The 72,089-nt window shown below is 40.4% G+C and overlaps 1 pseudogene; it reads right to left on the reverse strand.

Annotated features, from left to right (window-relative positions):
• Positions 1-19,615: 19,615 nt before the first annotated feature.
• On the reverse strand, positions 19,616-22,713 carry LOC128151253 (kinesin-like protein KIF2A; annotated as a pseudogene).
• Positions 22,714-72,089: the final 49,376 nt, after the last annotated feature.

Genomic DNA, 72,089 nt, shown 5'->3' on the forward strand with positions numbered 1-72,089 from the left:
GTGAGCCAGCTCTCCCTGTCCTTCTCTCGACCCACGAGCCCTCTGTTGTATTTTCTCTCCCCAGCCCAGCTGGGGGGGGGGAGGGACAGAGCGGCTTTGGGGGGCACCTGGCGTCCAGCCAGGGTCAACCCCCCCAGGGGGAGGGAAGAGAAAGCGGGCCAAAGCACTGGGGAGAAGGCCACCTGAAGGAGGAGCGCTGCAGCACGAAAAAGCAAGCTGCGCGGGTGGGGTCCCCCGCCGGAGGGCCAAAATGGCTCTAACCCTTGGTCATAGGTATCGAACCTGCGGCCCCCCGGACCGGCGGCACTCGACCGCTCCCCTCTTCATGAGGAAGACGACGGGACGTGTAAAAGTCCCTTTAGTATCCCACTGGACTTGTGTGTTTCCATAGTGTTTTTCATAGGGTGCTCTAAATATCAGGAGCCCAATCTTAGTACACTGCAAGTTTGTGTTTAGGTTAGCCTGAAGACCGTGAGGCCAGGAGTCAGAACCTGGGGCTATAGGAGGCTCTTTCATAGTGTGGCTTTCCTTCTGCATCATTTCCCGTTGAGACCAAAATTCTGAAAGGACAATTTATGCCGACTTTAGCAAAGGAAAACATAGATAAATATTTAGAGTAGCCTAATTGCCTGTATACCAATATCTATGGTAAATCTGTTCTGTCTGGTTTGGTAACCACTGTGTAACAGCTAGTTGAGGAAGAGATATAATTAAGTTTAAATATGTGCAGGGTTAAGGACAGCAGTAAGGAATAGACAACAGGGTTTTTTTGGTGAAATTATAAAAGTTGAAGTGGAACTATTTTTTCTGAGCTGAAATGAAGATAGGGAGTTTGATTAAGCTTGAGACATCCTACCTAGAGTTAGAATATTAGCAACAGATATGCAACAATAAATGCAAGACTAGTATGAGATTCACCAATCTGTAAAGGCAATCATAAAATTCATACTGCATATAGCATGCATCCCATCTCAAATACAGCCAGGGTCTCTTGACTTGTTGGAAAAGCAATTCACATAAAAAATTTAAGGGATAACCAATATTCCTCCTCCACTTTCACCTATATGCAACCTAAGCACATACTCAGGAATATTCACTTACTTCTTGTCTTTCTGTTGACACTCTCCAGAGAAGGACTCTGGCAGGGAATTAGCCTGTAGGACTTGCTTCTTGCTCTATGGTCGGAAACAATCATAGTCTGTTTATGTGCATTAATTGGAAGAAAGGGTGCAGCAGGTTTCATACATGTATTGTATACACATCTAATGTGTAACAGCTTACTCATAGTTCTATGAGGCCGCACAGAAGAGGAGGATGGGTATAGATCAGCCACTCGGGCTTCTACTGCTTCAAACCACCTTTTAAAACTCTGCTCAGAATTGATTAATTAGCAACAAATACGCATCACATGGCCCACACATCTTACATTTCCAAGATGCTACTAGTATCTTCTCCAAGTGGGACATTGCTTATTGTGGTTTCCAATATAGTTCCACTGATTCTACCTCCTTTAAAAAACAAAACAAAGAAAACAAAACCAACCCTACCCAGACCCAAAACTCAGCTCTTTCTCCCATTCCAGGCACTTGTGTTACTGCTTACAAAGATCAGTTCTTGCAGTCATGACTTCCACAGTGCTTAAATTTGACTCATGTGAGCTGGGGTTGTACCAGTGGGACAGGTGTTCTCTTATTTCTTCCTAACAAAATGTGTTTGATGTCAACTCATCCCAATTAAGGTAAAATCTTGTGCCTGGAGGGTGCTGTTGGATCAGTCATTACTGAAGCACATCTAGAAATCACAATACGTCATGTCAGAGGAAATGCCCCTTCCTAAATGTGTGGAAAAGCTTGTGTTCAAAAATACTGTTTGCTCTTTAAACTCACATTTCAGAATTTGCCAGAATTCAGGAATATTTTCTCTTAGAGAAGGTATTGCGTATCTTTTCTTCCTTGTTTTTAAGATTTTGCTTCAGCAGGCTTCATGGCAAAAGAAAAAAAGCCAAAAAAGAAAAAAAAAAGCAGTGGAAACACTACTGCAAGAAAACAACAAACATGAATAAAACGCTACCCCTTCAAAGAAGAACATGTGAGGTTTATCTAACCCGAATACTGAGTCAATCTGGACCCTAGCAGCTGAAAGAAAATATAGGAAGAAAAAGGGAAAATCCAGCAGGAGAAAATAAGAAATATAGTTTGGGCACTTAGTCCCTGATGTCAGATGTGTAACATGGTTGTGTTTTATTCCAAGCAAAATTTCCTATCTGTGAGGTTATTAGAGTGACAAAAAGTGCTGTGAAGAGCAGAGCAAACTCAATTCCTTCCCGCCATCATATCCTCGCTGCTATGCAGCTGGGTGAGCTCAATGCTTTGCTCTCTGCTGAGGCAGAAAACAAAGGGAAGTTTCCTGGATCCCCAGCAAAGCCCGGGGCCCCCGGCCAGCAAAGCCGCATGAATCAGTCAAGTTCGGACCTGCCTACGCAACTTCTTTATCCTGCCACGTAGCAGTGGTACCTTCTGTCTTCCTAACAGAAACACACGAAATCAGGAACCAGTCCTGGGATCTGTGAACGTAAGTCACTGCAGGTATCTTCCATGATAATATCTGTGGAAGCGAAGGCACGCAGGTCTTTATCTGCTTTCCTAAATGAAGCTCCCGAACTACAAAACAGGGTCTGGGTCAGTTGTCTTGGGTGTTGTGATCCGAGAGATGACTGCTATCACACAAACCGTGGGGCCACCTTCCTGCTTTGGTGGCCTGATCTGGAGGGACCCAGTCCTTGAAAAAGTGCCAGGCTGTGGCAGGTCTCACATATTCTTCTTGACTCGAACAGGCCGCTCTTTTTATATAGCATACATAATGCCACAGTTGTGCTGTATTTTGCTATTTTTGTTCATTTTGAGTTCTTTTTTAACTTTTAACTTAAAAAAAATTACATAGGCGCAGTGTGTGTCTGCATGGTGACATCCTACTCTGTCCATATAGCACTGTGAGAGATAAAAGGATTTTTTGTTTGTTTGTTTCTAGTTTGCCTTAATCCTATTTGTGGGCAATCATCAGCAGATAAATGGCCTGTTAAATACATCTTTGTCTAGGCAAAAGTTGAACTTATGAACATGATAAAATGAAAGCAATTTCTAAATATTCTATGCTGGGGATTTATGTTAATTCAGTCTAAATCATATCAATTATAAGTGACAGTTTACCCAGGACATTATTTTGTGTTTCTAATTTTACCCTAATTATTTTGGTTCAGTAGATTTATACCAATTGCTGTTACAGATCTTCATGCCTTTGTCTACCCTCTTTGTTGTGATCCCAGCCTTCTAGAAAACAGATATGCACTATAAGTAATCTCTTCTTCTGCCATACTGCATAAAAGCATATTGTGCATTCATACATCGTGGTATTTTTTTGCTTAAGCAAATTAGTAGAATCTTCACAGCATTTGATACATGTCTACAGCTTGTAGGAATTTTCTTTAATTTTTAACATTGGAGGAAGTTCATGTTTATGTTCCGGAATGGCTTGAATGTCCCAATGTTTTCAGAATCTCTGCTGGCCAGAAATACTCTGCATCCCCAAGGCACCACAGGTAGATCAAAGGATCACAGCCTACTCTGCCCTTCACAGGAACGCGCGTGGGCCAGACGCTGCTCCAGTCACACACAAGACCCCTTCTACATCAGCCTGGGTTTGTATAATGGGTTTACAGTTTGCCCTTTGGCTCTGGTCGCAGGGTCAATATAGGCATGTTTGCATGTGCAGTGTCTGTGGTAGGAATGCCAAGTTTCAGATGACAATCTTTTTGTTGTTGTTGTTTAACTATTTTAGGAAAAAAACAGTTTTCAAGCATTTTGTGCTATTTCCTTGTGATACTGCATTAACACTGGGCACCCTTTTTGCAGAAAGACAGGGTGTGTACCAGCATTCAATTAACTCAGTGCATGATTGAGGGAGGAGTACAAACCTTGACAACAGTGACCAAAGAAAATAAATTAAGTAGCAACAACGTACATAGCAAATGATTAGAGAGACAGAAAACCTTTCCTTCCTCCCTGAGACAAACGTAACTTAAGACTGTGTGGAAAACATGGCAACTAGACAAATTGCCCATTTTCAAGGCACCTACCAGGCTTGGCCCATGGTCCAGTATAACAAACCCCGAAGGCAGCAGACACAAATAGTTTTCCCAGCAATCCTGACACACAGTCTATCCATCATCCATAATGCCTTGTTTCCCAGAGAAGACTCCCGATGAGGAAACCCACCTTTAAGTAAAGAGAAAGGGCAGAATTAATTGCTGCTGCTGTAAAACATACCGTAGAGATTACAGTGGCATGTTGCTGCAACTGTGGGGCTTGCATCACAGGATAATACCTTATCTACGTGAATTAGAACTACGGGGTCAGGTTCTGCATCAATGTACAATTTCTATACCACTCTCACCAGTCAAGTACTACTCTACATGGGATTTTGGTTGTGGTTTCACTGGAGACAACAGCAAGACTCTCACTGGTATCAGAAAAGCTGGGATTTTTACAAAAATCGGTCAGGAATGCTGTTTGCAGCCTGTCAGAAAATATTTATTTCAGTAAACAGAATATTTGCTGTATGGAAATGGATCAAAGTTTTTTTCTTTGAATCTATAATGAGGGGGTTTTGAGGTGGTGGTTGTTTTGGTTTGTTTGTTTGTTTTTACTTCTTCCCTCCCCTCCCTCCTGATCAACTGTCCTCTGAACTTAGTGGGTATCTTTCAAGAGAGAATGGTTTTTAGATGTGGTACTTCGTGGCAGATAGTATAAAGGACTACCAGAAAGGAGCACTCCTTACTTAGGGGTCAGAGGATATCTTCCCATCCCTTTAGATAGCTTAACAGCTCTGTAAGAATAACAAATCTGTCTAAAATAGGAAATCAGAAGAAATAGAGCTGTGTCAGGCAACAATAACACTGCCATGTGCAATTTGACCTTGGACAGCTCGTCAGATCTCTTGTTCAGCTCATTCATCATTATTCTAAGCTGTCAACATGAACGCCCTTACTCATTAATTATACATTAACCTCATTCATGACTTTTAATCTATAATGGGTCAGGATGTTTAAAAATAATTAAATAAGAATGTGCAATGGTAATAAGGATAATACATGTACCAGAGTTTAGGGCATCTGACTGCAAATCAAAAATAGGTGATGCTGAACAATTAAATGGGAAATAAAACAAAAACAAGAAAGGAGAGGTCTCCAACTCTCCAACCCTGCATTTAGAACAGTATTATCTTTAAAAGATTCCCAAAATATGCAGCTTGTAGGCTTCTGACTTTTTTTTTTTTTAAGTTACAAAATGAGCATCAGTTTTCAAAGCAAGGAAATATGATCTCCTGTAAGCAGATTAGTGGATCAAACTGTTAGGCACTAGCTCAGATAAAATAGGGATGGGTTCTTGACGATGTTCAGACTCTCTTCTGCTGGTCAAACTGCCAATGCTCCCATTTGGTGGGTGCGTTTGCTGGGTGGAGTGCGCTGACTGCAGGAGATGACATTGTTTTCAGAGCACGCTGTGTTCCCACAGGTTGGTGTATCCATTGCCTGGAAGCTGAACCGCTTTCTCAGTGGGTCTTCTAACCTATGCAGTGGCTCGATTTCCAAGCAACCTGGGGTGACAGCAATCTTCTGAATCTGTCAGTCAGTTCTCTGTGCTGAATATTGGATTCAACAGAGGATTTACCTCCATGTTTCCAGCACTGATAATGTTTTAATTCTGAAATTATCATACATTGTTTCTTCCTATAGTTAAAGGAGTTTTCACATCACACAGCACTAGGGCACCTTGCTTTCCGATATCACAAAGGACTTTTCATATTGTGGCAGTTGTCTGCAGGAAGCTGAAAGTGCCAAGGTTTCCAAAACAGGCTTGAAGCAGAAATAAAATTTTATACCCAAGGAAGAATTACTACATGCCACATAACATTTCAAGCTAAAATAATGTTTCATCAAAGATTTAGGGAACAAGGATTAGTTTTTTAAACCTAGCTAAGTCAATGAATCTTATATCCCATATACTGCTATACATTATGTTCTGAGATACATTTCACTATGCTAACTCAAGGCTGTTCTAGTGAGGTTGCTTCAAAGAAAAAACCCTCAACTGAGATGACAGACATTTCACTGACCTAGTTTAAAAGAACTTGTGAAACCCACCAGCACGAGGATGCCCAGGCAGGTGGTCAAAGAATATTACACTGCCTGTGAAGTACTTGATGAATTTTAGAATGGTAAATTATGGAGTTCAATAATGGTCAATTATGGAGCCTTGTATATATATATATATAGAAGGATTTACCTTGAAGAGAAAAACCAGAATAATTTGTCCCAGCTGCAAATGGGTGCCATTTGAAGTATCCAGACTATGCTTTATTATTCCCAGAGAAGCTAAAAGCCTTCATAAATAATTTTTGACCACATCCAGGATTTTCAATGGACTCCAAGAAGGTTAGGGCTAGTACCTGGTAAACTTCAGTAGAGGCTGGGTACTACCTGGAGCACTTGGAAAATCCCTGTCTCTTTGAACAGCTGGATTCTGCTCAGCTCTAGCAAAATACATGTATTTCATAGCTCTGAAATACTCTGTACAATTTTAACCTTAAAAATGTCCAAATGCGATGGTAGGCGCTTAATCTGATTGCCTACTGAGTTTAGTAGGACTCTGCCTGTGGCATTAAATAACAGTACCTTTGTGTAACCCACTGGTTACAGGTCCCTGTTGTGTGGCATCCACAGAGGTGCGGGATGTTAAAACCCACCTACACAGCCCTGCTCTTCTCCCTCCACTGCAGCAGCTCATGCTTTTAACTCCAGACATCTCCGGGGCAGGTTAGCCAAGGTAGTCAGCATCACATATGTACACTTATAAACTACCTTTTATCTGATGATCTCAAAGCACTTCACATCCATTAATTAAACTCTAAGGGCTTGGTAATAGGTTGAGATGAGTATTTTCTGCTGTCCCTCAGGTAAAACAGCAGTTTCACTTAAATATGAGCAGCAATTGGCTTTAAACCTAGAGAATCTGTTTTTATGAGCAATCCCAGATCTGTATGTAGTAAAAAGTACAATTACGTGGGATGGACTCGGTTTGTGCTAAAATGGGAATTCAATTTTAATTCAAAATACCTTTAATGTATTTCTTTCTTACACTGAAGTGAGCATATTGGGCTATTTATTCCCAAATGGAATTCCAGCAGTGGGGGTTACTGTGGATTTAGTCCCTGAAATGTATTTTTTTCCTTACATCTGTTTCAGAAAATCCTGTTCCACATGTGATCAGTATCATAATTAAAGGACTTTTCTGTGTATGTAATGCTTCCAAGTTGACACATCTAACCATGTATTTGGGCAATGTAAAATTAATCCAGTATCCGTAAAGCAACAGGAGGCTTTTTTTTTTTTTTTTTAAAGGGATGTTAGTTCACACCTTATAAACCAGCTCTAATTTCCATTGTTGGGGAGTATTGTCTTTTACTCAGAATTCTGACTTGAGGTGTGGGACCAATGAATAGAAACTCATCAAGGGAGAATTTCTCCTCTGTGGGAGGCACCAGTATTTTAGAAAGGAAAGAAGGTGCATCTACAAAGAGAAGGCGTATTCTCAAACTTTCTGTCAGCATGAAAAATATCAGAAATAGTACCTTAAAAATAGCGAGCCATATTTGAAAGCATAATTAAAGGGATAACATGTTCCAAGCCCTGAAATGTCATCCCTTCTCTGTGCCTCAGTGTCTCCTTCTCTAAAATGCACATCATGACAGTAGCCTGTTTGGTGAAACACTTCCATACCACCTGGTAAAAAGCATCATCCAGAAGCTTACTCACTGTTATTGGAAGTGAACATGAGTAATTGTTTCAGATAAAATGACAGACTGCCATATAATCACTACATCCTTCCAGTCTGAATCCTGCAACACCAAAAAGATATTCCCTTCCCATCCCAAGACCACACTTAGACCAGCTGTGACCTGTTACGACTGAACGGTGTAGCAGTGATAGTCATTTCAGCTGGTCTATGTGTATTTCTTCTGTTTGAATGCATAGCATTTTTCTTAATTATTTCTGACTTTTCATCCAGCATGCTATAAGCTTCTTATGAAGCAAAGAAAATAAATAATTCAACTTCCACTTATTCCAGGAGGAGACTGGCTGTTCTAATCTATCCTTAGAGAATAAACAAGCTAGCTGTTCACATACAGCTTATTAGAGTATGACAAATAAACATGTGCACGATATTGCAATGACAATAAGGATGGGGAATACCAGAACTGTATTTTGGGCTGGAATCTGAGGCTGGGACCATTTCCAGTTCCCTCCCAGGGGCTTGAAAGTTTGGCTATGCTTTTGCCCATAGCTGCAAGCCAGAGACTGGTAACAAATGTCAGTGCAATAAGGAGTGAGGAAGAAAGGATGGAGCCAGAGAGTGTGTCAGAGCGTGGATTAATTCCCCATCGCGAGAGTGCTCCGGGCTGCTTTGCGCAGTGCATTCAGAGAGAGCTCTCAAATGAGTTAAAAGTCTGGTCGAGAAATACGGTTCCTTGGCCACCCAGGAGCGAGACTCTCTGTTTAGGGTATTCTGTTGGAAATATTAATGTGTTAGGACACCATGCTGGGAAAGCTTCTGCACCTGCTTTAGAGAAACCTTTCAAAACACATATTACTTGCTGCCTCCAGGAATGTTTCTGTTTTACTTGGAACAAGTGTGGGATGAAATATTTGAAGCAGTTTTGGACCAAAATTTAAGTTTCCCCCTTTCCCAGGGATGGAGTCTGTGAATCTCCCGTGCTTTCTGTCTGGCTTAATGAATCCTGAATTTTAGCTCTTACCGATGGATGATCGGGGCCCCACCCTGGCGCAGCCCACAGGTTGATGGATCAGGTGAAAGACAAGAAATGAGCTTGCACCCCTTGAATCCTAGGTAAGAGGTCTTACATCTAGGCCCTGGCAGACTGACTACAGTAGAGCAACACAGGAGAATAACTTCACTGACAAAGTCTCCCGAAAGCTTCACTGCATCAGCATTTGGCCACTGCCTTGGGAGCCCTGCAGAGCTGTGGAGCATCAGCCTTGCAATGGGGTTGGGTTTGGCACTGAAGGCTGCCGCTTACTTCCAACACCACCAGAGCAACAGGGGCTGTTGTCCTCATTTGAAAATGTTTCAGTAAAACATAAAAACTTTGGATTCTTTCCTCTGAAACAGTAAAATATGCAATTGGATTGGAGTTGACTTCATCCACAGGAGACACCTGACAATCTTGCTTGATGAGAGCAAGCTGCACGTGTCACCAGAGAGAAAGAGTGTCTGAAGAAGAGGAAACCATCCATCTTACCACCCTGACCTTTCTGATAGCCAGCTAGTAGTATGGGCAGAGCTCCGCCGATCACTTCAAAGTTTATTGCTCTGTTAGTCCTCTTTGATTGACAGATCACCTAATGGATAATAAATTACTGCCCTCCACTCGGACTGGGGGCTGCCTGCATGTTGCTAACGCTGATTTTTCAGAACCTACTATCACTCACTCTCTGCTTTTGCAATTTAAAGGGATGCGAGTTCAGAGACAATAAATAAATACAGAGGACTGGGATTTCAAGGGTATGTGTGGGGAATTGATGGCACGGTGCCCTCTAAATTTCGGTGTGACACAGGCTCCCACATCCCTTGGGTCTTTTTAAAAATCTTGCAGCTTTACTTTTGTGCCTGCTGCAAACCTGGTTGTCTCTCTCCCAGGCATCTAACGGTGGGAGAGCGAAGCCCCTTTCCTTGGTCCTGGGGGGCACACCGGGGAGGGGGGGGCTCAGCGGGATGCTTGCCTTGGGTGCCCGCCTGAACCAGAGGAGAAAATGTGCTCTGTAGTGAGATGAATCTGAAGAAACTCCACCTGAAACCAGTGGTGCCTCTGCCAGGACGGGGCCCGACTCTCAGCTTTTACTTAATTCCAGTCACAGTGACTTGCTTTGGCACGCGAGCAAGCGTGGAGCAGAGACTGAATAAAGACCTCAGGGGTTTGCCCATAAAAAGAAAATGAAGTGGAAACGCCTCTCTTGAGGTTGGAGAGGCCAGGATTTGTTATGGCTGCTCTGGGTCACCGAGAGCGCCGCGAATCAGCGATGCTTTCCTCAAGAGCTGCTGTCAGCCCTGCCACTTCCATTAGTTCTGCCACGTGTCAGGACACAATTAAAAAAACGTCCCTCTTTCACACTTACCTTTGGGACCGGCGGGCTTGTCACCAGCGCTGGGGAAGAGGCGCTCCAGCTGCTGGTCCCACTGGTACTGCGGTGCGAATACCAGAATGTGTAAGCTAGAAAAAGCCACAGAAAACCTCAATTCTCACACGGGTGAGATTTTCCAGAGCTCTGTACGGATGGAGCAGGACATGTTTAAATGTATTAGCAAACCGTATTCCCTAAGCTTAGAGCGGTGCTTTCCTGGAAGACTGGGGGGGTAGAAAGGCTCTGACATTAAGCAGTGTAATTTTGCATGTAATTTTGCACTGCTTTCCTGAAGGCAAAGGACCTTCCTCCTGTGCCAGGGATCTCCCCTAGGCACTGCGGTCGGGGTGCTGTTGCTGAATGATCATACGTGCCTGTGATAGCTTTAGCTAAGATTGTGGAGAAGGGAGAACCTGCATAAACCTAAAGAATTTGGGGGTCAAAAGAAAACATGTTCCTCCCCCAAAAGAAACCAACACACTCAGCTGGATCCAAACTGGTGCTGTTGGAGCTACACCATTATCCCTGGGCACACGCAGCTTCTCTAAATCTCCCTGTCCCTGCATTTTCTAGGGTTCTTGCGTGGTGCACCAACTGTTTTGAGGCTTTCATTTTAAATTACCAAATTAAAAGTACCAACCGCAGAGGCACCATCAGCACGGCTGGGAGCTCCCACAGGTTGGGTCTCTCTTTTCTGGCAGGTGTTTTTCTTTAGTCCCAGGATTGTGCCTTTTCCCTACACTCTGAGTTTTGTCTCTCATTCCCCCCAGCTCCAGCCCCCGGCCTCTGATAGCAGCTGCCATCACCACTTCACACATTTTCAGACACATACTCGGGCATTCTCCAGGCAGTGAGCTTGGGACAGAGGTGCTGACCTCTCATCTTGCTGCTCCGTAGCATCCCGGTTGCTCCTTACAGCCACCGCTAGATCTCTTAATTCTTCACCCATGAAACTGTAGATTTTTGGGACAGACAACATCTTTCATTGCTTTTGTGAACGCTTGCGTCTCAGAAAACCTAGCCCAGTGGGGTTTGGTGCGTGTCTGCATCTCCAGCCCCTACGACACTGCACATACTCAGAGCTTTCATTATATACACTCCTTTTCCCTCTTGACTGAGGGAACAGTGAGACCTTCAGAACGTGTTTATTTATGAAATCTGCGTTACTTGTTCCTGTAACATTTATTTTTCTCCCTCTTTGGAAAGCACAGAAGTTCAACACGGGCCCTTAGAAACACAGCTGCTGTTATTTTGCAGCTGGGTGCTACTATGTGGAGAGCATCTGAAAAGGGAGGCTTGAACATAGGAAATTAGATGCAAGTCTACATCACTGTGGAGAACAATACATGAAAAACTTGGGATGTAGATTTTAATCCAAGATTTTTAATATGAATATTTCATCCTGCAGCCTTTACAGTTGAACGGGGGTTTGAAAAGTCCATCTATGTACAGCTCTGTGGAGGACAAGCCAGTATTTACTCTTCTTTCTCGAACGACGGTAAGCCTGGTGGGTTACACAACATAGCCCTTCTTTATACCCTCAGTTTAGGAATGTGCTATGGCTGTTCAGGAGAGCATTTATGTACACCAGTGAACTCTAAGTGTAAGCTGAATGTTTAGCACATTTTTCAGTGCTATCTTCACAGCATGGTCTATAGGCAATGTGTTCCATTTACCCATGCTTCTTACATTTCTGCATCCTTATATTAAAGCTTATGGCTTAAAAAGAAGGGAACTATGTTGCTTCATTTACCAGTATCAAATATTTTTACTGAGAGTAATTGCTTATCCAGAGTTTGCTTATATAAGAATTAAACAGGGTATTCCATTAAAATTATTAAAAATATCTTTTTATAGCTCTGCTCTCTCCACTTCTCCTCTAATGTTCAGAATCACATAAAATAATAATGAGCATACATAGCCTTCTGCTGTTTTCATAGACAAGGCAGTAAAGAGACAGTTGCTGTTCCCTTGAGTGCTAGCCCACGAATCAGAAAGTCTAATCAGCTACAGTATCTGACACACTAGATAGCCCCTGTATTTCATTATTGCTATATTAAAATCTTTCCTATTTGAATTCTGTATTCTCTATTAAAAGGAGAGAGAGAGGTAGAAAAGATAATCAAGAGAGGGCAAGAAGAAAGGACTTAAAGAAAAGTAACTCTCTTTTAACTCCCCCAGCCTGATGCTTTGGAATTCTGTTTCCAGTGCAAGAACTGGTCTGCAAATACCCGGAGCAAGCACCTGGCATACTGCAGCCGTCGTACACCCCTGGGGCTGTCTTGTAAGAGTTCAGCTTTAGTAGCCTGGGTAAGACCCAGCGCTGGCTTGTGGTTCTGCCTTGCAGAAAACGCTCAGTGAAAAGTAACTGAACAATGGTGGTTTTCACTGCTTGCCCACACCACTTGCCTACCGTGCCTGTGCCTGCAATTGAATATTCAGGGTTCCCTTGGTTAGGTCCAAGGATTGCAGAGGGGCAGATGCAAAGGCAGTTTTCCTGGGAGAATCTGCTGCTGGGTGTTGCCAGTCTCTGACTACCCACAGTGTGGAAGATGCAGCATCGCTGCAGCCTTGCCAGCAGCGTGGCTGGTGTGTAGGTTTCATAAAAGCAACATCTTCCAACAGGCTCAGAAATAGGAGGCGCGTCTCTTTGTGCATCAGTCCACGCTGATCTGTAAATTAGGCTGTGACAAAACAAATTAGATTTAATTTTGCATGGCTGTCCAATGGCATTACTACATGTGTTATTACATAATCCTTTGAATCAATAATTTGACTTTACATGCTTGCATCTTATGAAATTGAGAAAGATCAGTTCAATACCTGTAGGCAGTGGCTGAGTGGCATAGATGTATATAATATCAAACAATAGATGTCACTGTTATGCCAATAAAAATGGGTTATATTTACAGTTATTGGTAGTTTCAACCTCCATTGCACAAAGCTGCTAAGTCAAAAGTGTAGAGCCAGGGCACTCACTGACACGTGACACTTTTTTAAACATGAGTCCTGCACCTCCTTCTGTTTTTTCATCTATCAAATTAGACACAAAAATTTTAAAAGCCAGTTTAAACAAAATAACAAAGATATTTTCCTATGGCTTTATGCAAATTGGTCATGCAAGAATAGCACCACTACCCAAAAGTTACCACGAGCAGGAGAAAAAGAAAAAGGGATGTGGGAAGCTTAACTGGAGAAATATCAGAGATGGAAACATTTCTGCTTAGATTTCTTTCTTTCAAAGGGAAGGGTGGTGTATTTATTCTCCTCACTTTGGAACGATAACATGGAGGATGGCATGTGTGAACTCACCAAAAGGGAAGGACCAGGTTATAAGCAGTAGTTTGTTGAGAGACAAGAAATGAGGGAGAGGCATCATAGGCAACATCCCACAGCAGCAAAAGACAGGGAGAGTCTGCAGAAAGAGGGAGTAAGTACCCAAGTGAAGTTTGAGCTCCAATGTCCTATTTCAAGAGGTTCTCAATACTGCTTGAAATTGGTATAAAATTATGTAAATTAGACTGCAAACAATATAAGAAACTCCAGACCAGCAATGGTACCCTTTTGCTCAGCTGTAAGCAAGACCTGTGCAGAGTCAGCTTTCGGGTGATGAGCAAAACCAGTGAAATCTAACAAATCAGAATGAGTTTAAACATCAATTTCAGGACAAGACACAGAGGAAACTGGGCAGGTTATTATACAGCAGCTGTTCACCAGCTACTGTTCTATTCCTCAATATCAAGAACACAGTTTGCTGAGAGAAAATGTCTGTGCTCAGTGGTCGTAGGAGCCTATTTGTAGCCGTAAGACAAGAAACAAAATGCTTCTTTGTCACCAACTGATTTAGAAAAAGTGGACAAGCGTTTTGGTGCACAGTGCTGTCATCAGCCTGGCCCCAGTCAGTCCCAAGGAGAAGGAGGTTCCTGATTTTTTTGCTTCTTACCATGAGTTTGGAAGACATAAATTAATTCAAGCAAAACCTAAGTCTTCTAAATTAGAAAAGCCACATGGTAGGTTTACATCAAACCATTCTCATCCAGAATGTGAAGGAGACCATTTATAATTTCTAGATAGACGACACTTGAACTGTACGCACAAAGAGGTGTTCTTTCAAACAAAACCACCAATGTTACATACAAAAATGCCAAACCTTTACCATGCAGATTTGATCGCACCTACTCAGTAAAAAACCCACAATATTACACTGAGGAGGACAGCTGCCTCCATCCAGTCCAATACCTGAGAGAATTGCTAGGAATTTTCTTTCAAGTTTGCAGACAAGACTGTGCTTGCCATTTGGACAATATTGTGATGCAGATTTAAACATTTCTGTGCTTATTTACCAAAGTACTGCAAGTTTTGCATGTACACAGGATCCTTGCATCTCAGCTTTCCTCTTCTCCAGTATATCTTTACCTCTTCACTTGAAATCATCTCCTCACATGTCACATCCCAGTCTCTTGCTGAGGAAATGATTAGGAGGTCACAAGAAGAAGAATGACTTAATGTAAAAGCAGAAACAAGAGAAAATTTCAAGGAACAATCTGAGGAATAACAACGTTGTTTCCATCACATATTCCTTGTAGCATTAAAGGAGCAAGAGCAGCAGAATACCAGGTGAATTGCTTCAAAACATAAAGTCTTTCAACATACCCTATGAGATATTACCCGCTTCTGTAGAAAAATAAAAGGAAAATGATACAAATACCTTGTAAATCATAGCTGAGGTGCATATTTCAAAGATTCACAGGATTCTTGTACAAAGTAGGAAATGGTATGGTTTGCAATGTAAGTTGCCTGATAGCACAGAGGAATTTTCAGCCACAGGCTTTCAAGCTTGGGAAATGTAGGTATAAAAATTCAGTATTTTACATGTACTTTTATAGCACGGAGATAAAGCATGCTCCTGGACACAATTAAATCGAAAATGCAAAATCTTAGCATCTGTGAAAGTACAAATATTGATGTGCATCACTAAACATATGTTGCTGACTAAAGCTATTATTAGCGACAACAGTCATTCTCTACTCTGGAAAATCCCAGTTGCCTTGGGCTTTGTTTGAGCAGAAAACCAGAGAAAAATCTGAATAAAACCTTGTGAGTTAGCCTCATGATAACAGGCTGAGCTGTAATACTCAGATAATAATAAAGCCAAAAATACAGGGCTAAATTCAGCCATGCTTACTTGGTGCTAAATTGAGCAAATTGCATACTGCCTGCTGCAGAGGCAGTACCAGAATGCATCTTGTTCTCCCAGATTGTCTTTGCAGGGTACAGATTATTTTGATGCATTCATTGCAGCTCCCATTTGGACTGACACCTCAGAACTGAACTGGAAACTCCAGATGCTGCAGTTTGGGAAGCTGGAGGTCCTGCTGGGGTTGAACCTCACTCGTTTCCTATCGCACAACGCACACAGCCAGCAGACCTTGTGCCTGCCTCTTTCACCCAGCTCTCCCCTTCCACCCTCCTACAGCAGCATGGGGCCATCTCCTGTCCTAGCTGCTGCAAGCCCCAGGTGAGCTCTCCTAAAACCACATCAAGCTGTGGGTTTTCTGGGCCCTGAGCTCAGCTTTCTACATCATTCCCCTGGACTTCCACAGAAACAGAGCCAAATAATGATGTCTTCAAATGGTCAACGAACCACCTGGTTATCAGAGGTATTGAGGAAAGGGGTTACCTTTGCACAGGCTTGATCACAAGTGCCTGAGCCAGGAAGGTTTAAGCAGAGTTGTACTGCCAAAGTCGTGCTTTTAAACATCCTATTTCTGGTTCCAAAATTCACAAGATTAACTTTCTGTAAATATTTTTTTCAGCATGGTCTTCCAGCTTGGAAGCATTTAGAGTGTTACCTTTCCAAGTTTATTTCTGCTACCAAAAAGTCTAAAAGATTAATTAACCCCCAAACCAATATGATTCCGACAATTAAATAATTCTAGAAGATACAAGAGGAATGAAAAAACCTGTGTTTTGTGAGACGTGAGAGCTGGCAATGCTGGCAGAAATTTTGAAAGGAAAGATCGTAAGACGCATGCAACAATATTACTGCTGACTGCCTGGTATGGAGAGTCACAGCTAGAAAGGCAGTTTGAACAGGAGGAGTAGATGGGAAGGCAAGTGGATGTGAGAGCAGAGGGCAAAGCAATTGAATGTTTCAAAAAACTGTGGATGAATCAATTTTATTTTCAGCTGATGCACATGTTACGGGTTGAACTGTCCTGCCTGTTCAAGGGAGCATACGGGCATTCAGATGCTTTAGATTGAGGGAATTCAAACCTTTGAGGACTGCACAGGGAGAACAAGCAAGAGTTGGAACAAGCGATGAAGAAATCTAACAAGGAGTTCAGCAGAGACTGAATCAAGCTATGGAGGCACTGCAATGCTGCTCTGACAAAATTAACTGGCAAACACTAGGGAAGTGTGGAAAATAAGAATGTATTTTACAGCCCAAGCTATTCTAAGCTCAGAATTAGGAAGGCAGCAGCTGGAAAATTATACCAACATATATATGTCTGTCTGTCTGTCTGTCTATCTATCTCGCTATATAGTTGCAATGGGAACTACTATCACTTGTTGACAGAGGAGGTTCTGAGTGTATGTGTTCAGTCCTTATGAAACACTGAGGTCAAGCAGGGGCATATGAAGTATTGGAGGGGTGGGATGTAGAGCTCCTAAGTATAATGTCTTGCCAACAATAAAATCTCCCCTGGAAATGACTCATGTAGGAAGAGAACAGATTTAAATCCTTGCAGCATAACAGAATAGCAGTATTTATGGTTAATTGTCAGGCATTAAATTATTAGATTAGCCAGGTTCTATTTATACAATGGTTGCTTTTCTTGTTCATTCAGCTACAATCAGTTATAAACAAAAACTCATCCCATAACAGTGTTTCAGTTGTTTAACAGGCTAAGTGAACGGCTGACCTCACTATAATTAATTAGGGATCTTTATTTAATTGAACATTCATGGTCACCAGAGCAATGCAAACCTAAACCCCAGCACACTTACCTGATTCTGGTTTCATTACAAAGGCATGCCCTTGGCCAGTAAAAATTAGAATGAATTTTCATTGAATCTGTGAACCTTTATGGGTTGGGCTCTGTGGGCACATGTAAACACACTTAAACTACATTTCCAAACCCAAAATACAAAGGGGTATTCTGTGGCTACAAACTCATGGAAATCAGGCAGAAGTCATGCTTAAAGTCTAGGTAGTAGGAAGAAGGGATTCTGCACTCTACATACACAGGATTTATGTTTAGAAAGCAAAGGAAAATATGTAAATGAAGATCATCAAAGAAGGAAAAGAGGTTAATCAACACCTCACATAACGACAAAAATGGAAAAAAAGGCTAATTTAGTTAATTCATTTTGCATCTGCTTTAGAAAGCAGTAGGGTGTGCTCATGAGTCACCTTCTGAGCTTAGTTGCAAACAGCCTCCTGAATGTGTGAGTATAAACAAAGAGCGAATAAAATTCATTTTCCTACTCACTGCAAACCATCCCGCCCTGGTATGACTTTGTTCCAGCTCATTAAAACTGTGTTTCTAGAACTGTGCCCAACTCAATTAATTCATAACCCTTTTTGCCAAAACAGTTCATGCTCATGATTTATAGCTAACGCACGGCCACAGCATGTAAACAGTGGGGACTTAGACCTGGAGTAAGGACCACAGGCAGCCAAAAGAGTGAATCTATCACATGCCTTTTGTAGAAAACACTTCCTACACCCAGCTAAAAGGGAGTCTGCTAGATAGTCCCAGGCAGGGGACCATGGAGCCAGTGTACTTTCACATACTGTACCCCATGGTGGGGTACCTGGGCTTTACCACCTGCTGCTCTACTATATCCAGCACCTCAAACACAAGAATCGAAGAGAAATGCTAAGGAAGGAACCTCAAGTTGATTTTCAGAAAGGAAAAAACCCTTTCATGGTAAATCCCTGCTGGAAACAACACACTTTTATCTTAATCTGGCAAGTAGTACCTATGTCTCATTGCATCTCTGAACACTACAAGCTGCTGAAACTAGGAACACCAAAACAAGCAGGATGCCAATAAATAAATGCTTGTAAAGTGCACTGAAGCTGAAAAGCACAGCATATTATTACTAGGAGATGACCAGCATTTAAACAACGTTTGGTGTCTCATAATTTCATCACTGAAAACAAATTTCTGGCTTGGTTGAAAGGCTGCTGAAGTTCTTCCATTGGTTTCAGCAGACTTCAGATCAAATGTTTAAAATGTTCACTAGCATAAACTGGTGGATGGGACCAACAGCCAGAGAGAGCTCAGATGGCGTGAGGAAATGGAGGGAGCTTGTAATCAATTAATTAGGTATGATTTATACCATTTAATTTCTTCCACTTATTTGTTATCTTTTCAATATTTTATACTAATTAATTTCCAAATTGAGTAATAAGCATAGATACGTGTCTGATGCTTTGACCTCTCTACCAAGAGCAGTTTTTGCAGGGTTTCCCATCAGGGATGATGCACCAGTCTGGGGCTGCCACTCCTTGCATGCCACTGTCACACTGATACGCGCTATCTGATGGTGCTTTGCTGGATGCAGCTTTTCTGACCCTTTGATCCGGCAAATCTCCTCTCATCGGGCCTCTGATACAGGGCACTGACTCTCCTGCTTCCCTCTGCAAACCTTGCAGGTGTATCTTCTCCCCACTGGTCAGGCAAGCGTCGTGATCTTTAGTCTGATTTTTATGAATGCAGGTTCTAGCATCTTTTTCTTTTAATGTCTCATGAGAATACAGTTAAGAAAGAAAGATAGAGAGGGAGAGAGGAAAAAAAGCGAGCTGATGCTATAAAAAAGCCACTGCTTATACCATGACAAAATAACCCTAATTTCCCAAATATATCACACTCAGAAATGACAGTGCTTTGCACTCTAACGCCTTTTTAAATCACTCAAAATGCCTCCTACCCTGGGAACGCGACTTTCATTTTGGTGCAGTTTGACACAACTCTGAAGCAGGCTCCATCTAGGCAAGTACATATGTATTTGTGTGTGTATATGTGTATATATATATTACAAGCATGAGGAGGAAACCTGCCCAGATGAGGTGAGGTACTTTTTTTGTAAATTCTTGCCTTTTCCTACAAGTTAGATCCTCACAACTGCACATTTTTGCTTTCTACAGTGAAAAATACCTGGAAACAACACTGTAGTATTTTCCTATGTGTCTAACCCACTATTTTCAAGAACAAAACCAACCAAAATATCCCTGGAGACACTATTTAAGATTTTTTAAGCATTTGAGCTGTGGGGCAGTTTACGCAGTGGCATCAAAACAGCTCTCATTTTGCAGCAGTTTCAGGGTTCAGGGGTCTCCAGCACAGCTTACGGCATACAGGATCTCTTCGTGCAGCTCTGGTTGCTGCCCTGTTCTTCCTTGCAAAGAGCTGACCGGAATAATCTGACTTTTTCTTGGATCTTGGTCAGGATGCCAATTTTTTGACCCAGAACTGATTCAAACTGTGCAGCGTAAAAATCTACATTGTAGTCTATTTCCCCAGCTGCTTCTAAGAATACTTTCAACCATCGCAGAGATTCCCAATGTTTCTCCAGAAGCATTTTCTCATCCACCTCTTTTCTCTTCTGTGTTTCCCTCCCAGTACTGAAAGTAAATAACTGAGGGGACACTTCCTTGTCTGCCTGAACCCCAAATAGCTGTAACTCTGCTGTCCTGGGACAGTTCTGCATAGTCCACGGTTTCTTCACATCTTTCAGCTGACGTGGGAACCTGAACACCTCCTGACAGGGCTGTCCAACGGAATTTAAATTCACCACCAGCTCCTTCACATGGCTGGCATACCGCAGGGTGTTAAGGGTGTGCTCGCAGGATCTCATTCCTGGAGAGATAGTGACAATCATGCAGGCACAGAGTTTTCCCCTATAAATGAGTCCCTCAGGATCTGGGTGAGTTTGCTAGCCCTGAATGGGTGCGGGCTCTGTTATGCCTCAATACCCGGATACACTCTCTGAGTCCCAAGAGGCTTTTATTAGTATCAGCCCCCTCCAGCCTTGTTTGCCTGTCTGCAGTGGAGATGTCAGCTCCTCGCTCATTCCCAGCCAAATCAATCGAGGAAAACTTGCCATACAAATGCCGTCTCTTCTTTGAGTATGATCTGGAAGACAGCACAGCTCCAGGAGGAGTGAGTGTTGGCAGAGGTCTTGCCTGACGTGCGACACTTGCTAACCATTTCAATTAGCTTGATGACATCTTCCACACTGGTGCCTTTTTCCTCCCACAGGCCCACCACTTGGATCTGCTGTTTACCATCTTCCAGCACTCTCAGCTGCTTCTTCCAGTTCAAAAGGCCAAACGCTTTGCTCCCATAAATCTCAAAGAAGGCCCCATAGACTCAAAGCTCCAGTTTCTGGCAGCTGGGGTCCTGCAGCCTGTGGAAGACATCTGCGGCAACCAGGACATAGATCTCTTTGGAGGTGTCCTAGTTTTAGCTGGGATAGAGTTAACTGTCTTCCTAGTAGCTGGTACGGTGCTATGTTTTGAGTTCAGTATGTGAAGAATGTTGATAACACTGATGTTTTCAGCTGTTACTAAGTAGTGTTTAGACTAAAGTCAAGGATTTTTCAGCTTCTCATGCCCAGCCAGCGAGGAAGCTGGAGGGGCACAAGAAGTTGGCACAAGACACAGCCAGGGCACCTGACCCAAACTGGCCAACAGGGTATTCCATACCATGGGACGTCCCATTGTCCTGGTTTCAGCTGGGATAGAGTTAACTGTCTTCCTAGTAGCTGGTACAGTGCTATGTTTTGAGTTCAGTATGTGAAGAATGTTGATAACACTGATGTTTTCAGTTGTTGCTCAGTAGTGTTTAGACTAATGTCAAGGATTTTTCAGCTTCTCATGCCCAGCCAGTGAGAAAGCTGGAGGGGCACAAGAAGTTGGCACAGGACACAGCCAGGGCACCTGACCCAAACTGGCCAACAGTGTATTCCATACCATGTGACGTCCCATCCAGTTTAGGAATGGGGAAGTGTGGGGGGGCAGGGATTCACCGCTCGGGGACTGGCTGGGTGTCGGTCGGCGGGTGGTGAGCAATTGCACTGCGCATCATTTGTACATTCCAATCCTTTCATTATTGCTGTTGTCATTTTATTAGTGTTATCATTATCATTATTAGTTTCTTCTTTTCTGTTCTATTAAACCGTTCTTATCTCAACCCACGGGTTTTGCTTCTTTTCCCGATTTTCTCCCCCATCCCACTGAGTGGGGGGGAGTGAGTGAGCGGCTGCGTGGTGTTTAGTTGCTGGCTGGGGTTAAACCACGACACCCATCTAGTATAGGACATGTGATGTCCCATCTAGTATAGGAACCGGGAAGGGGGGGTGGGGAATCGCCGCTCGGGGACTGGCGGGGTGTCGGTCGGTGGGTGGTGAGCAATTGCACTGCGCATCATTTGTACATTCCAATCCTTTCATTATTGCTGTTATCATTTTATTAGTGTTATCATTATCATTATTTGTTTCTTCTTTTCTGTTCTATTAAACCGTTCTTATCTCAACCCACTGGTTTTGCTTCTTTTCCCAATTTTCTCCCCCATCCCACTGGGTGGGGGGGAGTGAGTGAGCGGCTGCGTGGTGCTTAGTTGCTGGCTGGGGTTAATCCACGATGGGAGGGCTCAGAGTTCTTGATAGAGAAACTTGCCCTCATGGCCTGTGTCTTGCCGCTGCCTGCCTGGCCACAGGCGAAGCAGGTAGCCATACTGCCCTGGAAAATGTCTCCACCAGTGACTGGGCAGTGTGCCTGTACACCAGCGCATTGGTGGCACAATCATCAAAAGCATGGTCAAAGCGGAAGACCTGGTGAGGTCTGGCTTCTGCTTAGCTTCATGCACCATCACCAAGTCATGGCAGAGGACTGTGACTACATTGAATTAGTTGAGCTTAGCCTCCCATAGTTTCAGTGACCGCTTCCAAACACACACACAGATGCGATGGGGCCGGCATGGTGTGATGGCCCACAATGTCTCGCAGTCCAGGTGGCTGTGGCACTTCTGGATCATGGCCATCACATCTGTCCAGGGGTGGAGTGAAGCAGTGGCCTGCTGGGCTTGCTGCTCCCGCACCTCTGGCCGCCAGCATTCCCAGTGTTCTCACAGCCTTTCTAACTGCCGCCCAAATGGTGATGTCCACCTGGGTCTGCAGCCCCTGGAGCCAGACCAGGCAGCCGCAGGGCCCCTGTTGTCCCCAGATGGCTTCTTCACTTTGATGGGCTGTGACAGCCATTCACTCGGCAGGCTCTGGTCCCCTTTTGCTGATAGTGGGGCCTCGATGCTGGTCATGGACACGCTCCTTGGCACCAGGTGAGGGTTGAGGGCAAATACAAGCTGAAGATCCACCTGCTTGCTCTTGTTGGCCCCCTTCTTGAGCCGCTCCACGGTGATGCTGGAAGTGCTTTCACGGAGCTCCATCACCAGTGCCGGGTCCCGGCTGGGCAGGCAGGGCTGGAGCTTGCCCCTGGCTGCGGGGGTCCCATGGGGCTCAGCACTGCCTGTGCCCCACACTGTGTCACAATGGCCCGGGTGACCCCCCGAGGGGCTGTGGTAGGGGTTCAGCTTCAAGGTTGAAAATATATATGTTTTTAATCAGCTGCTATGGGTGGAAGGACCATGCAAAGCTGCTATCACCTGAAAGGGCCTATTTGAGTTTCCAGGCTGGCGTGCAGCTGCTGGGACACATCGTGTCTAATTAGATCAGTCACGTTGTGTTAAGCTAATGCCGGTGACACAAGAATTTATAGCAGTGACACAAGCGCAGAGCCTCAGGAGAGCCTTTTTGTCCTGCAGTGACCACACAAAAATGCAGAAAACACCACGTTGTTTTCAATTACCTTGAACATAAATTTTGAATTCTTTTAAAAGGCTTTGCATGCCTTGAAATCCTGCTTGAGAAAGAATGGGCTCAATAGAAAATGAATGAAAAATAGAATTGCAGTGTAAGTGCAGTGGGTACATTGCATCCATAAGGAAGAGTTTGATATCATTTTGATAACTAGAACAGCTGATGATATTTTTAATCCATTTCTGTAATGCTCTTCAGCAATCTGAATTCCTGAATAGAGAATTTCAGAGTTCCAGCTACAGGAAAATCTTTTTAACATCTTGACTTACGTAAGATTTTTCATTCATTTTGGCAGGTAGACTGAGACCTTCAGTGACAAGGACTGTTATTTACAAAAATATTCAAATGCTGTAATAGCCCTAAGAAGAATGCTTGCAGAAATAGTGGTAAACTTACATAAGCTTGAAGCAAATAAAACCAATTTGGGAGGTTTATTTTAGAATTATCTCCATTTGTTCTTGCCTTTTGACTGGTAACTTAAAATGATGAATTCAGGCTGTCTGAGATCACCAAAACTTAACAATAAGGAGAATCTTGGGTGTCCTTACTTACCAACCCTCCTGTGGGGCCAAAACACCAATTAAGGTGTGCTATAATTTCTTGAAGGAGAGCAATTAATGTTCACATTTTTTTGTCTGGAGACGTAGGCACCATGACTACTGTTGCTTTCAGCTACCTGTGCTCAGCTAAATCCTCATACCTTTGAATGTGCTTTAAATGTAATTCAAAACATTTTTACGTGGGGAAATTATGTCACTGTTATAAAGAGATCTAGTTCTTGGGTGTCCATCATAATGCCAGCCTGATGAAGGATGCAGAGTAGTAAACCGACAGCAACTTGTTGGCTAGATTTTGGAGATAAAAGCCTGCCATGTACACTGTTAGATAAGCTTGAAGAAATGGAGAGCACCAGGGGTATAGGGTAGAGTGAAGCTGTGATTTTAAAGGCTTGTTCAGCTTTCCATGGCAACGTTGTCTCTCTTAGTACAAGTCCTTGCTCAAATTCTTTTGTCGGATCCTGAGGTCAAAGCACCCCAGAGTAGGAGGCTGCAGCAGTATCCCATGAATGGGCCAGAGGGATATAATGAAATCAATCCTTGTGGCAAACTGCCTTTTCTGTTTAATGTTTGGAGACCTTTTTAGAATCTCAGACGGTCATCAGAGTTCAGTCAAGCTTTTGCGTGAGGAATTTGACATTTGCTCTTGGATAGCTTAACAACTTTTATTCATCTGATGTTCCTAGAGGATACATATGCTGTAACATGTGCTCGAGTAACTCTGCAATCATACCCACCAAGCTGTGTAAGCAGTTGCTCATCTTGGTTTTAATTAGTGATATCGTTGTAAGAGATGACTCAATTTCGTAAAAGTATTGAAATAGCCGCAAATAACCGTAAGAGAAATCTAATTTGGGGAGTGTTACTAGGCTTATTACAGCAGTGCTCAGAGAAAGATGGCTTTTTAAGGGAGCCTAACTGATTGAGGGTTGCCACCGAATTTCAGTTAGATCGAGATTCATATTCCAATGCTCTTAGAATACAAATTTTCAGCCCAAATAAATACTGAAGAAAAACAGGGGACTTCCAAATACTGTCAGTAGTACATTCCTTGTATGGAAAAGCTAATATAACCTCAGTGTGGGGCCAGGATCATTTTGGATCTATGATAATATACTTAGTAAATAAGACAACCACACTTCAAATCCTTTGACCCAAAAAGGAGCCAAAGATGCCAATATTTCTCATGGTTGGACCGTATGCTAAGTAAACAAAAAGATAAAATTGCTACATATTGGTTTATTTACAAAACCAGCAAATTGCCAGTGGTGTAACTTGCCGAAAAATAAACTCAGAAATTATGCTATTCATCAGGCACAATTTTTTGACCTTTCTTAGAGAAGCATTCTGGAGAACATAAATATCCAAATATGTGTTTTAAATATGAATCTCCCATGAGACAAAACATCAAATCAGCTTTTTTATAGCATTGTTGCAAATTGACACCTAGCAGCTGTTGAGCTCATTACATCGCACCAGGCTTCTCTGCTTGCCTGGCACAGCCACACAACCTGAAGTTGATTTAGTTCTTCGTCAGCTCAGCCTATATCCCAGCCCTTCTTTCACAGAAAGCACTCATCAATTGTCCTTTCTTGAACAAACCACTAACTACTCTTTACTGACATCCCATCTGTTAAAATTCAAGTATTTTTATAACAATAAGAATGTGCTTGTATGTATCAGCATGTTTGGTTTTAGAGGGGCTGGCTTCGATTTTCAGGTCGTATATGTAATGATAATGGCTGACCTGTCATTAGCCCACAGATTTAACATTTTAATGGGAAATGGAGCAGTCTGATATTTGGAGGCTACAGATAACTGCAGACCTCGGTGAGTTCTACTTCAGGTAAAGGTATAAATTCAGCATAGTGACTATTAAAGCTAGGAACTCAAAACTAGAGCATACCTTTCAAAATGGCAACACTGTGCATCTGCTTCAGTCATTTATATAATGGATTAATCCTTGTGAGAAAGCTCCTAAAACATGGATGACCGAACCCCTGTTTTTATAGGGACTTCAGCTGCCTCTGCACTGGGAAGAGGTGCCAGTGAGAAAACTGAACGGGGGAGTTCTGCAGAGATTGTGACAGGCAAATACAGTGGCTAACTGACAAAGCAACTAGAAGCAAACATTTCAAATGCACTCATATTTGATTATTTTAATCAATTTAAAATAACCCAGGTTTTTTCCTTTACTTTTCTGATGCAATACCTTGTTGCTGTTTAAGACTTTAGGATCCTTAGTTGAGCTGTGGCCCCAGTTATGTCTGATTATTTGCCTTAACATCTTTAAAAAAATATTTGCATAGGGCTATTTTATAATTCTAATAAGACACCGAAGCCTGTGAATTATAGTGCAGTAATTCTCACCTCCTGCATTTAACAGCTCTCAGCCTTCAACCTTACTCTAACAGCACCATCTTGTGCAGTATTGCACTGTAAGTCACTCCTAGGAGTGCCTTGCTGCTCCCTGTTCACGTTGGCACCTAATTGCTCAAGTAATCATGTGTGATTTTCTACACAAGAGAACTACAATTTATGCAAGTGCCTCTTTTATAAAGAATATGCTTTTAAAAAAGAGAAAAGACTGTACTTGGCTTGAGATTACATGTTTTAAACTCTGACAAATATTAATGGTTTCGATGGCTATGCATTTACAAGCAGCTTTTATCATCCAACACAGGTGGGGAAAATGAGAGATTAAACCAGCACAATGATCAATTAACCAGTAATTTAAAAAAGAAGTGTAAAACCCTCTTCATAAAGTACAAGCGTGCCTGCACGTGTGTTACCTTAGAGAGGTGCTTAAGTCCTTGACAAATGTGGAATGTCACAGCCACAGCCCTAATCTCAGCAAAGGGGAACTGCCTGCTCCCACAGTCACCCTGGGATACCAGAGCAGTTTCCCATGCCATCCCAAACGCATGTGGAGACCAAAGCCCCCTTCCAGTTCTCCTAGCCAAGTGCCATCTTAAATCAGGACCCAAAGGAAGAGGATGTTTTGGTAATAATTTCACCTGGTTTTCAGATCCCAAGTAGTAAATTAACATGAAATTACTGCTTCGGTGCTCCAACTTATCTGCAGTGTCCTGGAGGAGACAAGCACATATCTGGACAGAAAAGGCTGAATTGTTATCATGGTAGGAGGTAGTTATCCTGTAATATAGCAAAAAGTTTATGTTGGACTAGAATTGAAGAACTGTCAAAAGGAAATTTTGCCGCAGACACAGATGCTGGGGTTTAATCAAGATTCATGTCCACAGGTATTTTTAGGGATGGTTATTTATGGACCGGCATTAAGGTGGCATCTAAAGGCCTTATGTTAAAATCAGGACTCTGTTGTGCTGAACAGCATGTAAATATTTCCAGAAAAAGACAATTTTTCTTCAGTGGGAAGGGAAGGGAGAGGAAGTGAAGGGAAGAGGACAGAGAAGGGAGGGGACCAGTCTTTTTCCAGAGTCTTTAAAGCTTTTGTTTATCTACAAAGAAACCCTGAAACAAACTCTAACACATACTGTGCAATAGCTTAAAACCTTGTAACTTATTCAAACACCCTTCAAATAATTTGCAAACATACATGAAATTTTTTGTTTGTACTTTTTAAAAGACTACTGTATTAAGAAAGAAAGTAGAGGATTTGCAATCTTGCTATGAGTCATCAGAGAATAAATGCAATGTGCACCAGCAAAGATATAATGCACGGTCTGTTAAAAGAAGATGCTTTACTATCACAGGATGTAAGAAAAGAAACAAAACCACCCCACATTTCTTCTGCTGCTTTTCCACTGTTACCGAGCTAACTGTCAGCTCACCCTATGTGCAAAAAGCTGTGGTTGCAACCTGCAACATTAATACAGACAACCAGTTCTTTCTGCCAAGCCCCACAGCATTCAGATGAAACGTGATGAGGCAAATATCAGTTTGTATTTCACACTTCATGGGAGCAGTATGGATACGCAGATCTGCCCACACACAAGCTCCTTGGAAGACCAAGATCCTGATCACAATTTGTAAAAAAAAAACCCAACAAACTAAAAACAAACCCAACACAAAAAACCTAAAACAAACCACAAGCCTTGATAAGGGAAACAACTGCTGTTCTGTAAGTAGGAAAGCACAGATGGGGTCTACCATACTGAGGGGCTTAGAGGACTTGCATAATGTTGTGTAGAGAAGTGGGACCATTGCCAACTCCATAGATTTCTATTAGAGCTAAACTGTGCTTCTCTAAGCAATAGAAACAACTTTCATTCATCTCACGAAGCAATAAAAAACTAAGAAAAATAATTATTAGTGTCGTCATAAAAGAGGATAAATCCCAGCAAACTCAATGGAAGTTGTGTTACAATGAGTTACCACAAAAAAAAAAAAAAAGGCAGTATATTCTTTTCTCAACATTTTAATGAGGCACAGTCAATTTTTATTATTATGTATTTACTAGTCTCTTCCTGGCAGAAAGCAGTATTTAAAATTAATGTAACTAATCTGAAAATCAGAGAGTGAATACTGCTAATTCATACAACAGTTTAGTTAGGTCTAATTCATTTCATAGTTAGAAACATTCTGTTAATGTTTAATACATGGAGAAGCTTTTAGTAACAAACTCTTTCTAATTACTGAATCTTTCTGACTAACCTCATCTGGCTGAATGCGTAAACAGAGTTGTTCTTAAATGCTCCAAGATCCCCTTTACAAGACTTTCATTAAAAAAAATTATGGAGCTGTGCAGTCATATAATTGTTTTAAGCCTTAACATTTCAAAGGACTTAACAAATGTTAATTAAAATCTGATCCTGCTCTTAGAGCCATGCAGACATAGCTGGTTTTTATTGGTTACCAGGATATACAATTCTAAACCACTCTCCATGCAGTTAGATACCAAGCAATCAATGTCAAACTCCAGCACCCCCACATTTCTAGGTCTTTCTACCTGAAGTGTTGGATAACTTTCATACTTGTTGAAGTTGTGGGGAATACAAGGTTTTTGCAGTTCTGAAAGTCACGCTACCTAAGTGCTCACACATGGATTTTAAGTGACTCGCTTTAGATTTTGAAGTTTGAAAGCTGAGACAGAGAATAATTTTTTGCAAAAAACCTGCTGAAGGCTGTTATCCTCTCTTGGTCTGCATAAGTAGGAGCTTGCTTCCCAATTACCTGTCTGCCACTATAATGATTGATTTCAGTGCTTTATGAACAGCATATGCAGCTCTTCTATGTTTAGATAAGAGATTACAAGGACTATCAATCCTCATGCTCTTGTGTACGGACTATCAATCCTCACGCTCTTGTGTACAATATTAGCACTGTCTAGAATTAATCTACTTCTACCATGGACTAGTATTTTTTAAGTATATTAGTAGTAATTCCAACCTACAGAAGGGATGAAGCACTGTGAGGGATCCAGCCTGCCAGGTATAGTTTAGAAATGTTTTTGGCTGGTTACGTTTATTTCTCCTGCCAAGTTAAGGACATAATGTGTGAGGATAAATAGTCACAGAAGCCTATGGGGATCTGAATTAGAGCTTGCACAAGAGACTGTTGAGTTCTGTCTTTGCTTCTTTGTTAGAAGGGGCAGCGTGGTCTGGAAATGTGAATTTTGTTAAGAGGTGTAGGAAAGGAGTAATATCCTGAGTTCTAAGCTTAACCCTGCCAAAGGGAATCAGTGAGCTCAGAAGAAGTATTTCATGTCTCTACCCATCTTAGGCAAATCATAGAAAAACATCTTGGCATCCGTCACAGCCTTCACAAGACTTAATTCTTATAAAGGGCTGTATATGTGCTTGGTATTAAAACAGTGTTATGTGAAGCAGTGGACTGTAAGTGCAACATGTAATATACAGTATGCTAGGTGATGAATCAAAGCAGCCTCTAAAAATATTATAGACATTTAGGATACACCATGTGCTATGAGGGAAGCATCTTTGGAGAAGCAGCTTTGGTATCTTTCATTGTAATGGTCAGGTCCCTTCCAATCTCTTTTATAAAATGCTTCTCTGAGTCCTATACCAAGGCAGTGCTCATTAGTTAGCTTGTTCCAGAACTAACAAACAACAATTTATACCCGGACAACAGGTCCATGTTCAGACAGTCTCCCTGGAGAATCACAGATTCTGACATTGGATTCCATATTCAGATACAAAAAGTCTAAATAGTAGCTCTGGTTTGCAATGTGCTGTATCTCCTTTTGCTCTGCATGACGGCTCATCCAGGAAAGCCATGATCACCTTCAGTTCAGCACAGCATTTGGGAGGTTGAAAGAAATAGGAATGAACCCTTCCAAGCTAGATGATACTCTCAAAGCCAAGGAACTGTACTGACAAGATGCCAATGTCTTGTGATCAACACAGTGGTGATTCCCAGCTATACGGATGCCAAGTTCCAAGGCAGTAACCTAACTAGTGATAAAGAGCCAAATTCTGACACCCTTCCTCACTTGAAGTGATAATTTATTCTGATTAGTCCTATTGCAGTGCCAGACTGTAAGCTCTGTGGACTCCCATGGGTAAGCAATGACTCTCATCAGCCGTTACACTTTCCTTGACATTACCGAGGGAATGAGCTGACTTATACGAGGCCCCGCTGGACCAGCTAAGTGCTACTCAGTAAGAAATGTGCCATCAGCCTGGGAGAATCCAGCTCTGTGAGGTTTTAAACATCTCCTGTTAGTGCTCACAACCAGAAGAGCACAGTTATTTGACTACCTAGAGGGTAGCTTAGTAGGACTTACCAATAAATCCCTAAGCAGAGCATACCCTAGTGCCTGTTGAAAATCGATGCACAGTGGGTGCTTTTTAGCCATTTGGCATTTCTTACTAGCTACACACCTACATCTTAACAGTTTGAACAGCAGGTTTACAAATGGACTTAAGACCTAAAATCCCCTTAAAGCAAGGAGAAATGAAAGAGCATAGCTCTTTTTAGGATGTGACCCTCCATTTTCAATAAAGGCTATTGGAATTGTCGGTGTCATGTAACAGCAGTGCAGTAGCTATAAGCTAATTCCAACAGAAGGAGGAGTTGCTTCATGGTAAAGCTACAATGTACTCTGCTAAGCATGCAGTAAATAACTCATTTCAGAGCTACAGTTCCAAATATTTGCACATATGAGTGTTTAAATGTTTTCTAAATTATTCCTAACAGTTGTATACTGGACAATACACGAATCTGCTTTCTTACGTTTTTCCTCCCTCCCCCGTTTTGTGTTTATGTATCTGCTTGCAAAACCACCTCATACATAATGCAGTGCAATAAACTGCAGCATGGAATGGCTGTGCAGCCTTGCCCATGTGTAAATAGCAGGAGAATCCATTACTCGCAATGTATCCTTCAAATGCAATTTAAGTTTGACAAACATTAAACAATTTGAACCGACTGCAGAAAGCAGTGCTTCCTTTGAGTGCCTTTTAGGAAGCTCGTCATCAAGCTATTCTTCAAAAATGCTGGGCAGAATTAATGATTTCCGTTAGGTAAATGCCTATGTGCTGAAACAATGCTGAGGTACACCATTAAGCATTGTCTTTGGTAAGAGGGAATGTTGTTTCCCAGTTCCAACGTTTGTCTCGTTGGCTTGTTTTAAAAATCTGCCTCAGGCGCAGCTGCTTTGTGTTGTGCGTGTGTGTATCCGGCTGTGTATGTTATCTAGCATAATGTTACTCTTTGATTAGAATTTAAAACACAACTTTTCCTTCTGTGAGGTAGCACAGCCTCATTTGTTTGTGCTTCATTTACATAACTGAAGAGCAAGTCCATTTTCTGTTAAAATAGATGTCTTATTTTAGAGCATTTAAAACAATCAGCACCAGACCACAGAATGTTTAATGCAAAGCATTTTTCTCCCCTACCAGCAGAGATCACGAGTCACTATTAAAACCAGGCTATATCCAGACAAGGTTAATTTAGAAACAGGATCACTACGTTTAAATAAAATCTTTCTTCCATTTCCATTGACTAAAGAGTAAACACGGCACAGAAAAAAGTGCTTCATATTCTAGCCTACCAGAATTTAAGTGGTTTGCAGGGATAAGGCATGAATTATACTACTTTGAGACACTGCATGACGATCACAGAGTATTTTTCCCTTCAGCTGTGATTAGTCCTGTGCATGCTGGTCTGCCGATTTAGACCAATGTAGTGGTGCAAACTGAACTTTATCACCTGGGCAGTCCCAACGAAGCGTGTGCTGGTTGGGAACCCCAATGAGTTGTTTCAGGACACGCACAGTAGTAGAGATTCCAGCAAGAAATTCTGAATATTGGCTTTCCTTCTTTAATTTGGAACCAGTAAAATTTTCTCCAAATTTGAAAATGTAAATACCTCAACCATTTCTAACGAGCGCTGATCAAAGTGTATTTCCTAGAACTGCTGGCCCTGAGGCCCAGAGCTGCAGCCACAGCAAGGAGCTGCAAGGATACGTCCTCTGACAAACACACACCACTGCTCTTGGCGTGGTTGATAGCATTTCAGAGAGTTTCTCATGGTTCCTACATAACAAGCTACAAAAGCACTCCATGGCCAGCTGGATACGTGCTTTAGGAGCCAGAAAAGAACTGTTTCACATTGTGCCAAGTATCAATCCATAGATAGGCAGGTAGGTCTAGAGGGGGCAGAGGAGATGAAAGCAGATAAAGAAGAAAATTTAATGGGCTAAAAGGGTGGAATCTCTTCTGTTTTCTGCTTGCATTTAGCTGTGAATATGCCGATTTGTGCTAGGGAATCAAACCCTGTACTGCTTGTGCATGGTGGCAATATCTACCAGGTAGCGAGGAGGAGTTGAATCACAAAGTGCTATACTCAGTATAAAGCCTTGCCTTCTAGTAAAAGGATCCTTAGTAAATGACAAATAAAGGATTAACTGCCTGGAGCACTAACCCCTCTACCTCAGTATTTATAGCTTTTCAAGTTATTAGCTTTTTAATTAACACTGAAAGATCTGAAAGCACCTAACTGTATTGTACAGTAATTATATTAACAAATTGCAGACATGAAAATTAAAATTCAGTTGCTCTAATATTCTATTTAGAAATGTGCAAATGGAGTTGATGTTTTGCTAATAAATGCTTCTCAGATGTTTTGTTTCTAAACGAAAAGAGAAAGCGTACCTTTATAGTATTCCTTTAAGTGCTTCTGCCCTCATTTTGAATTAATCAGCAAATACAAACAGCACTCTGAGCTTTGGAAACAACCCTTCCTTAACCCCACTCCAGTTATAACAGTTTCCTAAATTACAAACTGTATACAAACCAGGATACCAGTTTTACACCAGGGTTCTGGATATAGTCAGCTTCATTTTCTCTCCTTTTTTCTCCCTGTCTGTATACATATGTGGTGGTATACGTACATATGCACAAGGAAGGAATTAGAAGACCGTATAATACTAATCATCAGTTATATACACATTCAGAAATGCAAGCATTTTCCTTTTCTAGCCAGCCAAATACTCAAATTTGCTTTCTCCCACAAAAAATCTATCCAAAGCAAGCAGGCATGGCATTTGACAATCCCTGCAAATAAGATGCCAAAGCACATGTGCACTGTTTCCAAACAGGACCTACCCTCAGGCTTCCCTAATTTTGCAAATGAGACAGTTCAGGATGTGTAAGAAGGGGAACAAGGAGGAGAAGAGCCTGTGCTGGCTGATGGATCGGATGGAAACCAAACCTCCAAGCCTCCAGGTGTGATGCTGGAGAAGAGGTGGCAGGAGAGCTCCATATAGAGAGCTGCCCGCCTAAATACCGAGTTGATATTTTATGAAAATGCATGGGCAATGTATGGTGTCCAACCGCTTCACGGAAGTTAACGTTAACCATTTTGCAGAGGCCCAGGAAAGGCTTATGTATCACTTATAACTAACATAAGGCTAATACTGCTGATTAATGAGGTGCTGTTTGAACAGTTTACAAGACCTATATTCTGCCTGAAGTAACCACAAAGAGCTAAGTATTAGCGTTTATTTAGTTTCACTGCCTGAGTGATGATACATAGTTATGTGAGAAGATTCCTGCCTTAAGGAGATTATATATAAAGTCTCATAACTTCAGAAAAGTTATTCTTAGGTTACTCCAGCGTAACAGCAAAAGCAGACACAGACACATATTCTGCCATATAATCCAGATTTCTTGCTAAATCTTTCCATACTGAAGTGACTGAAAACCCCAAAACAGCTAACACTGCTTCAGGAATCTCAAAATCATCTGTTAGTTTGTTTTATCTCACACATAGTGGAAGTAACAGTCTGAAGATTATGTTGTAACCAGATTACTAGAAGATTTATTATTAATTATTGCATAAAGAGACAGCGGTATGTGTGGTGCTGAGTAAAGCACAGCAGGGAGAGGTAATCCCTGCCTGAAGTATTTTACAGGATAAATACGTAAGCAGTATAACTGGCATAAGGACCCAGCAAAGAAAGCTTCTGTTTTAGAGATTACATGTATCTGCATCTTGGGAGACTGACTTTATTTTAGCTGATGTGATTTGACACTGGTGTCCTCCTTGGAATTAGCGAGTCATTATTTATGATATGTGTATACATATAAAACAAACAACCTCCCCAACTCTTGCCTCTAGAAATGTCAAGGCACTTGAACAGGGAAAGGGACTGTGGCTTTGTTACCCAGGCTGTGGATCAGCAATTTGTCTGCAGGAGGTGCACAAAAGAAAGCATGAGAGACATTGGAAAAGCTGGCAAAGAGCATTTTGAGTCTGCTACCTACTGCAGAGCAGCAGAAGGGAGTGCCTGTGCAAAGCCACAGTGCTCTGCATCCATCGGCAGCTGTGATAAAGGACATTACTTCCCTTATCAGGCAGGGAGGTCCTGAGATCTGCTGCTGCTCCTGTATGTGACCTGAAGCCTTCCCTGGACAAGTAGTTCAGGACTGAGCAGCAGACAAGCCTGGCTGCAAAGCCACGGTCAAGCTGACCCCTAAAAATTGCTGGGTTCTGGCCCTGCTTCTCTATGCATCAGTGAGCTCAGTACTATACCATTCAGCTCCAGAAAACTCTGGGGAAAAAACCCACATGTGTAACCTTTCGAGCACCAGGTAAGGGAACAGTTGGAGGGCAGTGGATGGAAATCAGCAATTAAAGGGACTTGTCTGCATCCCTACTGAAATATTAATAGTCTGACTAAAAAAACTCACTTGGATTTCAGTGTTGCAATGATCAAGCCTTTGCAGGACCCACTCAGTTTGTGTGAGAGGGCTGTGTTTATTCATAAATGGTGATTTATGTGATAAATTGTGCATGGGGAATAACCTGTGCAAAGACATAAGCTTAGTAGTGCTCTAATGCTAGCAACATACACAAGACACAGTACCTGAAATGCACTGAACATCATGATTCAGTGGCTGATGAACCTACAGAACTGCCTTGCCTCGATTGCTCTTAGTTCAGCAGACTCGTACTGCAGGCACTGGTGGAAAAGATCAGCGCACGATTCTTAAATTCCAGTTTTATTGCTGTGGAATAACACAAGACTGAGCAGAACAACTAGAAAGCAACACACTGCCACGTGTTCATAGAGAGGTGCCAGCTCCTGAAGCCTTCTCAGTAGTGCAGCCTCCTGCAGTTAACCTGTTGGTTCCTATGATTTATTTTTTGGACACACAGGTCCCTGTCTTTTTTATAAATTTGAGCAATTGTGTACAGCTCTTTGAAAAGATGTTTTAAATAGTATGACTAAGCAAGGCATCATATAAAAATGCAAAGAAGAGAAACAAGCACTTCAGAGAAACGCTTGCCACCTCTAACTTCATTGTTTTCCAAGGAATTACAGCAAGGATTAATTTATTTGTTTATGTTTAAAACCTTAACACATCCAGAAACCATCAGCAGGTTGCCAAGCAAGGTTGCAGAGTCTTGATTTTTGAAGAAATTGAAAACCCAACCTGAGCAACCTGCTTTAGCTGACCCTGCTCTGAACAGGGGATTGGACAAGTCTGTCTCCAGAGGTCCCATACAACCTCAGCCACTCTGACTCTGTGGACATTCCCTGTTCAGAGACGCAATAGAAAATTTATGTATTATCTATACATTTAAATTAGGAAACTGTATTTGCTCTACTAATATTTTACTTCCCAATACTAACTACTGCGATATACAGTACTTACAGTGTTTTGGAAATGAGAATTACATAATGCTTTGTACTAGCTGAGAACTGAAATACAAAATTCAGCTCAGAAGGGAAATCCTGTGCTGCACATTCAGACTCCAAGAGATGTTGCTGTTAATAGGAAAGGCAGTTTCATACTGAACAATTGCACAAAACACGTAGCTGGGTTTCCCTGGCAACTCTAGATGATTCTGATACCTCAGGTAATAGTCCAGCAAACCACTTGAGCTGGAGCTCGACTTTGGGTATTTAAGTAGCTGTATTGAAGCCAATGCTATATCTGCTTAAATATTTTCCAGGGTGCAGGTACATATTACAGTCTCTCCTTGCTCTGCTCATTACAGCTCTGCTAAGGATACAGGTTCAGGATTAGGTCATCTGATAACTGTGCATATTGACAGCAATGCTGACCCCTGTCCATCTCTGCCCTCATCAGAGCCTCGTTGCCTCTAACCCTAACCATAATAGTACTCTACTGTCTCAAGCCATAGCTGCAGCAATGACCAGAATAAATAAAATCACTCGCTCTTCTTGACAACCTCATCCTATTTCTAGGTGATTAATAGGAATAGAATAAGCTGTGAATATGCTGTCCCCTATTCCCTGTTCCTAAACCCCATGGCTGGCCCTATTTCTAACCCCTACTCTAGCTGTATGCCATATTCTAGTGACCATCGTCCAGAAATATTTTACCCTTTTCCTGTTTCTTCAGGTCTAATATGATACAGGAATAAACAGAGCTCTTGAGATACTACTACATCAAAATTTCAGCTTGACCAGAAACCATTAGACCAGTGACCTCCATCTATCCTGGAAGAAACTGAAGACATTTACCTGTAACAGTCTCAATCTGCATTTAAAAGACTTTAACAATCCACTCTGAAAAGCATGGCTGCGAATGAACATGAATTATGTCGACTGGGATCTTGGTATTTAGAATATCACATCAGCAGTTCCCTTCCCTTACAGAATCAGTAGATTCATTATGGTTTTTTTATGTCCTTTTTAAATGGCTGGAATTAGTCATTGATGTAGGCAGGATACCAGACTTCCTGGGTTTATGTTCTCATTAGGAATAGTCAATCCTGAGCATCCCATCGGGATGGTGATCCACGTGGCGAGCAGCATGCAAAGTGCAGTACCACTTCCTAAGGACCTAATCAAGATTGTATCAATCCCTCTACTTCTCCCACATCTCCAGTTCCTTCTTTCAACCCACATCTTTCACTTTACTGGCAGAGTCATAAAACTACATCTTCAAATAAGCTCAGCTTGGTGCTACTGAGAGTCATTAGTGCCCATTTAGAATCCAGAGGGTTGGCAAGTTACAGGCACAAGATGAAGACCTTAAATCTTAACAAATGAAATTCAAGCACAACAGACTTTAAAAAAAAAAAAATCAAGGTAAAAAGGCAGCTGTGAACTCTTCTCAAGATCCTATCCATCCCCAAACACATGACCAGCAGTGGTTGAAATAAGTTTTGACATTTTTCCCTTTGGACCTGAGTGCTCCCTTAGCTGCTTTTAATTATTACAGTTAAATGCAGAAAAGTTTTAACTGTAAGCTTTAAACAACCTTTTAAAGATAACTTGAGGGAGTTGAGATCAGGAAAAGAAAGAATTAAATAAGCTTTCTGTCTTTTCCAATCTGCATTGCTTTTCCACCCAGTGCCCTGGCCTTTTATCCTCCTCTGTGTCTTTTCGAGAAGGTTCATTAACAAGCATCTTCAGAAAGAATAAGAAAAGAAGACAGAGCATACAATTGCTGGCAGATTGAAATGCATGTCTACAGTTGGCCCGGCATTCAGGAGAAAAGGAATTCTGACAAGGTTGGGATTTGTATGTTGTTCATGAAGGATAACTATTTTGAAGGTGTTTTGTTTGTTTTTAATTCAAGAGCCAACATGGAGACTTACTCAGGATATTCTCTTTGATAACTATGCGAAAGGACTTTGCAAATCTGTGCTGGCACTTGCCTTCCTGATGAGAAGGTTCCCAAATGATACACAATCATATCAAGGAGCAGGACAGTCCCTGGTTTCTACAAACTCTGGGAGACCCAGGAGGACCTGGTACCTGTGGAACTCAATCCACAGGCCACACTGTAAGTCAGTTAAAATAAATGGTGTAGCTACACCTAAAGATCTGTACTGGGTTATGAACAGAGTAAAGGAACTTGGTTTCAGCCTGCCATAGCCAGTGAATCAATCTTTTATTTTGATTTCTTTGCATCTTTTCTGAAGTTAAAGTTAAAAAAAAAGAGGAAAAAAAAAAGAAAAAAAAAAAAAAAGAAAAAGGATCTGCACCTCTGTCTACTAAGCAGTGATATCTAGCCCTCAATAGCACTGCCGGAGCTCTTTTGTGCATCCTTCTCCTTGGGCATTTCCAATATTTCATTCTGTGGATTCATTTTTACATGGCAGGCTTTCTCAGGTGAGCTTTATGGAAGGCCATTATTTCCTCCTCTAACTTTTTCAGAGCATACACCAGGAGAAGCTAAAAGCAGCCTTATAATTTCCCAGGCTGGCAGCATTCCACTGCTTTATCTTTCAGCCAACCTAATAAGCCAGGAGTGAAAAGCAGCACTGCAATGGGCAGGAGAGGAAAGACACAGAACGAATCAGAAAGCAACAAAAAATCAATATGGACGTATACACGGCCACATATGAAAAATGTTAATATATTATCAGCTGAAAAAAGGCTGTCATTCAGGACCTGTAATTTTCATTCTTTTTGCCAAAGGCGTAGTCATGGACCAGAAATGCCAATGTCCATCTTCAAAGGTTGCCATTAAAGATCTGTTAGATAGCAGTCAGCATACACCATTGAGTCATGAAGGGGTAAGAATACAATGAAAGATTTAACCAAAATCATCAAAATTTTAACTGACATTTCTGTTGGTAGCTGGAGCTAGTTTCAAAACTATAGCATCCACTGAGTATTGCAAAAGAGATAGGCCTATTTATTGTTCTGGGAAAAGAAATATATTAGCAGGCATGTTGTTTAGTATTTGGATTACCATTCTGCCACCCATTAGCGAAATCATAACTATTTAGAAGAGGTTAAGCTATTACGTGTGCAGGGGACATAAACATTCTAAAGATTCCAGCTTGCACTGCGATCATTAAGACAGTAATATTATTACCAAAACCAACCACGTTTTCACCTAAATAGTTAAGAAAGCAGCAGTATGATATCTGCTTATCCTTCCCATTAGGGAGGAAGTAGATATGATGCAGAAAATCTTATTTGGATCATACTCTGCCTGACCTTTTAAGGTTGCCTGCATTCTTATTTACTGCTTCTTGGATTTGCACAAATTAATATATTTATCTTTGCTAGAAAGATAAACAAAACCAAATTCATAAATATAGATTTATTTTCCCTGACTTTAACTGAAAGTGAAATATTTACTATTTCACTCATGCCACTTAATGGCCGTCTATCAAATGTATTTGCAGGAGGAAACACACATAAATAAATAAACTACAGTCCCTTGGGCCCCTGTGTGGATCCTGATTTGGGACAATTTGTTGTGCTAAACAAGTCAGGATTCTGAGCACTGATAAAACCGGCTCGTGGTCCTCAAAAAATATCTCTACTTTAGAAAGATTACAAAAGGGTCATATAACTAGATTGGAGAAGTCTAAGTTAAGATTCTCAGTACAATGATCAGCAGTCATTCATGACCTCTCTCACCGCATCAAATCCTAGTTTTCTTTCAGTATACTCTATTCTTTTCACTCACCCCGGTCTCTTTAATTACTAAGCTCTTCTAGGCAGCGGCCCTCAGGAATTTCTAACATATTATCTAGTATTGTGTGTTATCAGGATGCTGACTTCCGTAAGAATTCTTAGATGTGACCATCACAAAACTAAAGAAATAGGTAATTAAGTGTTGAACCACAGGATAGAAAATTTAGCAAATGAAATTTTGTAGGGCCTCTAACAATACACCGCTGGCTGCAGAGAGAGGCTCAGGCACCTGAAAGCCTGGGAGGACGCCATCCTTTCCTATAAAATGAGGTCTGTGTGCCTGCAGGACCAACAGGACGGGACAACTAACAAATCAAATGTTTGTTTAAAACACAAGTGTAGAAGAACAACACACTCCTGTCCTTCCAACAGCCACAAGGAGTTTCACTCCCTGTACTGTACGCTGTGAGTTACATCTCAGAGATGTTCAACAGCAGAGAACAATAAAAAAAAACAAAAAGAAAAAAAAGGTGCAAATCAGTCTACTTGGTATATCTGAAAAGTGGAAACAATTTCCCACAGTAGAAGGGGGAAATTACCTCTGCTTTCTCCTCACAATATTGTTATTGAGTGACACTCATTCATTCCAGCTGAGCCTTTGAATTCTCAAGTGTTGACTGTATCCCTAAGAACCATCTCTGAAAATGGGTCAAATATCTTGTCATGTTCTCTTGGTGCATTTTCCAGGGTGGGGTTTTTTTTTGGTTGGTTGTTTTGGGGGTTTTTTGAGCGGTAGGAAAGCACTGCAAACAGAATTAAATATTCAAGAGTAGAATTTTTAAACTTGCAAATGAATTTATTTTTGCCAGAAACGAACCTAGCTTTTCTGATAGCAGTAGTTTTATGTTAGGAACCACTTATGTTAGCCAAAATCAAGGAAAATGCCACCTTCTCCATTCCAATGGAAATAGAATTTAAGCTGTCTCTTCTGCAAAAGACTTCTTTTCCCAATGCTGTATGTGCATTAGACTGTATTTTCTGGGTCAGTGGTGGAAAGGGTACCAAAGGTGACCCACTGTACCAATTTTTTCAGACTTAACTGCCAGAGAAATGTATTCTCAGCTAGGACCTCATAGACTTAATCCATCTAATTTTCATGCCTCTCCAAGTGCTTGTACCAAAATTGAATCTGTTCTTTGCCATCCTGTAACAGCTCATCTACTCAGAATTTATAAAGCAGGGAGAAAACAGTCTCACCTACCACAATGGGGTCCTGCATGGTTGCCAGGGGCTCTTATGTGCCAGATAATGCACATTTAATAGGTATTAAACACTTGAAAAAGAGAGAGCAGAGAAACTTAATTAACTCTACCTAAAACAGTAGGGTGCCTGCTGTGTTTTAGGCCTCTAAGGTGCTACTAAAATAATAACTACATACATCCAGGGGAAAGAACTTAGGTGGGAAGGAACAAAAGGAGACGTACAGACACAGGAAATAATGTACTTAATTAATAATGCAATCATATGGTGAAATAGTGACATTATCATAGCAGATGCTGAAGGATGGGAATGCCTCTACTGACATGCACCCTTCTGCTATCGTTTGTCCAACTGCCTATTTTGCAATAGGCAATTGCTCCACAGCATCACCTGCAATACCTGCGTTGGAGGGGTCCACAGGTCAATTCAGAACTTCAGCAAAAACCTGAGCCTTGCTCCCAGTCAGGCTTGCAATGGGTACCCAGGAACAGATCAGAAATCAGACTGAGCTACAAGGATGCAGACACATGAATACCCCATATTCTACCATGGGAACTCAATAAAACTAAATGAAGTATGTCTGTCACCGATGTGAAGAAGTAAACCATGTAATTACATGGTACGATCCTTGAAGAAACTACACCTTTGTGGCTGTTTAAAGTGAAGACACATTTTGGAAATGTACTACAGGCAGTTGAAAATCCCAGATGCTATTATCTTCCACCACAGAAGGGCAGGCATTGCCATGGTGCCCAATCCATAAATTAGACGTGTATATAGATTCTGAAGTTACTGAAAAGTCAAGTCTCAAGATCGTCATGACAAAACTTAATCCACCTTTGAATCTTACTTTTTTTAGAAACAAATAAAATCTGAATACTGAGGATGAACTCTAAATCCGAGCTTTGACATGCAAAGGGAAAAGGCTTCATTAGCTTTCATAGCATTTGCTACCAATGAAGTCTATGAACTCCTAATCGGTTGGATTAGTATTGATAAAAGTTCAGGGTCTGATTCTCTCTATAGCAAATTACAGAATAGCATTACAAATGTATGTTTTCATTGCAAATATAAAGAATCTTCATGGACCAAGGAACCAGGACGCCTTGACTTCACAACAAAGGCTGCTACCTATGGCAATCCCAGTGCCATGCAGGTCTTAAAACACACATTCTTCCTCCATACTTACAGGAATCCCACATAATAGACCACATACTTGCTGCCTGAACAGAGTAAGTACACTAGTTGGACCTTGAACAAAAAATTACTAGTGTATTTTTCTTTTCTTCATTGTTTAAAAAGAGGCATGAAATTTGTGTAGTACATTGTCAGAGGGGAACATTTGGAAACTTACCCATGCACAGAAAATAGTCACTAACTGGCTGTAGGCAAAGATTCAGGCACTTACTCCCAACATGGAAACACTATATAATGTGGCCAATTAGTTTCAGCTAGTTGTTTTGTAGCAAAGCACGCTTACAAATGGGAGTATATCTCTGGTACTGTGGCTAGTGTGACTAAATCTGTGCCAGCACATCATGTGTTTGTTTACTCCCATGCCATTGGAGAGGTACAGTGAGTTAGCAGAAAAAATTATTCTCTGATACATCACTTGATAATTGATTTAAAATATTGTTAAATAATTCATTTGATAAACAATATTCAGACACGCATAGCTGCAGTAGTAGAAAATTTAACCTTGAAAATTATTCAAAAACAGCTGTCAAAAGTCACAGCAGTTATTATACATAAGGAATATATACACAGACAGTAATTTATGGGGGTTTTCAAACACTATATTTTTAACAATTTCTCAGCCACACGTTTTTCCTAGCACAACTACTATGTTGTATTAGTTGCCACATATTCAAAATATGATAACATATTTTCTACTAAACTGATAAGAGGTTGCTTTATGCACTACTTTGAATATGTAGAGAGAGCAGCCTCTTCCAGATGACACATGCTTTAATGGAAAATATGATGAGTCACAAAAAGCTATTAAAACTCACCAAAAGAATAGAGTAAGTAACCTCAGTAAAGTTAATCAAACCATGACCTCAGGTTTATAATTTGAAATCCAGAATAATCTGCCTGACTTTTGTACATTTACACCTGGTTTTCATAGCATAAAAGTAATCAGAGTATTGTCCCATCTTTTTTTCTCAGGGAGATGATAAAATCCTAAAATATCAAGATCATAACAGGCAACAACAACAAAAAAAATCCAGTTATTAGTTTTATGGAGCAAATGAGCTTTCTACAAAATTGAAAAAATTCTGCAGGATATATCAATTTTGACAAATTTCATTTCAAGACAAAGCAATAAGACTGAAACATTTTGATTGTAAGAGTGAAATAAGTCCTCTGTGTTTCTAAATGGCATCTCCATTTGGCTTTTATACTATTTATTGTATATCTTAATATGAAAGCAAAAGGAGATGTTTTGTTCTGAAACAATGTTTTTCAAAAGTGGCATTTTCTGAGGTCTGTGGTTTTGAGTGATGCTGACCAAATACTCTGTCATGTCCTACTACTCATCTGCCTGAATCTGCCTGTTGTCTCCTTTTTTGTAAACTTTCTTGTAGGCTTTTGGGTACGGAAAAAGTATCCATTTTTTCTTGTGCAGAGCCACTTATAATGCATCCTTGATGAATGGCTAGAGATGCGTAATGAGTCACTGGCCCTGTACAAATAAACAAGTACACATTTACTTTGTAAACTGTTTGTAAATCTTTGCAAGCAGGACTTCCGAGGAACCTGTATGTATAGTATGTGATGACATAAATATCAACTTAAAGTCCAAAAGAGTCCAAAATTCTCCTAGTACCATAGGAATATTACAGCCTCTAAAGTGGGAGGTTAGGTTTCAGAAAAAAACCTCATTATTTTCCTGTTGACTAGCTTTCTGCAAGAAGGATTTAGTAGATCTCATTGTGAGTTGCTTCACTCCTTGCATTCCATAGGAGACTAATTTCTGAAATATGCTGGGTTCTGGACCAGACTCCAAAGGGCCAGGCAACTTTTGGTAGGGAAACCTATGTCCCTGCTGTACTATTTTAATTTTTGGACACTTTTTTCCGCTCCAGATAAGAATCTCATCCATTTACCCTATTCAACAGGATGTGTTAATTAATGTTAACTGAATATATTCTTTGGAGTGACAGACTTGCAAGATGGCCTTTCTTTTTTTTTTTTTCCCCTTGCTGTGGAATTCATTCGGTTTTTCTGTCAGAGCCACACCACTAGGAGAATATCTTAATGCAGTTTTAGAACAAACAGTGTTCATAAGCATCAAGCAGATTTGCACAAAAGGGAATATATGTCTCTTTCTTGTCAAACCCTTGAAGTGTGCTGCTTCAGTATCTTAAAGGATGAGAGAAAGGAAAAGAAAGCCACAACTGCTGTGAACTTTGATGAGGCACGTCTGGTACCACAGCTTCTCTCAACTTGGCTTGGCTTTAGAAGCTGCACATTTTTAGAGAATTTTTTTCATACAGAGAAGCACACATCCGCATAGAGTTTCACACAACTGTTAGAGAAAGTTTTAGATTGTCCTTATCAGATGTAATCCCAGATGAGAAAACAAAGTAGTACATTAAAAAGAATCTGATAAAATATTCCCCATGTCATGAAGGCAGCAGCAGTATGCAATTGCTGGCTTCTGTTTCAAAAGCACGCCATGAGCATGCTTATCAAAGCAGCCTGTTTGAGGACTGGGGAAGATTATTCTGTGAGCATTTCAGGTGGCCTGTTCCTGCAGTGTTACACCAATTGCAGAAATTACAGCAAGTGTATTAAGAGATGCCCTGCAGAAGTGAGAGTCACTATAGAAAAACTAGAGAGATGGTTTAATATCATTAGTTCATCCAGCTAAAATTACTTTAATTTTAATAAAGTACGGCTCCAAATTCACTAGCAGGTGAGTGGTTGAAACCCCCAGCTGTTATCCTTTCACCACTGCCCAAACTTGTCTCACAAGCCCCTGTTTGCAGCCCAGGGAACACCCAGGTTCTTAAGAGCTTGCCAGAATTAGTAGCCTAGAAAACTCAAAAACCTAATTATGGACACAAACTGGTCACAGACACTATCCATTATCCACACGTGGCATTAAACAATATTCTGTCAAATTTAGCTTTGTTGTGGGCAGTCACTAAACACCTCTATGTTTTATTGTCATTCCTGTAGCATGCATGTGATTTGTATGGATCTACGAGGTACTCTGCATCTTCTAGAATCTTAATAATAAAGAGCACCTTTTGGAACAGTACTCTGTGTGTGAACCAAAGGTGTACAGACTGAACTGAGGGAATCCACCACCACTGACTTTGGAAAAATATTGGTGGGGGGGAAATGAAATGTTTCCAGCTATCAGCAGTACCTGACGAGTGCACAGCCAGGCTGGGTCCCCATCTGACCGACACTTTCCTAAATGCTGCAGTCACCTCTTGATAGTCTCAGTTCCTAGCAGACTCCATTATGGGAAACTCAGTGAAAAAAGGATGGCAGGATCACGCCATCAAACACAACTAACACGTTAACTGCTTTTTTCCTAAAAAATGGTTTCATGGTGCTCTTTCCTTATTCATTTGATTAAAATAGTCATATTCATCAGAACAGAGCATTAACTACCAACCAGCTAATATTAACAGGAACAACTGTCTTTTGAAAACTCCACTGACGTTAAGCCTTCACACGACTGTCTGTCTGTCCTTGGTGTGTTTAACAAATGCTTGTTCAGACTGATACTGACTGTGTATTTCTGTTTTACTGCTGCTTTTGATTTGACAGTTGCTGGCAATTCTGCTGCTGATTTATTTATCTGTTGTACCCCTGCTGTTTTTTCAAAAGCACTACTTCCACAGAGTTTCCAGGCAGTTCAATATAACCTGCCTCAATCAACTTTCCTATTTTCTTTTCTTCCTTTCAATAGTCCCAAAGTCCAAGGCACACATTTTTCAACTTAGAACATTCTTTCAAAGAGTTATATATACTATTTTTTAAGAACACTACACTGCTTTACCTGTAACGGGAGAGTCAGCTAGGGATATCTCCAGAGACTACTGCACAGCGATTACCCTCTTTCAGATTGGGGAGTCAGAAGCAACGTCAGTAGCGTGAGGACATTTGTTACTCTTGTGCACACTCTTGTGTCTCTGCAGCCATCAATGTTCAGAGAAGGGAATAACAAAAATGCTGCAATGTAGAAACCCAAGTTCATAAACAAAAGCCAACCCAATCAACTATTTATAGCATGACTGTCGCATGACAATATCTAATCTGTGCAGTACTTTCATTCTGTCCTGCAAATCTCAATGCTATTCAAAAGAACCACAGAATGACGGTATGGCTGCTCACAAGTTTCCACCAAAACAATTTAAAAAACTAAATTACATTTTCAACAACACAAAGATCCTGTAATCCATTACAGCGATTTGAGCATTACGGTAATTAAAAATCGTACCATTTAGCTTGCATGAACAAAAGTTACAGACTATCAGGGACTATTATCCCACAACAATATCCATTCATCCAAGACCAGCTTCTTTTTCCTGTTGTTTTTTTCCAAGACCAATTTCTTTTTTCAGCAAATGAGTAACAGTTAAACAGACAGTAATTTCTAAACTTGTAAGCTTTGACTTAACTCCTATTAAGCCTATAAGTTTTAAGAATAAGTTTAGGTCAAAGACCAAAATAGGCATCCATGTAAACAAGTTCCTGTGAGAATGCAATTCTCAGCCTGTGTCTAAAGAATAACTAGGGGTTTTTGGTACCCTGGGATTCAAAGCCATTTCAAGTCTTTTTTCAATGTTAACATAAATGTGGAATAGTGGTATTTAGGACTGAATAAGGACAAAATTCTTCTTCACAGTTGCATTCAATCTCAGTGTTTTGCTGTGTTGGCCTTCCATAAATCCAGGGACACTTTGTACATAGGGTAGGTTGCTTGGGCTAGATGAAATGAGTTTTTCCCTAGAGAGTAAATTAATACTTCAACCTAGTTCAATATTCTGATACCACACTCCTTTTGAAATTTAATTTATTAAACATTAGTCTGAGATAGAAATGGTACATTGAAAATAAATAGCCCCCAAAATCCAACATGTCCTCAACTGCAATTTGTTTTCCCCAAACCTGAATCCCTTTGTCTACTGTCAGGGCAGCAGGACATACACTGACTGAGCCAGCCCTCTCCAGACTGTCAGCTGAAACAGCCAGGTGGGTCTACATTTTTAATGCATACCCAATTCTTCCTGTTCCCTATAGCGAGGTCTTGAAAGCTGCAGCTTTATCATCCTTAATGGTTGCTGACAGTTCCATTAGTTGAACCTTAAAAGCATGTACTTCATATGCACCGTGTATGTTTGCCACAAAATCCTATAACTGATTATGTCCTGTTTGTCTGATTTACATGCATTTGCTCTAATTATATAATTAAATCTAAACACAGCTATTGCCCAAAGGATAATCTGTCCCAAGCTATTACCAGAGAAAACAAAGACCGTCATAAACCCGATCCAATTTGGCTTGTGCCATTTTAGAAACTAGGGACTGAAGTCTGTTTCCAGAGAACTTGAAAGAAGCAAGAATGAGACTTTTTCTTGTATCCTAGCAGGCTTTAATTCCAGAGTTTTTACCTTTTTCTTGTCTTTTCACTGTATATGACTGTATGCACATGATATCTAGAGCCACAGGACAACTGCAGAGTGTCCAGCTCTGGCAGCTCTCAGGAATAAGGCAAAAATGCTAATTTCCACTGGTTGCTGATGTTCCTCCCCAGGACCACCCTCGTATCCTCGGTGATCAAAATGACCCAGTTTCCACATTCCCAGATTTTGACCCTATAGTTCAAAAGTCCCATTTTTAAATCCCCAAACCCCATTTTGAAGTCCCCAAACATACTGTTTGCATGTTTACTCTTCCTCTCCCCCACTCACATGTAATCTGTACTTGTTGTAATTTAACACACTAAAATTTCAGCCAAACATATGAAAAATCCATTCAACCCTCCCGCTATTAGGTTAAGTGGCTTTTTTTTTTCCTTTCTAAAGCAGAAAGTAGCAGTAAATTACAAAAAAATATTTTTAAATAATGAAAAGGTAGAAGACTGCTCCCCCTTCCCACCCTTTACACAACTCTCCAACCTGCATGTGAAGAGAGGTAGAATCTTGCACAACATCCGTGTAGATTCCATAGAAAGGTGCTTTTCATGGCAGCCAGATGGCAGGTAAACCCTTGTGCAAGCTGTACATTTTACCCACCTTCACCTTTGCATGGCATTTACACCCATAGGAACCAACACATCTTGTCAAAGGAGGCATGGCCCCACCTCAGCTGATGAGCAGGGAGGGAGTCGGGCTGCCGATAAACCATTTAGGAGCAGTGGATGTGTGTGTGAAGGCAGCAGTCATAGCCAGGATCGTTCTACCTGATCACCAAAACCATGCACTCCTCGCGCTAGAAGTTGCTGAAAGACAGCTTCAGCTGCTTGCCTTTAATGACATGCATCTCAACCCATGTGACACCAATTTTTCAGCAAGAAGAACTAGTGATGTTAAAAGAGTTGCTACTCAACCCTAGTATTCTATAGTGCTAATCAAAAATCACTGAAATCAAGAAGAAAAGAACTCTATAAACTTTCTTGGTCTTTGGATCTATCACTTTTGTGAGGGAGAATCAAATCTGATGAAAATAAATGAACATTTGTTGTGTGGTTGATTTTTTTCTTTTATTTTTCCTTTTCCTCTCTCAAAACTGCACATATCTGACATTTCTACTAGGCTGCTGAATATTTGTGAAGTCAGAAGCATCAATTTTTCAGACTTGACAGTTCAGTATATGATATTTTTCAGTGTAAACAAATAGAAAATATTTTTATTGCCTCTTTATCCAGGCACCTCAAATGCCACTCTAGTTCCAATAATTTATCAGATGCAGACTCTGGAAAGAGCGTTTGCCTGAGATCCAGAGTTTGACAATGAAAACAGGGTGCTCGCTTTCCCATTTCGTGCCTACCAGGACTTCTGTGCAAAGATATATTTCTGATAAAAATCAGAGTGTAGCCACTTTTCTTTTCCCTTCGATCAATCACGACTTGAGTAACACCTTCATTGCAATGATTTACCTAAGATTTACTTCCAATTTGTTTCTTCACAAGGCCACGTGAAATAGCGAAAATGCAGAAATGGGGAGTTCAGTGTAATTCAGCCACATGAGCAAAGTTTTGTTTGTGTGTTTTTGTAATGAGCTCACTAAAACTCATAAGCTGCAGATGAGTTTAATTAAAACCAGTGGAGCAAAGAGATTAAGCACTTAAATGTGCTATCTTTGTGGCTTACAAAACTTGAATAAGTCAAATCATTAAACTTTAATTTGCCTGAGATTATGTAACATTGGCATGGAAATACTTGGGCCTCACCTCATCCCACCTGTGTATTAGAATTTTTACAGCACCTCTCAGTGCAGTAAAAAGCTGCACAAAACAAACTCCAAACTTCCAGAGGAGATGTGGAAGCAGTCGGGGCCTTTTGCTAGAGGACAGCACTGCAGAGAGCCAGCCTGCCTGCATCTCCATTGTCCCCTGCGTAGCACGAGTACAGAAGTGCCGGTAACATTTCATTTGTGGCTCATATATTATGCCAGAGCCTTTATTTTAGATGGCATTTCAGGATGTTTCAGATCATTTGAATATAAGACCGTTATATATGTTATTACTGGTTCTTAATGTTACCTCCATCCAGCCTCCATCTAAACAGGGCGATTAGAGCTTGAGCCAGGGGCAGTTTATTCCCTGCAAAGGCTAGGTCATTTTACCTGCCCTCGCACACAGGTGTGTAGCATTGTGCACAGTCTCTTCTTCCACTGCTGCAAGTAACGCTAGAGCATTTGGTCCTCAGCCTTACCAGTGCTGTGCCTGCTGTACTGCCTCGCACTGATTTTTTCCGTGCAGATACAGACAAACCCCTCTTTTGGCTGGGCTCCAGCGTGAGCAGGGAGCTTCTGCCTTCCTGAAACAGCAAAATCCCACCACATCCAGTTCTGCCTGGGACCTGCAGGCCATGGGGAAGGCTGCAGGACTCTCCACGAGCCACAAGCTTCCCAGAAGGAAAGGTAGTTTGCATTTGGACAGGTAGCTACGTGCAAGAATTGCAATGACGGCCTGTTTCTGGTCCAAAAGACCATGTCTTATGCTCTGGCATTTCCATGACATCGGTTCCTTCCAAACCAGCTGCCAGATTTCAACCCTGGACATTCTGCCAGACATTGACTAGGATAAACGCAATACAAACTGGGATACCCACCAGTGAACCAGCCATTCAAGACAGATGGGATACCTACATGCTGCCAATGTCTTGTATCACCCATCCTTGCAAAACTGATTAGATTTAGTCACATTCTTTGTTAAAACTCAGTCACCTCACTCTGAGCTGGATTAGTTTTCTCTAGATTTTGCTTGCCTGCAAGTACTCTCCCCCCATTTCCCTTTGCTGTTATTCTTTCACATTTCTGAAATGAGAGAAGGGACCAGCCAATTTCTTCATGGCTCATTTCTAACCTTTTAAAATGTTAACGTTTAAAGTATTTATAGATTTTTATAGTTGCCAGCAACCTTCAGAGTGAGACTAAGAAGTGTTATTTCTTCTTCTGAGAAAGTTACTGAGCCTGGGAGCCCCAAAATTCATTTCATTACAGAGCATGTTGACAAAATTACCTCAAAATTTCCCTTGTGGCAGTGAGCAAAATTAACTGTATTTTATATGACAAAAACATATTGTGTTTGCAAATTTCATATGCAAAATATCACTTACTGATGAGATACAAATTCTGCACTGTCATATCATATCAACTGACTCTCTAGAAGATTAGTTACTTTATATCACACCTTGAAAGTTAATATTTCTACATTTAGGGCTCAAAATCATATTTACTTAACATATTTCTTTTTCTGCGTGCAGTTTTGAGAGACCAACACAAGCGTTGCCGATCTCTGCATTTTTGTCAAATTCTGACTTGTGTGTGAAAAGTCACATATTGGGTATCATAAAAAGCCTAAAGCCATTCGAGTTTTAACTGATTTCAAGTACTGTCCTAACGTTTAACTAACCAGAAATACCCCCATCTACTTCCCTGGAAACTACATTAAGAACTTAGGGAAAAAAGAGTCCTTTAACACAGAGCCTCCATTTAAGCCAGTCTTACACCTGTGCATTCAGTGCATCTACTGACACAGATAAACCCATTGAATCATTTCCTTCCCTTTCAAGACTCCAACTAACTCTTGGTACTGTGGTTTTTTGTCAAATCAACCCCACCCAGATAACACCAGCTTCTTGCTGTGTCCAGTGACCTGTCTTGTCAAGTCTCCTCTATCCCAGGGCATCAAGTCTGGCTTATCAAAAGAGATTTCTTCAGCTCCTGCATGCTTCAGACTCACTGCTTTCTCTAGGGAGTGGTTTATTGATACTTGTTACTGAGGATTAATAGTTACATGTCAAATAAGTGACAACCACTGCTCACAGATAAGGGTTGTTGGCCGCAACCACTTTCAGTAAAGACTTCTTGCTAAACTCCCAAAGCAATTATTCTTCCTCGTGCCTTGAAATCAGACCACAGGTAGACATACAGGTCCTCTGTCACACTTTACTTCCAACCTTCCCCTTCTTTCTTTTTCACATTAAAATCTTTCTCTCCAATCACTGTGATTTTCAGTGTGCTCTCCCACCATATGCACAACATGCTGCTTGTACAGTTCCACTACACAGGCTATGCATGATGGCTCATTCACCTGGAAACAAAACATTAACATCGTTCGTTCCTGCCGCTTAAAGCATTCAGAAGAGTAAATTACAGCTCAATGGAAAATCCAGCAAAATCTTTACATAGAATGTTTTGAACTTAAAGTTTAGTCTGGAATGAGCTTTCAGGATTCCTTTGCTGTATAACAACTTTTCTCCTCCCTCTATTTCCGTTCCCTTCTATGCGCCTTCTCTTTTGGCTTACTAATTAATCAGTAAAGTTAATCACCCTCCTCTGTGAGGAATGCACAGAATGAATAAAAAGTCACAGGCTCTTTCTGTTCAGTTTCAAACATAAAAAATGGCTTCTCAGTGTGCTCTCGAAACCCTACGTCTATGCATTAAGCTCTATACAGCTCAGTACTCCTAGTCATAGATTTGCAAGTGATTTTAGATACAGATTTTAGGGGAAGATGCGGAGGTGCCACTGAAAGCCACCACCATCACTTGTCTTGCCGTGAGCCTACATACAGACCTTTGTTAATCTTTAACCTTTGGAGATGAAAACCCATCAACTTTCAATGATCCAGGTGTCGGTCAAGATGCAGAAGTGCATTTCACTAGTACAGGTTGGTTTTAGTTACAACAAGCAGTGACTTCGCTCATATATAACAAAAGACAATGTCCTTAATATCCTTATTGTTATTTCCATCTCCCAGTGTAAGTAATTCCAGCAAAAGGAATGAGATCATAGCAAAAGAAATTTTACCGGACTGGTTCAAAATATTAAAATGCTTTATATCTGTGCAGGGTCTTTAATCCCAGAACTAAAAGCATTTTTGCAGATACAAGTTAATTCTCACAATACTCTTGTGAGACAAAAATTATTGTTAGTTGCTTCTACCAATATCCTGGATGTGACTGCAGAGATACTCTTTTTATATATTCTCTATTTTTCTGTGGTTTTTCACTTAATTGGAAAATAAGCACTGGGGATACTCCAGTCACACACAGAACATATTATGTTGTTTTCCTTTTTTAAGCAATGTAATATTCATTGCACATACCCTGTGTTTATTTGCTGTAAGGAACTTGTTTCCTCAAATTAATGAATATGTAAAAATACCTATATAAGGATCTTAATTCTTAGCTGCACGTTTGAGCTTTGCTGCATGGAGAGTCTAAGAAATCCCCTAATTCATGCTACAGGGACATTCCTGTAAAGTGTAGTTGGGAACCTCCTGAGATGGGCTGAGCTTTCTCACCCCTTTTTAACTAAATTGAAATTGTACAGTGGGCACTTCACAGGAGCCTCAGATTACTAAAACTCAAACATGTACAAAGTGCCTTGTTAAAAAGAGCTGGATCCAAATATATGCTTAAAACTCAGGATATGCACATTTACTGAACACAGGGAAAAGGCAATTAGCCCAGAGCTGACAACGTTCCCATTGATTTAAGTCATGCAGCACAAGACTTCTAGGGCTAGGCTTTCTTGCAGTGAACTACGAGTTCTTCCTGGTGAATCCCTTCTCCCTCCTTCCCATTTTCTTAATTTGCATTCTGTTAAAGTCAGTTGAATTTTCCCTTTGGTACTCCTCTGCTTAGTCTCAGTTTAGGAAAAAAGCCCCAAAACCTACAGAAAGGCATTGTGTCTGTGAGGTTGTGATTCTCTGGAGATGATGCTAAGACTAGCTGTAGTGATTCTGGCTGCATCACAGTGCTTCCCATCTCTGCATAGTCTAAAGATCAGTGGCGAAGATACGGTCTCTGCCAGCACAAACATCTCATTTGGCTTGGTGGAGCCTAATTCTGCACTGCAGGATGCCCCACCGTTTGCGAATAGCAATAGCACTCTTCAACCCCAGTGATTTACAGGAGCCAAACTCACGTGGGAGAGAATTCACCCCCAGACTAAGTACACGTCTGGAAGAGTCTTGGAAAGAGTAGCAGAAGGTGAGCATAGGAGAAGTCTTTCCAGAGCCCAGCACAGAGGCAGTTAAAACAGTAATTTACAGGCTTTTCATCTACATTCCCATGCATATTTATAACACCAAAGATCATTAACACCTAATCTCTTTAGATGACTAACAAGCTTCACAGAATCCCAAATCTCCTCGAGATGATGCCTCAGGCAAGGCTACTTTCATCCTGAAGAAGCAGCTTTACCACCTTAATGCTGTGCCTTATCTGCTCTCTCTCCCGGGAGGACTTGGGTTCCTAGGAGCTCTCCTGCTCATCACCAATACAATTATACAGGTAGCCTCAGCAAAACAACTAACCCCATCGACCTGAGTGATCAGGAGCTTTTTTCCTTAGTAGCGATAAAACTGCAGTTGAGTTACACCTGAGTGTACCCTGCATTGAAAATACAGGACACCCTGCCCAAAATACAAAGCATTGCTTTGGTTCTCTCCAGCATCAAACTAGTACGTTGACGTGATAGCTTCTTCTACAAAATGGATTGGGAACAGAAGCAAACCCAGCTGGTAAATAGAAAGGAAACACAAGAAAACTCACGGTCCTAATTCTGAACTTGTTCACTCTGCTTTTCCATCAGCATCACTCCACTGAATCTCTGTTATCTCTATACCACTGCAAACGGGAGCCGTATGTAGTTATAAGGATATGGAAGAACGTTGCTCAGTCTTGGCCCCCCACATTCAGTCTTTCATTATTGTGTGATTTGCCATGCATTAGGACTTCCATACTGATGTTCTTGCTGGTCTCATGTTGTAGTAATTGCTGCATATAAGAAAGCAAATCTTTTCCATGAGATTCTTTATTCCATATTAAAAGATTAAATGACAAGTTGTTTCTATGAGTACTATTGCCTAACGTCTCTGATTAGCAAAAAATGAGTGTACGTTCACAGCAGATACTTTTCTAAAAAAGCGGGGCCACAATTTAATTAATGACTCCACTAACAAATTCCGAGTAGAAATTAAAAGTGGTTCAGATTAATGATTTTGTATTCACCGCTCTGGGAATTTCTTATGCCCTGCTGGTTTTAACTTCAAGTTTGTTATTTAAAAACCTTAATCGGGAATTTGTATGGCACCTGATTAAGACTTTATTTAAATGGTCCTGCAATAATTTCCATCTGAAAAGGACATTGCCACACAGCTCATGCACTTAATCCAAGGTTTTGAATCAAATAAGAGCTACGATGTCGACAACCACAGCTGAAACCAAATCAAACCCATACTGAGTCAAATTTTCTTACTTCCACTTATAATATTTAAGTCTGGACTAACTCCCTTGAAGTTTCTCCAAATTAAAAGCTGTGCAAGTGAGAGTAGAATTTAATCTTTTGGTCATTCTATGAAGTATGATGAACACTCATACTGCTGTGCAAATAAGAATAGAAATTAAAACCCATATCTCTCTTTTCCAAATTTAGGTCACTTGTGGTGACGGTATGAAGAAATAAATAAAAGCTCTGCAAAACCCCATCGCAAAAGTGTCTGAATTAGTTCTGCTGAACTCAAGACTCAAGTATGAGATCACTCATATGCATTATATAAAGGTTTTCAGCCACGTCTCTACATCAGAATACTAGAAAAACAGGTGGGTTTCCTAATGAGCCCAAGTGCTTCTGCTAAGAGATGCAAAAGCTGCATCTCTTTGATTAGAGATGTTTCCAAATGACCTAAAACCTCTTATTTTTTTCTAACTATTCTACTTCAAAGCACCTTATAAATTGGCTATAGATCAATAGGGGGAAAAAGTAAATTCAGCATATACTACTTCATGTATTTACAATTTGATTAGTTCTTTTTTAGATATTAAAAATGAATACGGTTCACTTTCCAACTTCACTTGAATCTCATTCACCAGTGACTTCTAACAATAACCCCAAACCTAAATAAGCTAAGCTCTCTGTGGGGCAGTGACAGAGAACACAGATCTTTTGAGTACCTGATAATAGTTTGAAGCAGTCTTCAGTCAAAGCCTTTGTGCAAAGAAGCCAGAATAATAGACAAAATACCGAGGGTTATTTCAACCTTTATAATAAACTAGCTAAATTCAGCTATTGCAAGTGCCAATTAATCACTTAAAAGAAAAGGTAATTGTAAACTGTATGAACCCAGTAATTTGTATGTCCATTGAAGATGACTGTGTCATAGTGGTGAAAGGATACAGACAAAAAAAATTGTTAATGGATTTATTGGACTAGATTTCATTAGCACTTGTGCTTGTGAGGGTCTGAAGCAACTCTGAGGTATGTACAGCAAATCAGTTGGGTTACTTTGGCTGCAGGTTTGTCTGAAAATGCAGTCTAATGTATTTATTCCAGGTAAATGCCAGAAGTGGTTGTCAGGTTTCCTACAGATCTTTGTTCTAACGAGTCACGTTGATTTACAAAAATCAAAACATAATGATAACATACCAGATTCCTCAATCTTCTGTATGGAAAGTTATCAAAGCATTTCATTTCCATTGTCTCAACAGTGTTACACTATCCAACAAAAACACTGAAGTAACTGAAGTGAAACACAATTTGCAACTCTGAAATCAAAATGTCATTAAATTTAAACTCTGCTTCCCTCAACCCTTTTACATTTGGTATGGTTTCTAAATTAAAAGGATATGCCCATGGGATGAAAACTCCATTTTCAACCTGTTCTAGTAATTACCTCAGATTTACATGGAGTGAACAAGGGCAGTATTTCAGCTACTCGCTCTTTGTTTTTACCTCTACTTGAACTCAGTGGGCCAAAGTCTGGTCTGCTGTGTAAGAGGGAAGGAAAATGAAACTACACCATGGAAGACAAGTAGTTAAGTCTGAAAACACTTACAGAGATTCTACATGAACTTATCACAGAAAACTGAGGGAAGAAGGGAGAACTAGGTGAAGTAGAGACCTTTAGAAATTCATTAGGTTAATCTAGTTCTTCCCACATTAATGTCCAGGGATAAGACAGAGCTTAGTGCTCAATTTTTACTACTTGACTAAACTACTACCTGGCTCAGTACTCTGTGCAGTGTTTTGACAGCCCAACCTTATGAACCATGCAGATGACCCCACTGCAGAAGTAGCTAGAGAAGCTAATATTAAGGCTCATTTAATTTGAAAATTAATGATAGCATTTTCCCTGCTCATTCCTTGGTAAGAAAGATATAAACAGAGACCTGGGTACAGGTCCGTGATGAAGATCTGCATTAACTTTCTATTCATACTGTAGGGCTTCTCAGATGTTGTTACCTTTCTCCCTGCTTGTGTTCAGCAGTATGAAGTTCACTTTGACTTTTCACATCTCTCAGACAACACGGTCTGAAGTGAAGCAGGCACATACAGAATGTCCATTAACACAATGTCCTTCACCTGGAAAACATAATTTATAAAGCTAAGGAAAAGACCATGACAGGTCTATATCAGCAGTTTTCAAGTTAGCCAATTTATGCAGCTGAAGATGATGACTGGGGCATAAACCACAGAGGAAAGTATACAAGTGGATCAATTAAACTACGAACAACAGTGGAGAAAAATTATGAAATAACACCATATCAGCAATATGTCTTTTTCCCCCCCATTGTACCAATAGGTATAGGCAAGTCAAGGAAAGCTACCGTGATTTTATGAAGTAATGACACATACTTACTTCTTGTTGCAGATTCTGACTGAATCCGGCTCTCCAGACTGGATATGAGACCCCCCACTGAGCTTTTTCTTTCACGAGTGAAAAAGCACACAAAACGGGTACTTATTTCAGTATTTAAACAGGTAGGTCCTCCAAAGGAGGGAACACTTAACAGAAAGCCTGAGACCAATGACCTGTCCCCATACAACAGGTAAGTGTCAGAGAGCTTCAGTATTACCTGTGTGCGTTGTCCAAAAATTAGCAAGGAAGCCCCTAATGGATGTTGGGCAGGAGCAAAACTGCTCTGCAGGAGATTTCTGACAGTTTGTATGATATTTGGCAAATCTCTACTAAAAGGAAAGTAACTTAGAGGAGTTGTTGACCTTTTTTGTTTGTTTGTTTTAGTTCTACTTATAAACCAGCTGCTTGTTACACTACCTATTTACTCATCTTGGCCTGGCTTTGACTACCTGTATCAACCGTTACTATATCAGCTTGCAACTCGTGCCACAGACCCCGCAAGTTTACTCTTTCGGGGAATGATGACTCCTTGGTTGTCTGAACTTGGCTCATCAAGAACAGATTCACTAGCAATAAGTTTTTCAGGCACTTCTGACATTTGAGTCCATAATCCCTAGGCAATATCTGTCTCATGTAGGAATTCTTCAGTCAAATGCCTTTAGGGAGACACATGAGCAAAAGGTCAACATTTGCTAATGTGAATACTAGTTTCAGGTGTCTCCATTTGTGGATGCTGAACTTTTGACACTTAGCATTCAGTATTTCAGAAGGGAAATAACTCACCACCCTCTGGTAGTAAAGCTTTTAATGTTATCTCTAGCAAAGGCACTGAAAATACGAAGGACCTTAAGTCATTAATCAAAACCTCAAAATACTAAATAAGGTACATTTTAAAGATAGAGTATTTCCACTCCCAAATTTTGTTTAAATTATGAATGTACTCCTCAAAACGATCAGTTTGACAACTGATACCTTTTTTTAAACAAGCAAGATAAGTTTATAAAGTGCAATAATTTTCAACTATATCTAATTACTAAAGTATCTCTCTACTTCCTGGTAATAACAATCTTTAATTATGCTTATGAATATGCTGAATTTCCCATACACCTGTTTAATTGAAAGCAGATGCTCATTCTGCAGTGGGCTATTTTCATAATATGCATCACTATTAGTTTACTATTGCTATCACAACACACTGGGAAAAGCAATATACAAATAATGCAGAATAGTTTGTGTGGTTATGAAGTTAACTGCCTATTTATTTTATTTTTTATTACTCCTCTTCTGTCACCATCAGCGATTTCATACAGCGCTGCATTTTTTATATTATTATTATTGCATATACTGTTCAACATATTATTTGACTTGTACCAAAATTCCAGTTCAGGTTATTCACTCTTCTGTTGGTTTAGATAATAAGCAACAAGTGACCCGGCCTGCTGGGTTCTGTGGGAGACAGTTGGTACCTGTCACAGACAAGGCAGATGATGCCATTATAATCCATATGTAAAGGAGCACTAAATATTCTTCATAGGGGCAATCTCTTTTCAGCACCGTCAATCTGCACAAGAGTAGAACTAATGACCTAAAGGTATAAGGTCTTGTGTATCCTCATTAATTTCCTAAGACTACGTGTTTAATAAGATATTAAGGCCCAAGGGACTAAAGCAAAAGCAAAACTGAGCAAGACATGTTGAATATATATTGCTTTGGAGAGGTGCAAAATGTGCATTACAAAACACAAAAGTGTATGAATTCAAGTTTTCTTCACATTTTCTCTTAGTAATGAATATAATGAGCCTAAGTTTCGAAAGTAAGCATATATGCTATCAAACAACTACACAAAAATAAAGCTCTGATAAAAATAATTAAATTTAATAAATCAAATACCATTTGAGAGAGGCTCAATTTTAAAAGGTGTAATTTTTCAAAATCCTCTCATTTAATAATTACAACAGCGATAATACTAGCAGTCGAATCCCCTCTGTGCAGTAGTCCCAGACCCCACGGCATCAGGTACTTCCCTTAAAAGAAAGAATGAGGGACCCCGCTTCACAGGACTTAAGGATAAAGCAGACAACATTCAGAGTGGCAAGAGGTACTACAGATATTTTAACAAGACAAAGAGAACTCAGTTGGCCAACGCTACAGAGAAGATCAGAAGAACACACAATTTCAAAGCATTAGAGGCTGCTGTGAAGGTCCTTCAGTGGGTCAGCAAGCTTAGCTCTTAAATCAGCCCTGACAGTAATGTGTTGAACTTTCCTGTTTTCCTGACGTGCAGCTCAGATCACCCCTCCTTCATTTGCTTATTCCTTTCTCCACCACGGTCTCCTGCCTTGGGACTGGTTACCTCTGAGCAGTTTTGGCAGCTCCATTCTCTGTCCTTACTCCTCTACTCATCTGGCCTGGAATCCCTCCCCAGAATTAATTTGCAGCTGAGGTGTAAATAGCATAGTCCCCACCTCATCAGTGGTGAAAATGGCCTTGCAGCTCATCTGTAATCATCTTGAAAACATTAATTTTGTTGCAATGGTGTTGTGCTGCTTTTGGACAATGGTGTCATAACCTCCTTAAGACAACAAGTAATGTACTGGTTCAATGTGGTGATTAAAAACTGAAATGCGGTGCTTTCTGCAAATCTGAAAGAAGCATTTCAACTTTTCCTATGTGTACATCAGTCTGGATGGACATTCTTGTACCAATTTTAAAAGTCTTTTAGCTAATAGTTTCTCCTACGTTCTATGTACATTTACTCACTGAACACAATATGAGCAATTACGTTGATTAATCTGGAGTCAAGTGGTGAAGTATCCCATACTACCTGTTGACCATTGTGGGGGCTGTCTCCTAGAATCCCCCAAACAGCACAGATTCTCTTGTGAGCTTGTTCATGCATTGACACAAGAACAATCTGCAGAAATTCAACAGAGACGATTCCCCTGGGGTAGAACCAAGGAATTAAGTTCAGACTGTTTGACACCTTATGGGCCTTTTTAGATTTGATGGAGGATCCTGCCACAAAGCATCAGTAAATGGGACCAAAGCCAGGTCCCACTCTACACTGTGTTCCTAAGCAGGGACTGCTGTATATGAAGACTAAGCAAAGGAGGCAGTAGTTTGCACGTTGATTGATTTTTATTTTTTTCCACGTACATAATATATCGAACGCTACATAAAGAGTGAAGAACTGCTACTGTGTCTCTGATTCCAAAACAGGAAAGCTAGATAGACTGCCAACCAGCAAAAGCTATTTCTTTTCAAGAAAGAGACTTCAAAACTCGTAATCAAGTCTACATGGAATATATAGTATGAAATATAGCATGAGTAGCTAGAATAAACTTTGATTTGATTTCCTTTGGTGATAATGATTTCAGATAACCAATTTATGATAAATGCACTTGGGACACACTACCCAGGGTACAAATTAATAGATGTAAAGAAAAAAGAGGGGGGAGTTTAATTTTTTCAAAATTCTGGAATAGAAATTGTAGAAAAGAAGCATAACTGTGATTCAATAATTTAACTTTCTGTGTCTTTTTAAAGAATAATTATTAAAAATTCTTCTCAGGTCTGTTGATTTGCTTCTGAATGCTTTACTCCTAACTAGTGATGCCACAGCCTAATGAGAAATAAATTAGAGTGTGGCTGTAGTATAGGAAGAGTGGGAAAAGTTGATTTTATTAGAAGATTATGCATTAGATCTGGATTTATAATTGCATTTTCTCTAATCACAAGCACAAGAAATGACATTTTACTGAGTATAAATATTTGCAAGGTAAAGAAAAATTCAGCCATGCTATTAACCATGTGGTAGCAGGAACACTAAATGTGTTATTGATCTGATTTTTTCTTACTTTTTTACTGTCATTACTCTTCATTTTTTCCACTATTAAATGATTCCTGACACTGGAAACATGGAAATTACAAGGGAAAACATGGCTATCTGTGTTCCCTTCTCAATGTCAAACTATTCTATTTCTGCTACATTCTGGTTTCTTCATAACAACTTCAAACAATGGAGTTTCACCACTGTAAAGACTCCCACAAACCCCTCCATTATTTTTTAGAATCTACCTATTAAGTAAGAAACTGAGTTAGTTTAAGGAAATTAGATAACACTTGTTATCTTAAAGACCCATGGGTCGCTTATGTTTGTGTGTGGTAACTTGAAAACATGCTCCAGAATATGTTTGCTGTTGTCACCACCCGTGCCTGCAAACTCCGGTACTGAGCCACACTGTACCCTCATGCCTGAAACCAAAGAAAAAATAGGCACTGGGGGAAAGGGAAATGCTGGGTCAGAGATATACAATATTAAGTGCTATGTAGCAATAAAAAATGAATGTGCAATTGCAGCTTATCCAAAGTCATAGGAAATGACTGAATTCACTCCATCGCTGAGCAGAGATTAGTCGAGACAGATGTTAAATGTTATGGCATTTTAAAGCTTCAGGCTTCAGCAAGAAATTTCCAACTCTTTGTCTTGTGTTATTTAGTGTTTTGAAAACTATCCTAGAATTATATAGCTTTGCGTGTATGGTTGGTCACAGCAGGATTTAAAGCTTGGTGACTGGCAACATTAAATATTGAAAGGTTCAATCCATATTGCTTTGCAGAGTTTTTGATAGTTTTTCAGACTTAGTTGATCAGTTTTGGGGGGAAATCCCTCTGCCCTCAAAAGTCAATGAGAGTTTACTGCTGGCTTAATCAAATCTCATGAAGGGGAAGATCACTTATCAAGCAAGTACTTACTGATTGCATCTCATGTGTAGCCATGAAGGTGAGCTGATTGGTTTTTTTCCTCCTGTGTTCAGTATCTCTGCAGATCTAAGAAGTGTTCTATAAGCAGAGTTTAACAGTTGTCCCTTTTCAGTAAAATCCATCATTGCCCCAAAGCCCACTTACAGATTTTATCCGGTGGGTCTTTTGGTGCAATTGGGTTAGGCAGTAGCTAAAGAGGGATTTTGAGTTTAAAAGTTTTGGGTACAGCTACATCATGCCTGTTTTAGGCACTAACATTGTTTTGTGGATCTTGTTCTCCCAGAGGAATCAGCTTCTCACAGAAGTGGGCCAACAGACGATCAAGTGTACCCAATTTTCCATGTTCAGAGTTGTTAGCTGAAACCTAGTTCTCATGAGTCAAAAACGTAACCCTTGCATTCATAACTGTATGCAGTTTAATGACTCCTCCATGCAAAAATTGCCTCTACACTTAATAAATGATAATAGATTCAGTTTTCAAATGGTTAAAATATAGTTTATAATAGGTTTTTTTCAATACATGAGTCATGTAAGCGATCCAGGCCTTTCTGCTGTGGTCCAAATATTAACTGTGTCAGCACGGTATTTTCTTTCCCTCCTGGAATAAAAATTTAGCAATAAACTCCAGAGGCAAAGTGGCATCTAGCTAATGGCATTCAATCTAAGCTTATTGCAGATCGACCTTGAATGCTGCCAAGTCTCTAACATGTGCTGACAATACAGCATCGTTGCTAAGCTACCTATTATTAATCTTTGCAATGAAAAATGAAGAGGTCAGAATGTGTTGAAGGTGTGTTTATTACAGAGCTTGCACAGAGGCTCTCATTTGAAAGCTTGGATATTTCACCATTTTTATTGCTGTGAAAAGCTTTTAATTTTTTGTAAAGATTTGAATCTGACTGACAAGTCACAATTTATGACACTGATCATCCCTTAATTAAATAGCAGAAAAAGAAATACATATATATTTTGTGAATATTCATCTATCTACATTCAGGCCAACAGAAAAGGAAGTTCCAGTCATTTGTAACTGAAACAGAAATGATTTAGTACTTTATCTCATGGTCAAAGTTGCAGTATGTTGGGTCTAGAAAAGCCTCATAAAAATGCATGGAGCAATAGTTAGCATTTAGGAAAAAAATTATTATTATTAGAACATTCTCCATTCTTATTGTCTGCTCCTATCTTCTGGGTTTATTTCTTGTGGCTTGGATTTTTATTTAGCTTTGCGGTATTTTGGTTGAGGATCAAGATTGTATAGAGAAACAAGACATGTTCTATTTATCAATAAATCATCAAACACAAAACCAAAGACCAATGAATGGGATGTGTACACAAAGAACGAAAAAGGGGGCAACTCCACATCCTTTGAAAGAAGAAAAGGCCAGGATAAGAGCAAAAAGTGGCCCGGTGTCATTCTGTCATAAAGGAAATTGATGTAGGAGGTGAGAAAGAGATGGAGTATATATTTTCAAAGGAGAAGTGCATAGCTTATCAAAGTCCTGTATGCAAGAGCTGCTGATACACACAGGGACATTACCCCCCACTCCCCGCTCCCCTAAAAAAAAAAAAAAAAAAATAGTTGTCAATGCTTTCCAGGAAGGAAAACATATCCTTGAAAAAGCAGAAGTCAAAAGCTAACCAACTAAACTTTCTGAAGACTTGTTTTGAAGGGAAGGTTTTATCAGCAAAAGCTGAAGTGTGTATTGCAGGAGACATCTGCATGGAGATTTTCTCTCCCATGGAAATAATACTGACATAGGTTATGATAATTTGGAGCGTTGTGAAACTTCGCCCAAGGATGGGAAAGGAAAGGTGTCCTGAGGCGGACAAGTACTTTTGTAAGTGTATCTGTTTAACTTGACTTGGGAGTTACGCACACAAGCTTCCCTACAGTAAAGCTTCATCATGTAAAACTTATCCCCGCTTCCCGAAACACTACTCACACGAGGCCATGAGAGAAACTGAGACGACTGCTAGCCCACAGGAATCAGTTTTATTTCTAAGGTCGATCTGAGATCGCTGGAGGGCTGCTAGGGTTCTGTCACCCCAGCAGCAGGTCATGAAAAGATCAGCCATGCTCCAGGTCTGCCGGCTGCCCTGGTGGGGAATGATTTGCTCTGTCTGTCCTCACCTCTACCTGCCTAAGTGCCAGCTCAGCTCTTCTGGTCCGCGCTCATGACTCCCAGCTCCGTCCGTGCCAGCGTGCTGTCACAGCTGCTGTCCACACGGACACTGAGTTGCTCTGAATTAGAGCATCACTGACAGAGCACAACAAGGACACTTTGATACAAATGCTTTTTGATCAAATGCTGTTTAGAGATTATACTTCCTCAGTGCTTAACAGTAGAGCGCGTTTCCAAGCAGGGTGAGGATTTAGGAATGTGTTCACGCAGAAGACATTCATCTGATTTAGCTGCGTTGATCTCTTCGACTGCTTCAGTCGCATCAATAGCAGCCCTCAGGTTCTAGATTTTAAAAAGGCCCTAAAACCACTCTGCAGTAAGAATCCTTCCAGCTCCTGAAGATACGCTCATCAAAGACCAGTGAAGTTTTTTCCAAGTGTTTGAAGGATGAGTTTAAATCCGATGCTTCAAAAACTGGAAATGTTATTGGGAAAGAGGAGCAACAGCGTTCTGGTTCCTGCCGTTCCTGCTGAAAGAGCTTTGTTCTAAGTGACAGAGGGGTCTCAAGCACATCATTATCATGCACTGCACAAGCAGAGACTCTCAAAGACAAACCAGTGTGAAACCTCTCATGAGAAGCCTGATAGTGCAAGTGGATATGGGATATAGTCCCAACTTTTCTTCCTCTTCTACGTGTACTTGTAGCTATTTTATTTATACTGCAGCACTTCAGAAGAGCAGGATGAATGGAGCTGTCTCTGTGAAGAGCATTTCTGTATAGCTAGAATGGTATCTTGCAATTGCAGCAGAGAACTTACCACCTAACATACAGAAGGTTAAACTACATGTGGCTTGTCAAAGATACCTTGTGGCCTGGCTAGACATACGTGCTAGAGATGTAGCTTTGTCTGTTGTGTTTCTTGGCATCTTCCTCCTGTTTTCACATGCCTTTAGTTTATTAATGTGAAAATTTTGACCATGGCACACTTGGAAATGTGGTTCCTTGTTTCTGCACAATTTAAATGTATCAACAGTCATACACACTTCCTGATCTCTTCCCTAAATCCTAACTTGATAGGGGTGTCTTGGGAAGTGCTAAATTGTAGCTCTGTTTCAGCTAGTTCTGAATGTCAAAGCTGCTCTTGAAAATAAATATATTGATCAGGAAAGCACTGCTTGTGCTGTGGCTGCGAGGGGTGGCTGGAAAATAAGAGAGACTTTTTGTCAACGGTGTGAACCTGGAAATTTAGTTTTTTTCCAAAATGAAAAGCAAAAGAGATCTTTCAGGATTTTTCTTGAAATGATGCAACAGATAGGTATGGAAGAAAGGCTTAGAGGCCACTGATTAAGATATTCATCTGCTACGTGGTACGTTCTGTTCCTGTCCTGTTTGGAGAGATTTGAACTGGATTTGCACATATCCCACTGCAACATATCATTCCTCTGTCATCAGTGTCAGAATGATGCCTTCAAAAGGTTAGTCAAATCTTACAGGGACTTATCAAAAAACATATGAAGAAATCAGTTTGCATCTCTCAGATCTATAAGCAGATAAGACTGTTAAGGGACAAACTGTAGATTTTTCTGTATTTGGTCTGGTTGCAAGTTTTGAGTCTTAATACCAAATGTTATTTTATTTAGGCTGTGTATGCAATTTCCATGAAAAGTGGGAGTTAATAAAATAACTGACTTCTTTATAGAATGGTACAACTAGAGTACAGTGCTATTTTTCCATGCACGTTAGTAAATTCCATAGCTGAAAGCAAATATGCAGCATCATTCACTGATACATATGCAATAGGTACATGAAGAGCTCAACTCCAACTGTGAGTATGCAGGATCACACCCGCTGTTTGAATCAGAGAAGCAGATAAAGAAAGGCAGTGATTGAGAGGGTCATGTACCCAACAGCTGAGCAACTACATAATGAGTGTCTTAAATATTTTACTTCAGCTGAGCAGCTTCAGTTTATACCAGCAGAGAAGCTGCCCTTTGTGCTTAGAATGATACCCAAAGTCTAGGCTTTCTTGAAGTCAGTGACCAGATTTGCATGTCTCCTTGATTAGGGTTTCTTGCCAGAGACAAGAAAGATTTTGTGTTACAGAATATTCTAGGCAGCCAAACAGAATTCAAGCTAAGACACACTCATGTCATGTTATACTTATCCTGGGATGACACAGGCCTCATCAGAAGTACATATGCAGTGCTGAATTTATACTTGCAGTCACAACAATACAAGATAGGTGACATACACTAAGATGGAAAAACATGCCACCTAAACTGTAGCTTTTTACTTAATGCATTTGACTGTGTTGCTTTGCTGCAGTAGGAACTGCGTACAATTCATGGTTAATACAAGCAGAGTGAAGCCAACTATCAGTTCAAATAATGGGAGAACCTATTAGGTAAAGTATAATTTGAAAAAGCATGCTGAACCTGGATAAAACCCATGAGGATCCTGTAATATGTGTAGTTCTATAGCTGTTGTTTGGAGTGTGCTGTGATAACGAGCAGATTCTGCAATATATTGGCCCAAAGAGTTTCTTAAATGGTAAATTTATCTGCATGTCCCTATATTATCACATATTTAGATCCACAGTTCTAAGTTCAAAAGCACTCTAAGCCTAAACTTCCAAGCCTTGGTTATATATATGACTTGCACATTTCTTCTGAGTTTGCAGACTAATAGTCTCCTGATTAGGTGTGCAGAACAAATAATTTAATACAGCATGCTGGCTGAAGTTGTCACTGTTCATCTTTGAAGCACAGAACTATTGAAACTGATGGATAATTGGAAAAACATGCCAGTACAACAGAAGGGAAAAGAAGCCATTTAGCAACTTAAATGAAAGATAAGCTACCAGCAAACTGCTATGAAAATTTAGGTTTGGGGTCAGATGTGGAAGGATTCCTTCAAAATGCTTTAACACTGTGGGTAAAAAGATTAATCTCAAATCAGTTTCCAAGCAGAAGAAACACTGCGGAAAAAAGGAGAAAATCCTAGAAAAAAGTTGAAACAAAGATGACCGAGCCTGGGATGAAATACAAAGAGAGAGAAAGAACAGGCAGAATAAAAAGTGGTAGACTTGCAAAGAAAAATGAAGATGAAAAACTAGCTTGTATATAGTTATCACTCATATGTTCTACCAATATATATTACAAGGCCTCTTTTAGTTGGGGGAATACCAGCAACTTCCTATGGTTTGAATTTAATTTTTCTTTAAACATATCTCCCTGTTTTCCACTTTGCTCAAACTACAGGAAATGGAAAGATGCAGAATCTGATTTAGCTTTGCAATTTCTCCTTTCTGGAAAGAAAGAAAGAAATAGGAGAGAGGGAAGAGAGGGTTGTTGAATCAGAGGGATAAAATGTGATTCTCAAAAACCTACCTGGCAATCAGGTATCTTTAACAAGAAAGAAAACCTTTAATGAGCAAAATATTGAATAAAGAAAATCGATCTTGACTAGTATTATAAATTATTACTGGAAAATTTTAAATTGTAGTGATACAACTAGAAGATTGTGGAGTTAGGGTGATGTTTCAATACTATTTCAAAGTCACATCTCTACTGAAAATGACACTGTGCTGATGAATTTCCTAGTAAAAACCACTTCTGTCCTACACACAGACAACATAAATACAGACTGAGTGCAGCCAAGTGCCACTGGGCTAAGAAAGCAACCAAACATGCTGTGAACCCTTAGCATGTGCATAAAACCTACTCGACTTTGGACAGCCTTCAAGTTTAGCACAGTTTAGCAAAGAGCCATGGAGGACAATGCTGTTCACTTAGGAGTGCCAGTCTTCGTGGCTTGGAGATGGCTGAACATCACACTCTGCACGAGGACGGTCAAAAAGCTCTCAAGAGTTTTTGCAGGCTCTGTGAAAGCTCCCAGCACAGCTACCACAACAATCCTACCAGCAGCCAGGCAAGAGGGGGCAGGACCCTGAAAACCTAAGCTGCCAAAGGATTAGAGGCAGGCAAAGCTGTGGGGTTCCAGCAGAATGGTGCTGATAGCCTTTTCATTCTCCTAATGCGTCATTTTCTGTTGATTAAATTTTCCATTGGAAAAACTCTGAAAAGCTGCTATTTCCCTCAGACCAAATCATAGTAATGAAAGTTTATAAAGTAGCCATTCATTCAATCAAAACTTATTACTCAAAGTGTAGTTCTATTTCTTTTTCCCCCTGTACTCAACATTAAGCACCCATATTCAATGCCTGTTATTATGGGAATTGTTCTGTAATGAAAACATAAATCGTCACAACATGAGTGCATTTCTACAAACAATGTAAGAGGGGGCACATTCTCAGTACCTCCTATGGCTATAATCTGTGGTACCCATTCATATGCTGTAGTTAATGCCATACTTAATGGCTTCATGATGAAAAAGCCCGCTAGCCTGAAGATACATAGTGCTCTAGAGGTCTCTCTTGCAGTTTATTGTGTCCGTAAGGAATCTTGTTCTCTTTATCATAAAAAATACAGTCACCTAATGCAGCGTGACAGATCCCTGCTCTGGCTGGGTATAGTCAGACTTGATTTTGCTGAGCAAAAGCTTGAATAACTGAAATGTACACATGTGAATATGCCATATAGTTGAACAAAATGGGAATACAGCATGCTGGATAAATATGTAAAATTTGTTACCTGACAGTCCAATTGATGAACAACTATGAGTTAAATTCACCCCTGCGTTAGAGTACAAGAAGCAATGTTTCTAATTTCCTTATTGATGGGACTACTGAAAATGGCTTTCTCTGTAAGTGCAGGGAGAGTGAATGAAGCCTGAATATTGCACTCTCTCCATTTCTCCACTTTATTTCCACATGAAGTGCCATGCTAGAAATGAGTTGGCTCCCTTAGGCAGCTGAAACAAGAAACTAAGACTAAAGTCATAAGGGCTGTTTGGCTGCTGCTGGGCCAGGCAGAGGGCAGCTCAGCGGTTTTGCCAGCCTACCTGCATGCACACATGCTCTCTGTCCTACCAACTTGATCCTAAGTCACTTTGGGTATTTTCAGTCATTTTCAGCCCAGCTCAGGAGGGCAGTGATGAGCAGCAAAGATATGCTAGGAGCAGCAAAGCTTTTACCCAGCTCCATGGTCACCAGAAATCACATCTGACTACCACAAAACAAATAAAGAGAAAACAGCCATGGAAGCATCAGCGCACAAGTCCCAGATACCACCCGGATCTTATTTAATTGCAGTCTTGAAGGCTGAAGTGAGACATGCGATGCATAAAGGTCTTTGGCCTCTGTCTAGGAGTCAGTTTATGTCAATGAATGTGAATGACCTCGAAGGGAGAGTGAGCTAAAACATCCTGTCCTACTACTTTAAAGTCAATTGCTTAGAAGTCACATGGACTTTGTTGCCTGCACAACTACTACCAATTCCCTAATTTTCCAGCACAAAGCAGAGCACTGAATAGCCATTCAATTGCATGTCTGAAGCCATAGCTGCAATCACAGAAAATCCAACAAGTGCAAAAGTACACTGCAAAGACCTCTTGCCTCCCTGAAGAACCTGAACACCCAATGCAATGATAAGGCAGCGTGGCATCTTCCCTGCTCTTATACCCTCTCATAGTCTCCACCAAAGGAAGAATTATCCAACTATGGAAGATTTAACAAACTTGTGGCTCTTTCTTAACAATAATTGCAATGAAAATCATGGCAGTTATTACCATCCATCGTGTGTCACTGATTCCACTCGCTGCTTGATTTGGAGGTGATGCAAGTCTGTTAGTGCCAAGTATCTTGGCTGTTCAGCCCACGTTGTAGCAGCTAACGGTCTGAAAACTGCCAGTTCGTTCCCTGGTGTTTAGACCACCTTGTTATTAATAAGCAGTTCTGTAATCAGCAGAACTAAGGATGCCTGGTCTCCTATAGATTTTTTTCTTGTGGTTTATTGACATTTAAACTGAAATTATACTAAAACTTTGTTTTCTCTACTTAGTTACCTATTCAGCTTATATAGCTACTCAGCTTCTCACATCTCTGTAGTATGACAGTATTGGAGGCAATATGTAGAATTTGCTGACAGATTATAAATTACTGAGGAAAAGATTGCAAAAGTTTGGATTTTGGTGTTCTCATCCAAGCCACTTGTTCCCAGTGCCATTAGGTATAAAGCCAGAGAGGTGTCTTGCCCACAGACAGTCAGGAAACTCCCTTATGATACACACACATTCACAGTTCTTCTACCAGAAAAAAGGTTTGTATTGACCCTTCTAATCCCCTGAAATAGGACTAGCCAATGAAAATCGCAGGTGCAGCACCACACGAAGTACCCCATAAATGTCAAATGATCTCCACTGATGTAGTCTGAAAGCAATTTGTATTTGTGTTTAAACTAATTTCTTTGAACTTGAGCAAAACAACCATGGCCTCTGTACAATTGCCAAACTAGTATCATTCAAGATTCTCTGAGATGTTATTATTTTCAGAACTGTGTTTAACATTTATATTTTAATGCATATCTAAAGCAAAAAAAATTAATAAATCCACTGCAGTTACCTATGCATGTAATTTATTTTTCTCCACTCCAAAGTGAGACAATAGTAATGACCAGAATTGTTCACTGTTTGTATACTTCCACAATTAATGTTCCTCAAAGAGTTTGTCAATTAAAGGAGTTAGCTAAAGAACATTAATAAGGCAAATTAGCTCATGCACCACCATTTTCATTTTGCTTTGACAATAAGATGCTCTTATCAGGTGAAGAGTTCAATACATTTCTATTTCCAGAGAGAACAGAAATATATAAATACACTGCTCTAATTTTTACATTGCTATAATCAGCCATAAATACAACATGGACTCTCTGAGACCCTAATGAAACTCTATGTTGCATTATTAATGAAGAAAGCAAACATTAACTTTGCATTTTAATTCTAATTAACAACCCTCTCTCAAGAAAGAGATGAACCTGGGTATGTGTTTATGAATGTCAGCCACTCCAGCCTCCCATTCTTTTTATCCCCATCACTAACCCAACTTGCAGCTACCACTAGCTGCCATTAACAATAACAAAAAAGTAAAGTAAAAAAAACCCCAAACACAACCAGAACAGTGCAAGTTCAGCCCACTCTGTGCCCTTGGTGTTATGCTAGATAAATCAAAGCAATAGAAACACTATATTCCCTGACTATAAGTTTTTGAGATCTGATTTTATGACTTTCTGTTGTGTACCTCACACCTCTGTATGCTGGACCACAATAGAAAACATCTGTAGGTACGACCAGTGCTTTGCTTCTCTATTGTACAACAGACATATTAACCCAAAGTCTTTAAATATATAGACAAAATTGCTCTTTACATTTGTGGAGTCTCCTAAATTTATACAATTACATTATGTTTTGAGTGATACATGAAATAATGAACTTCTCCCTACCTGGACCACAGAATTAAATACTGACAGTTCTTGGCAACTGATACCGCCCTTTTATTTGAGGTAATATTTTTTCACTCATAAACAACAAAGAACATCAGCCGTGGAGGAAAATAAACACTTTGGGTCAGGTTCATTCCTAGTGTAATTCTGTGGCCTTCACTTGAGATACGCTGGAAGCAAGTTTGATGCATTATTCCTGGGGATTGGTTGTGGGTTTTGTTTCTTCTCTTCCTTAGTTGTCTTCTAGCCCACAAGCTGGAGTTTGGGCTAAAAAAGCCATTCCCAAGCAAGAAAAGAGATATCTCCTTTTCACTCAGAACTAATAAATTACTTAAATCCAAGTACTCAAAAATATGAAACATGAGCTCAAAATACTATGAGATCTACTTCAAAATGAAATGTTTTTTTCTATTCTAGTTAGTTGGTCCAAATCTTTGGGAATAGTTATGTCAAGTGTGCAAGCCTTCCTCTACAAATTCATTTTCCAAGGGCAAATAAAGAATTTTATTGTCATTAATTAAACAAAACAAAACCCAAAACAACAACAACAAAAAACCCAAACCCACCCAAAACCAAAAAAACCCTTGTGATTTTCAGGTAGTTGTTTGACAATTAGCCTATACCATGAGAAATTATTTCGATATATTCAAACTAGCAATCTGCTGTTGACGAGAAAGATGTGAGCTTTGCAGAT

The sequence above is a fragment of the Harpia harpyja genome, chromosome 14 (genome assembly GCF_026419915.1).
Source record: "Harpia harpyja isolate bHarHar1 chromosome 14, bHarHar1 primary haplotype, whole genome shotgun sequence".
Classification (NCBI taxonomy): domain Eukaryota; kingdom Metazoa; phylum Chordata; class Aves; order Accipitriformes; family Accipitridae; genus Harpia; species Harpia harpyja.